The sequence below is a fragment of the Oreochromis aureus genome, linkage group 13 (genome assembly GCF_013358895.1).
Source record: "Oreochromis aureus strain Israel breed Guangdong linkage group 13, ZZ_aureus, whole genome shotgun sequence".
NCBI classification, from domain to species: Eukaryota; Metazoa; Chordata; class Actinopteri; order Cichliformes; family Cichlidae; genus Oreochromis; species Oreochromis aureus.
In genome coordinates this window covers 1,309,164-1,381,004 of record NC_052954.1, presented here as the reverse complement: position 1 = coordinate 1,381,004, position 71,841 = coordinate 1,309,164, and the positions used below count along the sequence as shown (strand labels likewise).

Here is a 71,841-nt window from a genome sequence, read left to right as displayed (position 1 = left end):
ACCCTGTTATCATGGTTCCGAATAGGTAGATATCTTCAGCGTCCTCGATCGACAGTCCCGCCAGGCACACGATCCTCCATTTCTGCCACCCGTCCATCGTGTATCCGGCAGGGAAAGTCCCTCCAGGGCACTCGGGCTGTCCCGAGCCCAGACTTCTCGTTGAGAAAAGGGTGTCAATAGCATTCAGAGACCAGTTGATCAAATCCATAATTCTCTTTTAGGTTTTAGACACAGACTGTGAGAGAGTGTTCCAGGGAAAGTAATACAAAAAAAAACACGAGACTAGACAAGGACATAAGAACTAAGCAGGGAAGATAAGGGAGAGGAGAAAAAGTGCGTCCGCCTTCTCCGAGAGCCAAAGCAAGAGTTTTGGTGTCTAGGCGGGCGATTCTGGGACCGACGCGGGACAGCAGGTCCTCAAACTGGCCGAGTGAAAGACGGTGGTATCGCTGGAATCGGCCGTCATCCAGGCGCAGCTCCTGGAGCAAATGGTGAAATTCACCAAACTGCTCACGCCTCTGGAGGACCTGATGGACCCAGGTACGGCGAGGACGTCCTTAACGTCGCTGCTCTGCTCTCCACAGTAAATAGAGAAGGGAGACTCTCTCTTCAAGCGCTAGCTCGACAGCTGCCATCTAGCAAAGATACCGTCTGGCACAACTTCCTCCTACATTCCTCCCACATTTCCGGTTCACACGCGTCAAAATATGCAATTTTGAGGCGCGATGGATTTGTGTTGGACACGTGTCGAGGTGCAAATGTGCACACGTCAAATTAGGGGCATCTGCGGTCTATCGCGTTCGGTGTGAACACACCATTATAAGCCTAAAAAACATTGGGCTTTGGGACTTTTTACGGATATATTTTTTGGTACAATATTTTATTTGTGCAATAAACAATAGAAAAGACAATTATTATTATTATTTGGTTTTGATTTTCAGTTCATTAGTGATGGGATTTCCGGCTCTTTTTAGAGAATTGGCTCTTTCGACTTGGTTCACTAAAAAGAGTCGGCTCCCAACCGGCTCTTCAAGTTGTTTTGTTGCTTTAATTAATTTATTATTAACAACAATATAAAATTATGCTCAAAAGTAATTCTAATGTAAAAAAAAAGTGGTTTTATTTATATATGTTTATATATAAATATATACGGTGGCCCCTAGAGACAAAGCACGTACAAACTCCAAAACACATTTCTAGCGTTAACTGAACTTCCAAAACAGAGCTACCTAGATCACTTAAATTACACAGTTGAAAGCATATGTGTACTGTTTGTGTATTTATACACAAGCACTCATATATATGTATTCAAATAATTAAAAAAAATGTTCATTTACCTGTTACTACCACACACCAAATCCGGTCGTTGGTACTTCCTGGCTTGTGTAGCCACTAGGTAACAAAAGCTCAACACTGCGCCTAGCATTCTGGAGCACTTCTGTTGTGTTTTGTACTTGTTTTGGAGTTCGTACGTGCTTTGTCTCTAGGGGCCACCGTAAATATACTTTTATTTATTCACTCCACATAAAATGTAATAAATAAATAATATAATACAAAAACCAACTACTTACATTTCAACTTTTAACTACAGGGTGGGCCATTTATATGGATACACCGTAATAAAATGGGAATGGTTGGTGATATTAAAGTCCTGTTTGTGGCACATTAGTATATGTGAGGGGGAAAACTCCTCAAGATGGGTGGTGACCATGGTGGCCATTTAGAAGTCGGCCATCTTGGATACAACTTTCAGTAGGAAGAGGGCCATGTGACACATCAAACTTATTGGTAATGTCACAAGAAAAACAATGGTGTGCTTGGTTTCAACGTAACTTTATTCTGTCATGAGTTATTTACAAGTTTCTCTTTGTTCACAGCCATTGACATGTCGAAGAGGTTAACACGTGACGAGCGGATCGAAATTGTGTTGATATCTGGTGAACGCAGTAACCAGGTCATTGCAGCAGATTTCAATGCAAGACACCCTACGAGACCACCCATCTCCCATACTACAGTTAGCAAACTGCTTGCTAAGTTTCGTGAAACTGGTTCAGTGTTGGATTTGCCAAAATGTGGACGCAAGAAAACTGTCACTAATTAAGAAACATCAGTGGCTGTCCTAGCTGCATTCAGCAAGAGCCCACAGCGTAGCACTCGCCGCATGTCACTGGAGAGTGGCATTAGTCGAACATCCCTTCGGCGGATATTAGCTACTCACAAATGGCACCTTTACAAACTCCAGCTACTGCAGCATCTCAACGAGGATGACCCAGATTGGCGCACAGAATTTGCAGAATGGGCAAAACAAAAATTGGAACAGGACCCTCAGTTCACGCAGAAGATTTTGTTCAGTGATGAGGCAAACTATTATGTGAATGGTGAAGTTAACAAACAAAACCACCGCTATTGGTCTGACACTAACCCACATTGGATGGATCCCTCCAAGACTGTTGGAACAACAAAAGTGATGGTTTGGTGTGGTATATGGGGTACAACGATAGTGGTTCCATTCTTCATCAATGGAAACCTCAAGGCCACTGGATATTTGAAATTGCTACATGATGATGTGTTTCCCTCTTTATGCACTGAAGCTGGCACGTTCCCTGAGTTTTTCCAGCAAGATGGTGCACCACCACATTATGGGTGCCAGGTCCGAGCATTCCTAGATGAACAGTTTCCTGGAAAGTGGATTGGTCATCGTGGGTCAGTTGAATGGCCCCCAAGGTCTCCCGATCTGACCCCCTTAGACTTTTATCTTTGGGGTCATCTGAAGGCAATTGTCTATGGTGTGAAGATACGAGATGTGCAGCACCTGAAACTACGGATACTGGATGCCTGTGCTGGCATTTCTCCTGCGGTGTTGCTATCAGTGTGTGAAGAGTGGGAGAAGAGGGTTGCATTGACAAACCAACACAATGGGCAGCACATTGAACACATTTTATAAGTGGTCAGAAACTTGTAAATAACTCATGAAAGAATAAAGTCACGTTGAAACCAAGCACACCATTGTTTTTCTTGTGACATTACCAAGATGGCCGACTTCTAAATGCTCACCATCGTCACCACCCATCTTGAGGAGTTTGCCCCCTCACATATACTAATGTGCCACAAACAGGACTTTAATATCACCAACCATTCCCATTTTATTACGGTGTATCCATATAAATGGCCCACCGTGTAGTTCATTATGAAGTACACAGTATAGTTATCAGCCAATGCCCACAGTTCAGTGATCTTAGAAAACTACAACAGGGCTCTAGACTAACTCTTTGCCATGGTTGCACCAAGTTAGGCGCACTGGCACAAAAGTTAGGCGCACTGGCACAAAAGTTAGGCGCACTCAAATTTTTCAACCGCATCGCTTAACACCGCAGTTTTACATGTGCACTTTTTTGGGGGTGAAATTGCAGTCCATACAGACAATATTCATTTCTAAATGGTTAACTAACAATCTTGTACTTAAAGTGCTTTGGCAATATTGTAGAAAATGTTAAACTTAATCATCACCTCGGCCTCCTCTGACGACCTGTTTGCTGCTGCCTGCAGCTGAAAGGCAGTGGGGAGAGGGGACACTTGGGCAGTGCATTTATTGCAGCATATAATGTGTTTTCTGGATACACTGTGCTTTTTCAGCGTTCAAAGATTGATGGCACCGTGTCAGAGCTGGCTATGAATTTCAGACGGATCAGGCCTTAACTTAACACAAAAGTTATCAATAGTTCTTTTCATCTTTTCTTATTACCCACAGCTACATCCACTTCTGTCGGGCCTAGGCTGCTCACTAGGGCTGGGTATCATCACTGATTTCTATAATCCATTCGATTCCGGTTCTCAAAGTCCTGATTCGATTCAATTTTGCCTCAGACAGTCAGAAATATTATAATTCTGATCATTTATCAGCACTGATACACATGAGACTTCATCAGAATTGTGAACATCACAGCAGATGCCTTTGTGTGAAAGTAACTGAGGATAAAATACAGAAAAACATGAAGGAGATTTTTCTGGCCTGGCTTTTTTTAGCAGATAACCTTAAAAATATTCTGCAATATTCTGTAATTTTGCATAATTTTAAAAAGTTTAAATTTCTTCTGTATTGAACAGCAGAAATTAGGCTTTCTTGTCCGAGGTCATTTAAGTGAAAAAAAAAAAGAAAAAGAAAAGAAAAAGACAGCAGCCGACAGCGCTGTAAACAACGGTAGACTGGTGGGTAATAAGCGAATGAATAATGCAGAAAACAGAGATTTGAGACGGGAAACTGTTCTTGAAGTACAGAGAGAGAGAGAGAGAGAGAGAGAGAGCTGTGCATGAAGTGTGATTTTTATCGTGGTGGAAGCAAAACAGCAAAAGTCAGAGGGAATTCATGATGACATTTATCAAATGTGAAGCGTAGTTTGCTGCTTCTTTTGCTGCTGGCTCGGTGAATTTTGGTTGGAGAGAGACAAAACCTGCATCTCAGAATCTAGCGCAAAAAGACGTAAACACAGAGCGGACCCGACACATCAGAATCAGTGAGCTCCGACGCCGTGTCCGTCTACGGGCCGTCGGGTGAGAAAGCCGAGAAAGACAAAGCTGATTCTGATGCGTCGGGTCCGCTCTGTGTCACGTCTTTGTGTGGAATCCATGTACCTGCTCTCATTTGCTGTTTGGTGGTTGTTGAAATAGTTTTGTGAGCTTTAATCTGAGAATCTGGCATTTCTGGCAAAAGACAGTTATATTTAAAAGTCGATTCAGGATTTAATGAATCGATATCGCTTTATTCAAGCTACTCACCTCTCTCTATCCACCTGCATTTGAAATTGACCACGGCCAATCAGAGAGGTCCCGCCCCTGACTATCTCTGATTGGTTTAGTCCACGATAGGGGCATAATGTGTGTCTGTTGTTGACCACACAGAGAGTTGCAGAGATTTTTTTGTTGTTTTTTTGTTACCTGAACAGTTGGTCGCACTGGTGCGACCAAAGTTTTTTTTTAGTCGCACCACTGAAAAATTAGGTCGCATTTGCGACCAAATTGGTCGCACTCTAGAGCCCTGTACAGTAAAACAAACAGCATTTTTCTTTTTATTTGAAAGTGAAAACTTTAGCATGGAGCAGCTGTCATGTTACTGACAGTGTTGGGCAAGTTACTTTGAAAAATTAATTAATTATAGTTACTAGTTACTTCTTCAAAAAAGTAACTGAGTTAGTAACTGAGTTACAAGATTCTAAAAGTAATTAATTAATTACTTTAATTAATTACTTCCTCCCTCCATGTGGCAGACCGCATGGAGGGAGGAAGAGGACCCAAATGCAGACACTTGGAATGAAACTATGGTTTAACAAAAAGCGAGCCATTTATTATGGCTGATGACAGGAGTACAAAAATAAGGCAAGGTGAACAGAAGTGAACACTAAACTATGATTGTATGACAAAGACATGAACATGATTCAGGGCAGGTACATGCGGGAAACTATGAAGGGAAAGATATGAACATAAAAACATGCGCAAGATTAAATAAGGGATTAAATAAGTGTGTACTTCTTCCCACTCCATTTCAACATGTAAATGAATCAGAACGGTAGCAATATTGAAATGTATTGACTTTTGTGTAGTTTTTTTTTCTGTCTTATTTTCTTACTAAATGTACCTGTATATTGTTTACAGGTTTGAAATAAATTAACAAACAAACAAACAAACAAAACAGACCTGGGGTCCGTTCTTCGTACCTCGCTAAGTAAGTTAGCCGGATTTGATTGTTGACGATTTCGCGTGATCTTGGATCATTCGGTTCTCCGAAGCTCATCCGGGACTTGCTGTCATAGCAACAGATCCGTAAGCGTAAACCTGCTCGGGAGCAGGCTTACTTTATGTAAACAGGATTAGATCGCGCCACTCAGGTATGTCCGCTTCATTTATACTGAAAGCAACAGCGATATTTCTCCACTGTTTTTCCATAAATAAATATTATCAATGTAACTATAATGCAGTATTTGATTCCTTTATTGATTTCATACAGATACATACAGGTCATTTCCTAAAAAAAAAAAGGGAAATGTACTATTAATCATTCTATTTCATGTATTTGATTATTTCAGATGTAATTCATATTTTAGAGTAGTAATAGTAAAACACTTCGTGTAATCAAGATGAGAGACCACGGCTATAAAAGCGAAGGTGGATTTGGGAAGTCTGTCGCAGCCATGTCCTGTCCGTTTGTACATGCGAGCAACCCATTGCGGAAGGTGCAAGATTGATAAGGAGAGTTTTCAGAATTCAGCGGATATTGCGGGATAGACAGGATCCTTTAGCTCAGCGCGACGGTGTGCTCATAGAGAGATATCGATTTTCCCGTGAGGGTATTATTTACTTAACACTCTCTCTCTCTCACACACTCTCTCTCTCTCTCTCTCTCTATATATATATATATATATATATATATATATATATATATATATATATCTCCCAACTTACTGTGCATGCTTCAGTCACCCCTTGCATGGGAACAGGTAAAAGTGATGGAGTGTTATGTAAAACTACACACAAAAAACCCACAATGTCAATAAATGTCACAGTACAAAAAGCCGGGTGTGATGAGGGGTGCAGGACCACCACCTGTCTTTATTTGCTCTGCCCTTTTCTTGGTTGCTGTTATAAACAAACAAACAGATTATTTCAGGGTCTCTTTTCAAGAGACTAAAAGCAATATAAGTGATAAATATTACCATTCTGTGGAATATTCTTATATTTCACTTTTACTTGTTCCCATGTTCTAGTGGGTCCTGTTGTGGCTCTAATGTGAAAGAGGATATAATGTAATATAATATACTAAATTACTTACGAGTTCAATTTGTCAGCAACTTTCTGCCAGCCCTCTCGCCTTGCTTTTGCAGCCTTTGCAGTGTTCCCTTGCGTTTTAATTAAACTCTGAAACTCCTGAAATCCCTCAATCAAGAGTTCTTGCTCTGCTGCCGAAAAATACTGAGCGCGCTCCTTCGACATCTTCACCGACCAATCAAAGGGTTGCCGATCAATGTTTCTACTATCGATGCGTAGCCCCTTTTAAGCCACCCAGTGATCTCAGATTACTTCATCCAGCTATACTAATCGTCAACAACAGGTGTGTTCGGAGAACTGGATTAGCGAGCTCAAATTGATCTTGGATGTGTCATTTGATCTTGGATGTAGTAAGCGAGGTACGAAGAACGGACCCCTGTGCTGAATCATGAAATACCTGAATAAGACATGACATGGACGAAGGAACGCAGACGACCTGACAAAGACTGAATGAAACGTACAGTTACTGTGTAACCTTGGTTCTCTGAGTGAGAGACTATCGCTCCACTACATTACATATTCCATATGTACCGGGTATGACCTCCCTTGTTCGTGGCGTGTGGATATTTCTTTAAGACACTCCAGTTAGTCCGGCCACACCCGACAGCTTACGTATAAAACAGCTGTGCAGACATGACACCCGTTATAGGGTTCCAAGCAGCCTAAAGGTGGAGAACGAGTCTCTCACTCAGAGAACCAAGGTTACACTCCACTCCGTTACATATTCCATATAAATGGGGTAACTCTGTAAGACACCCTGCGAGGAGACAGTGCAACCAAACCCAGAGTGAAGTGCCAATGAACTATTTACAAATGTATATATAAACACACCATCCCGGTCAGGGCTTGCCAGACACAAAGGCTGAGCCAGGGGGTGAAGCCATCAGTACGCCAGACGCAAGACTGGCCGGAACTTGTCCCGCAAGACGGAAGGACTGCAATCGATTGGCCACTCCGGGTCAGCCCGCAAGATGCTAGGCCAACCAGGGAACGACAGCTACCGCCGATAGGCACCCAGCGCCCACTCCCCAAAGGAGGGGCTGGAAGCCATGTTCAAGTGGTAAAACTACGTAAAGGTGGTGGCTGAGGACCATGTTGCTGCCGCACAAATCACGGAGAGGGAGGCGCCTCTCCATAAGGCCCAAGAAGTGGCCACTCCACGTGTTGAGTGTGCTCACACAACCGAGGGGAGAGGGATCCCGGCCGAGGTGTAAGCCTGGCGGATGGCCTCTACAACCCAGCGGGCAACCGGGACTTGGACAGGGTGCTGCCCAGGATCCCGGGATGGAACGAGACAAACAGTTGGTCCGTGGTCCAAATTGGCCGAGTATGTGCAACATGCAGCACCAGCGCTCGTACTGGGCACAGGCCCCGGGGACGTTGCACCTCCTCTCGGTCCAAGCCTCCCGTGGGAGCTGCCCGCAGCTCAACCAACTGGGAAAGGTGGAAATCCGAGAAGGCTTTCGGCAAGAAGGCAGGGTTGGGCCGGAGGACCACCCCCTGACCATCCGGCACCCACCTGCAGCAGTCACCATGGACTAACAGTGCCTGTAGCTCATTAATTCATCTGGCAGATGTTATGGCCAGAAGAAAGACGGTCTTGAGCTACAGCCACTTGAACTCTGCCTTTTCCAGAGGTTCAAAGGGAGGGTGCTGGAGGGTATCAAGGACCAGGTCCCAGAGGGGGACCGGGGACCCTGGTGCATGAGCCGTGAGGCGCTGGGCCCCCCTCAGGAACAGCGAAATCAAAGTGGTGTCGGCAGCGCTGAGCGACCGAGGCGAACGGCCTTAATCACAGCCACCAGCCCACGCAGCGTAACAGCGGCTTTGCCAGCCTCAAGCTGGGACTAAGGGAACTACAGGATGGCATCGACTGTTTCGCCATGGGGGTCCAGGTCGTGGACCACGCACAAGGAAGCGAACAACCCCAAGCAGTAGCGGTAAGCAGCCCTTGTGGATGGTGCACGAGACTCCTGCATGGTGACAACGAACGCGGCCTAAGGCGTGGAACCTCTCCCTCTCAGGGGCCAGGCAGTCATCCCCAGCCCTGCGGGGAAAGGGTGGAACAGCGACCCATTGGCCTGGGACAGGAGGTCCCTCCGGACCGGGAACTCCCAGGGCATGCCATCCAGGAAGGGTGGGATTGCTGAAAACCATGGCATGTGAGGCCAGAGAGGGGCCACCAGAATCAGTCGGACCACCTCTGTCTGAACCCGACCAAGTGGAGGAGGTAAAAAGTAGGGGAAGGCCTACAGGAGGACCTGGGCCCAAGAATGCACCAGTGCGTCCCACCCCAGAGGGGGGGCGTCGGCCCTCAGGGAAAAGAACAGGGGGTAGTGAGTCGAGTCCCTCGAGGCAAAGAGGTCGACCTCTGCCCTGCCAAAACGGAGCCAGATCCCGTCTACCACTTGCGGGTGGAGCCTTCACTCCCGTGGGCTCGGGCACCCCTGGACATGATGTCCGCTGCCATGTTCAGGAGACCTGGCACATGGACTGCCCTGAGGGAGAAGAAACGGGGGTGAGCCCACAACCACAGCTTGGTGGCCAGGTTGCAGAGGGGAGGAGAGCCCAGCCCCCCCTGGCGGTTGACATAGGCCGCCAACACAATGCTGTCTGTCCGGACAATCACATGAGACCTCTGCAGCAGAGGCAAAAAGTGCCGAAGCGCCAGGATCACGGCCTGTAGCTCCAGAACACTGATGTGCCAAGATGCCCACGGGCCCGACCAGCGGCCGTTGACCCTACGGCCCTCATGGACCACCCCCTGCCCTAGTGGGGAGGCATCTGAGGAGACCAGCTGGTGGCGAGTCACTGGACCCATCGCTCGACCTTGTTGGAGATTGGCAGGGTCCCTCCACCACCGCAAAGCCTGGGTGAGACCTCGGGAAACCAACACAGTGGTCTGTTGTGACTGCTGTGGGCACAGGCCGAGAGACAGCAGGCGACGCTGATCCAGTCTCATGTGCAGGACAGCCAACGGGACTACCTGCACCGTCGCAGCCATCAGGCCCATGAGCCATCAGGCCCATGAGGCGGAGACACAGGCCCCAGCTCATCCGAGAGTGAGGGGCCGAAGCGGTCCAGGCACATCCTAAGGACTTGCTGCTGTTCCGCCGTGAGGGACACTGTCAATGGAAAATTGTACTTAGTAGTCAGTATAAGCTTTTAATGATATAAGTTTGCATATGATAGAATACTGTATGTTGACCTTTTGATGACTTAGACTGTTGTCCACTACAAGACTGTTTTATAAATTCTTTCTTACAGCGATAATAGCTGAACAAGCAGGAAGAGGAGAGCTGGACACTTTTATCTGCGCTCTCTAACAAGAAGAAGGGCTGCGTCCTTCTGAATCTCACAACACACACACATACACCTGAACCACTCTTATCTTCACTCCCTACGCACTAACATTCCGGAACGGAATGTTCCAGTAAGATAGCCACATACTGTTGTATAGTCATTTTTCTGTGAAGAGCGAAAATATGCCGCCCTGTTGTGTGGGCACCAGTGACTATAAATGCACGAATAAAAAGGTACACGGTGTGACTCTCACTTGAGACGTTCACCCATGTACATGTGATTAAGTATTTTGTCTCACTGTGTTTCTGTTTGCCTTGGCAGACTTCTGTTTGGGATTTTCCCTTAACATTTCTTGGTCCTTCGAGCCGGATGGGACATGCCTATTTAAAGCAGCTCCCACAAGAGGCACCTCACCAGATCCCGTCGGTGCGAGAAGCCCACGTTGAAGTCTGTCGACAGCTCACGCACTAGGTGCGTGATAAAGCCCAAGGACGTGAATTCGGGTCTTGGCCAACGTCTCATAAGTGGTCTGCACCGTCGGGGGCTGATCGGGTGCATCTGAAGAAACCAGCATTAAGGTAAGACAGATAACTTTGAGACAAAGAGGTTTGCGTGAAATCGAAAACGAAACCTAAAAGTTAAAGTAGCTTGTCCAGAGGGATTGAGAGCTCCCCGAAAGGGTTATTAAAGTAGCTTGTAGCTTGTAATTGTCTGTCTTTATTGTTCATTTTGTTGGTGGAATAAGTTGATTTCTACAGCACAATAAGAAGGCTGAACTATTCCACTAATTTGTTTACTGTTGGTCGCTGAAGTACTCGTGAAAAGAGAGGAAGGTCATGTTTCATCACGTAAAGGTGACACCGCTTTCAAGAATAGCTTGAAAGTAGAAGGGCGTGTCAGCTACCTCTCTCTGTTCTCGTGCCAGTGAAAGCGCCGCAGGTGTGTGTGTATTACTAAGCGCTAAAAGAAGCATAAACTAATAATGGGTAATCAAGAAACAAAACTCACTGCTGACGAGCAGTGGCTAGAAAAGAAATGTCCAGGCGCCGGACAAATTAGTGCATGTAGATGGAGAAATCCTAAGAAAATAAAATGCCCGACATGGGAGGGAAAGTGTAGCCCCTCCGCTTTAACAAAACTAAAAGAAACCCTCCAAGCAGAAATAAATACTGAAAAGGAAGCTAAAAAGAAATCAAAGCATACACAAGAGTTGTAACATTTTAAAGCATGGAAAGAGGAATGAAGTGGAATAAACAAAAGGTTAAATTAAGGTTAACTTAAATTAAAGCAATGGAACAAAATTGGGAAGACAACCAAGCTGAATGAATAGAATGCGTGAAACCAGATAATTCACACAAAATATATCAAAAAAAAGAGATGCATAAGGCATATTAAGGCTGTGTCATTGTTCAGTTAAGGAAAATGTCTCCAGCTTGGGAAGGTGTGAAGCTGCAGATTCACACAGACCCGTGATGGATACATATAAAATATAAACTAATATACTATCGTATATTAGTAGTAAAGTAGTGTATTGTAATATACTGTTGCTGTTATAAAAAAGAAAAACAATACAATGATAACATTAATAATGACATACTATTAATAAGAAGAGGCACCTCAGTCAGTTATGATGCGAGGTGGAAGATTGTTAAAAGTAGTCTGATTCAAGCTTAAGGTTTGCTCAAACTCAGTACAATGATATAGGAGATGAAGAAAATAAGGAAATAACTACACTAATCAGGTGCATAGAGACACTTGACCTGCTTGTAAACCTGTCATCTTAGATGAGACTTTGTTAAGATGAAGAGCAAACCTATACTAACAACTAATGAGCCAAACCCTGTATACAACAGCTAAAGCTACAAGATTGAGAAGCTGAATTAAATATGTGGACACTACCAAGCTAATGAGGAGCAGTGATGCGCATGGAGATGCTGGTTTTGCTCACTACAATTGTATAAATAGAGTTTGAATTCATTACTGTGGATGTACAGTGAGTGACCTCTATATCTTGAAAAGCATGTCTGAAATACTCGTATGAAAGCATATTTTGAGTGATTTTAACTGTGTGAATGTTGTGAGTAGTAGGTTTTGAGTGATTGGGTGTGATTTGTACAAAAATAATAAAACATAAGTAATAATAACACTACAAAGGTTCATAGTAGAGTGAGTGAACAAGTGGAAGTTTGAGAGAAAAGGCAGTGTGTGTGATGATTCCTGATGTCTGAAAGAGCTCAATTTAAAAGTGTGTGTGAAATAAAGGTGTATCGTTTTTAGATCAAGGGATTTAGATTGTTTTTAGTAGAATTAAAGAGGGTTTTTAGACTATAAATACAATGAAAGACAGAGTCTGCAGAAACAGGAAATGTGTGCCTGTCGGTGACAGGAAACCGTGTGTGTGTGAGGAGATAGGTTGAATTTAGAACTCTCTGATAAGATGCATGAATTAAACCGTATTGTAATAAATACTTGCAATGAAGAAAGCAGCTTACACTCAATTAATATGAACGCAAAGCCTTGATGATGCCATAGGCAATTTGTTTTATTTTTGTTTGTTTGCTTAGTAAGTTTAAAAAATAAATAAATTTGTGATCATACTTGTGGATCACAGTGGCACATAATGATTAGGCATATGATTTACTAATGGAGATGTAATAACTTTATTCTAAAATTCAAGGAGAACAAACAAGAACACCTTCAGTTGTGTCTTGTTGTTGTTCTCTGTGTAGTGTGCTGAGTTTTGTTTTTTGTTCCTTTTTGTAAAAATGTTGCTTGAGTGATGAGCACTGTAACTTCTGAAGTAGCTCTCACCATGCGTCCTTGATGATGATAAGTCCAGAGCCGGCCGAGAGCTGGGTTGTCTGTTTTGTTTTATGTGACAAGGCTGAAAAATTAAAACTTAGTTTCTTGTTTTGAAAGAAAAAAAAAAAGAGAGAGGCCCCTGCTCTCTGAACACAATACTCTTTTCATAACTCAGCGGTATGAAATGTCATGAAACAGTGTAACTCACTCACAGTAAATCAGCAGTATAGGATAATACAAACCTATCTAATAAATCTAATGATTTTCACATTCTTTTAACTAAGAAGTGTGATGCAAACTAAAACTACATCATGATTACACAAGAAGTATGATGTGGCCTACAGCAGTATCATGATTCACTCATTTTGATTACAGGTATAATGTAATATATGACAGCATAATAATCTCACAACTACTACAAGCACATTTGCCTTTCTTAACACACGCGAGTGAAAGGCAACTGTTAAGAAAATGCCCTTTTGGGTGAGAGAGGCCCAGAGGCCCTGCATGCAAGCGTACTAACACACATACATGCAATGAAGAACAGCTTACACTATAGCACACACTATACATGCGCCTATATCTCTCATTAGTGTTAAAACAGGGAAAACTTAATAGTTTTGTTATCAAATGCTGAATTTATCCACTGCTGACATTTAACTCTCCAGCTTGCAGGACAATAGGTGAAACGTTTGTGAAAATAGAAAAGAAAAAGAAAAAAAAATAAAATAAAAGAGAGAGTCTGGTATGACCAAGCAGTAATCAGACAAATTTAGTTGGTAATACAACAAATTGTGAGATGTTTTCTGCTGATTGAACAACACAAGTGATTACTGACGATGTTCTTAAGAATTTAAATATCTACCTGTGTTGTCCTGTCAACTTGGTGGGTTATGAGTTAATTATATTGTGAGGAAAAACAAAAAAAGGGGGAGAGAAGGCTGACACAGGGCCTGGCCCGGTGTTTCTCCCCTCTCTGAATAACACAGCCAATACAACATCATTTTCCTGTTCGTCTGTTTTTGTTTTGTTTTTGTTTTTTCTCTTTATGTTTAATTACAGGCTGCTTTGCCGGCCCTGAAAGCCAAAGCTGACCTGGACTCCTGCTCTCCCCTCTACCATCTCTGACCTTGACCCTGACCAAATGCTGCAGCAGCTGGACCCATAACAACAATCTAAAAATGTCAACAGTGCTACAGGAAAGCGATCTCATGCAGCAGAGACGGAGAGCGTTAAATCCAAGGCCCGTTTCACTACACGGGGGAAATTTCCAGATAGCTTCAGCTGACAGAGCTGTGACGAGACGCCCATTAAGCCTGAATGAAAAGTAAGGCCGAGCAAAAGAATGCTGACCTTGATAACTCTGCATTAACACTGTGCAGGACAGTGACGGACCAACACGGATGATCGGGCAGCAGAAGAAAGGGCATGCCAGAGACAGGAGGAGCAACTGAGGTCAAAAGGCACCTCAGAATGGACAAAACACAGAAGAAGATGCAGGTTTCACCTGCGGTGAGCATGGACACTGGAGAAAGGACTGCCCCAATTGGGGCCAGGACCAGGACACACTGAACTTTGAGCAGCAGCAGCAATGGTCGCAACCGGACTGAAAAGGAGGAGGGCAGGACCCCAGGGCACGCTTCAGGCCGTGGTTTACCCAAAACACCAGAACAGGAAAGTGATAAACACACCAACATACACAAACATACACATCTACACACACTGACTCAAAATGAAGAGAAACACACACCTGAACAGACGTGCACTTGTTGATTGAGTGAGAAATGACACACACACATCAGACAATGTACACTCATCAAACATGACTGATGCCCTGAACGCCTTGAGACAGATCCAGCAGGCCCAAAATCAGGATTATGTAAATAATACAAGTGACTGCCAAAAAGACTACTACTCCCTTTTCACTGTGCAATACTTTTTGTTAAAAACCAACGGTGCAATAGACTTCAATACTTGAAATACTTGAAATACTTGCAATTCCTTTGTATTCTTATTCTTATTTATTCTATTTATCCCTTTTTGTATTTTCACTTTTATTTTGTGTTTTTGTAACATGTATCCTGCCATGTCTAAAACTCATGATTAACCGTATAATTGTTTCCACTGTTGCTGCATACATAGCCGTGACAAATGATGATGATGATGACCCCGACCTGTTGGAACATGAAGACTTTGTGTGATTAATGATGGTGTGATAGAAACTGTACAACAAGATGTTACATACTGATATCTCACTTGAAAGTTATACTGACAACAGGAGGGAATGTCAATGGAAAATTGTACTTAGTAGTCAGTATAAGCTTTTAATGATATAAGTTTGCATATGATAGAATACTGTATGTTGACCTTTTGATGACTTAGACTGTTGTCCACTACAAGACTGTTTTATAAATTCTTTCTTACAGCGATAATAGCTGAACAAGCAGGAAGAGGAGAGCTGGACACTTTTATCTGCGCTCTCTAACAAGAAGAAGGGCTGCGTCCTTCTGAATCTCACAACACACACACATACACCTGAACCACTCTTATCTTCACTCCCTACGCACTAACATTCCGGAACGGAATGTTCCAGTAAGATAGCCACATACTGTTGTATAGTCATTTTTCTGTGAAGAGCGAAAATATGCCGCCCTGTTGTGTGGGCACCAGTGACTATAAATGCACGCATAAAAATGTACACGGTGTGACTCTCACTTGAGACGTTCACCCATGTACATGTGATTAAGTATTTTGTCTCACTGTGTTTCTGTTTGCCTTGGCAGACTTCTGTTTGGGATTTTCCCTTAACAGACACCAAGGCCCTGACAGAGTCCAGGGACATGCCCAGGAAGGTGGTGGTCTGAGACGGCTCCAACCTGCTCTTCTTGGGATTCAGGCGGAGCCCCAGAGCCCAAACATGAGAGACCAGAAGGGCAACATGGCTGCGGCACTGTTCTTCTGAGGAGGCGCAGACCAGCCAGTCATCTAGGTAATTCAGGATCCTGAGGCCCTGCAGCCTCGTAGGAGCAGGGGCTTCGTCCACGCACCTGGTGAAGGTTTGGGGCGCCAGGGAGATGCTGAAGGGGAGCACACAGAACTCGAAGAGACGCCCCTGGAACCCGAATCTGAGGAACCACCAATGACCCTGCCAGATAGGGATCTGGAAGTAGGCGTCCTTCAGATTGATGGTGGCAAACCAGTCCCCTGCATTGATGGCTTGATGATTGCACTTCAGGGGCCGGAGATAGCAATTGAGACCCCTGAAGTCCAGAATGGGACAAAGATCCCTGTCCCGCTTGGGGACCAGGAAGTAGCGGGATAAAAACCCTCCTTGGCGATCCCCAGCGTCTACCTCCCGTATGGCCCCCTTCAGCAGAAGTGTGGCCAGTTCCTCCCGCAGCACCTGGGCCTGGACCGGAGGTGAAGGTCAGGGTGGTAGTTACAGGGGGTCTGCGGCAAAACTGCAGGCAATAACGCTGGGTCATGGTGGAAACGACCCAAGGGTTCGCCCCCAGGGCCGACCAGGCCACCCTGCGCTGCTCTGCAGACAGGGTGGGGGGCAGAGAGGAGGCGGACAGCTGCTCCGCTACACCATCCAGGGCATCCATGACCTTCACGTCCCTGCTGGGTCATGCAGCCCTTACCAGGAGGGAGCCTGAAGGGGCAACCAGAGGGGCCAGGGGCGGATCCACCGGGGAGAGGTGGCCGCAGGCAATCCGCTCCAGGCCGTGCATAGCGGCAAAATGTTTACAGGGCAGGGACCAACGGTGCAGGGCGGCGGGGGCCTCAAACTGTCTGCACACGAGGTCCTGAAAATCAGGCAGCAGCGGCACCTGAGATACAAGGCGCTGAGGCTGCGAGACATCATCAAACCTAGATATCGCTGAGACTGGGACCTCAGGGAGGGGCAGCTCAAGTACCCGAGACACCTTCTCCATAAGCTGATAGAACCCAACCTGGCCTGACATAGTGCCTGGGGAACCAGCAGGGGGCAGCCCCAGGGACAGGTGAGAGCCACCAGAGGAGAGGATGGAAGCTTCCTCAACATCCGCCTCCTGATAATCATCCTCCACTGGCCCAGGCTTAGAGGCGGGGCCATGGGAGGGAACACTATGGGAGAGGCCCAGTAAATCAGCAAACAGGGGAGGGGACCCAGCCCATGGGTCTGCCTGTCCGGTCTCCACACCAGCGGCAGCCATTTTCCTCATTTTGGCCTGAGAGGCATGAGATGTGGGAGGGGCTGGCTGTTTAGATGCAAAAAATCGAGCACAGGCCTCTCTAGTCCGTGCTGGCAAAATAAAGCAATTCATGCAGGCGTCAGGGGCTTCTCTAGCCAGCAAAGCATGCTCCGGGCCCAAGCACAGCACACACTGCTCGTGCCCGTCCTCTAACGGCATAGGAATGCCACATTCCAGCCACTGATCAGGGTGTGTGAGGGAGACAGCTAAGGGAAACCGGGGCTGAGGGACACCAGCTAAGGGAGACCAAGTTAAGGGAATGACAGGGAAGAGGCAGCGCCCAGGGAGGCTGCCGAAACAAGCTCCTGATGGAAACACATTCACACAGCACACACAAAAGTAAGTCAATCACATGCACAATGCTCAAGTGGAGATCAAACGATCACCAGTGTCACGTCTGCACAGCTGTTTTATACATAAGCTGTCGGGTGTGGCCAGGCTAGCCGGAGTGTCTTAAAAAAATATCCACACACCACGACCAAGGGGGCTCATACCCCGTACATATGGAATATGTAACGGAGTGAAGAGACAGTCTCAATGTGATAGAGAACATACAGATCAGGGGAAGTGGAAACACCTGGGGAAACAACTGATACAAATGAACATAACGACATCACAGGGGAAGAGTAAAACTAAACACATTGAACAAAGAAACACAAGACTTTCAAAATAAAACAGGAAACATGGAGAGATGTAGACAACATGAAACAGGCAGATAAGAAATACATGACATACTGACATAGAAGACAAGAACAGACTCACACAAGATGAAAACCTAAACTAGAATAAAACTCAACTAAATCCTAACTAATAATGGCAACACCAGAACTAAGCATATATTTAATGTAATATAAGAAATCAGAAAATACAAAATGAACTCAAAATGCTGGGTCACAGACCCTGCCCCTGACAATAATGTGTCACATATAACCCTCCTGAATGATATCAATCAAGTTTGAGGTAGAAACAGTATTTCAGTCACAAGTTTTAAGCTGCAATCACTTTTTGGCAGCTTGAAAGCTCCATGTTCTCAGACGTTATTATTTAACCAATATAAACAACAAGAGCAGACAATAAACCTGTAGCCATTAATTATCCAATCCAATCCAACTTTATTTTTATAGCACTTTGAAAACAACAAAGTTGACTAAAGTGCTTTCCAATAATAAAACAGAGATAGCAGTTAAAAACCATCCATTAAGCAGACAAAGAAATAAATATAAATATCAATAAAATAAATACATAAATGAAAAAGAACATAAAAATAAATCAGTATATATATTAAATATTAAAACATTAGTAAAATAGACAATAAGATATACAATGAATAAAATTAACAAACAAAAAGATTAGGGGGGACCAACAGCTGACTAAAACTGACTACAAGCTGACTCTGGCACTACTCCTAAAAAGCCTTGGAAAAAAAGTGTGTTTTTAAAAGTGATAAAACATTTCAAGTGTTGGGGCCAGCCTAATATGGACGGGCAGTTTATTCCATAATTTTGGGGCCACAACAGCGAAAGCTCGGTCCCCCCGGTGTTTCAGTCTCGACATGGGGACAGCAAGGAGTGACTGGTCACTTGATCTAAGAGACCTTTGTGGAGTGTATCGGTGTAGAAGGTCTGACAGGTAAGAAGGAGCCCGGCCATTTAAAACTTTAAAAGCAAACAATAACATTTTAAAATGAATTCTGAAATGGACAGGCAACCAGTGTAAAGAGGCAAGAACAGGGGTAATGTGCTCACCTTTGCGTGTCCCTGTCAACAGCCGAGCAGCAGCATTGTAACATCGTGCTGCCTGTAGTCACTGGTGACTGTGCTATATACTGAAAACAAACTTCTGACAAATGTCATAATTCAGTTAAAAGAAACATTAACGTTCCATAAATACATGCCTTTGCCTAATAACAAAGGCATAAATGTCTCTTTTTTTTCTCGCATGTTATCGCGATAACAGCGTATGTCCCCCCCTCGGGCAACGCGGATGCAGCCTGTGACTCTCTCCACTCTGTGGTCAGCAGACTGCAAACACAATCTCCGAGAGCCCTTCTCATAATATCAGGGGACTTCAATCATGCCTCACTGGACTCGACACTGCCCACCTTCACCCAGTATGTGACCTGCCCAACCAGAGACAATAAAACACTGGACTTACTGTATGCCAATGCAGAAGAGGCATACAGTTCATCACCTCTCCCTCCCCTGGGCAGATCTGATCATAACCTGGTGCACCTTGTCGCTGTGTATGAGCCCTTAGTGCGCAGGGAGCCACCAGCCACCCGCACAGTGCAGAGATGGTCGGAGGAGAGCAAGGAGGCTCTTAAGGATTGTTTTGAGTCGACTGTGTGGGAGGTGATCTGTGACGACCACGGACAGGACATCGACAGCCTTACTACATGCATTACTGACTATATTAATTTCTGTGTGGATAACACCGTACCTACCAGGACTGTACGGTGTTTCTCCAACAACAAACCCTGGATTACCCCAGAACTTAAAGCTGTCCTCAAGCAGAAGAGGAGGGCCTTCAAATCCAAAGACAAAGAGGAGTTGAAAAGGGTGCAGAGAGAGCTGAGGGGACTGATAAGGAATGGGAAGGACAGCTACAGGCAGAAGATGGAGAACCAGCTTCAGCAAAATAACGTTGGTGAAGTCTGAGAGGCCTCAGAACCATCTCAGGCCACAAACATCAGAACTCTCTGCCTGGGAGGGATGTGAGGTGGGCAAATGAACTGAATCATTTCTTCAACAGATTTGATTCAGCCATGAGGCAGTCTCCAACATCGGCTGCAGACTCACCCACCCCACTGCTGCTGTTCCACCTCTGACACCTCAGACACTTCACACCTCCTCTATTCACCCTGCTCACTCCTCCCACCCCAACAACAGCATCCAATACACACTCAACACAAGGCTCCAGCCTGTCTCTCTCAACCACCCAGGTTAGGAGGGAACTGAGGAGGATTAAAGCCAAGAAGGCAGCGGGTCCAGATGGCATCAGCTCGAGGGTCGTCAGGTCCTGCGCGGACCAACTGTGTGGGGTGATGGAGCACCTCTTCAACCTAAGCCTGAGGCTGGGACGAGTCCCACAGCTCTGGAAAACCTCCTGTGTTGTACCAGTGCCAAAGACTTCACGCCCCAAGGACCTCAACAGCTACAGGCCGGTGGCTCTGACATCCCACCTGATGAAGACCCTGGAGCGGTTGGTCCTGGCTCAGCTTCGGCACCTGGTGAGCTCATCACTGGACCCACTTCAGTTTGCCTACCAGCCTGGCATTGGAGTGGATGATGCCGTCATTCACCTCCTACATCGTTCCCTCGCTCACCTGGAGACCGCTGGGAGCACTGTGAGAATCATGTTCTTTGATTTCTCCAGTGCCTTCAACACTATTCTTCCCACAGTCCTGAAGGACAAGCTGGAGAACTCTGGAGTGGACCATCACCTCACTACCTGGATTCTGGACTACCTCACCGACCGACCACAGTATGTTAGGACTCAGGGCTGTGTGTCGGACAGGGTCGTCTGCAGTACGGGGCCCCACAGGGAACGGTTCTGGCTCTGTTCCTCTTCACCATCTACACTGCAGACTTCTCCCACAACTCCACCCAGTGCTTCCTGCAGAAGTTCTCTAATGACTCTGCAATAGTCGGCCTCATCACTGATGGGGACGACAAGGAGTACAGAGGACTGACTCAAGACTTTGTGGACTGGTGCCAGCTGAACTACCTCCAGATCAATGCCAGTGAAACCAAGGAGCTGGTGGTAGACTTCCGCAGGCACAAACATCCTCCACTGCAACCACTGAACATCCAAGGTATGGACATCAAGGCTGTGAACAGCTACAGGTACCTTGGTGTTCATCTGAACAGCAAACTGGACTGGACTCATAACTCAGACGCCCTCTACAGGAAAGGGCAGAGCAGGCTGTACCTGCTGCGGAGACTCAGGTCGTTTGGAGTGGAGGGCCCACTCCTGAAGACGTTCTATGACTCTGTGGTGGCCTCTGCCATCTTTTATGGTGTGGTCTGCTGGGGCGGCAACATCTCCGCCGGGGACAGGAAGAGACTGAACAGGCTGATCCGCAGGGCCAGCTCTGTTCTAGGATGCCCTCTGGACCCAGTGGAGGTGGTGAGTGACAGGAGAATGGTGGCTAAGCTGTCATCCCTGTTGGACAACATCTCCCACCCCATGCATGAGACTGTGACAGCACTGAGCAGCTCCTTCAGTGGCTGGCTGCGGCACCCACGGTGTGGGACGGAGAGATTTCGCAGGTCTTTCCTCCCCACTGCTGTCAGACTCCACAACAAAGACTTTAACTGATCAAACACACACATCCACACATGTGCAATAATACTAATGTGCAATAATCTTTTCTGGCATCGTTGTATTTTTACTCAGTTGTATATAGCATTTGTACTCTATTTTTATCTTATTGTATATTTTATTCTATTTTATTCTACTGTATGTAGTATTTTATTTTATTCTATTCTGTACAGTTGTGTACTGTATTTATTCTTATTTTATTTTATTCTAATTTTTGCTTCATAACTTTTGCACTGTCCACTTCCTGCTGTGACAAATTTCCCACGTGTGGGACTAATAAAGGTTATCTTATCTTATCTTATCTTATCTTATCTTATCTTTTTGCACGTTATATCAGTTTGATCCCAGAAATAGCTGTCTATGTAAGTAATTCAATTCAATTCAATTCAGTTCAATTTTATTTATATAGCGCCAAATCACAACAAAAGTCGCCTCAAGGCGCTTTATATTGTACAGTAGATAGCACAATAATAAATACAGAGAAAAACCCAACAATCATATGACCCCCTATGAGCAAGCACTTTGGCGACAGTGGGAAGGAAAAACTCCCTTTAACAGGAAGAAACCTCCGGCAGAACCAGGCTCAGGGAGGGCGGGGCCATCTGCTGCGACCGGTTGGGGTGAAAGAAGGAAAACAGGATGAAAGACATGCTGTGGAAGAGAGACAGAGATTAATAACAGATATGATTCGATGCAGAGAGGTCTATTAGCACATAGTGAGTGAGAAAGGTGACTGGAAGGGAAAAACTCAATGCATCATGGGAATCCCCGGCAGCCTCACGTCTATTGCAGCATAACTAAGGGAGGATTCAGGGTCACCTGGTCCAGCCCTAACTATATGCTTTAGCAAAAGGAAAGTTTTAAGCCTAATCTTGAAAGTAGAGATAGTGTCTGTCTCCGAATCCAAACTGGAAGTTGGTTCCACAGAAGAGGGGCCTGAAAACTGAAGGCTCTGCCTCCCATTCTACTTTTAAATACTCTAGGAACAACAAGTAGGCCTGCAGTGCAAGAGCGAAGTGCTCTAATAGGGTGATATGGTACTACAAGGTCATTAAGATAAGATGGGGCCTGATTATTTAAGACCTTGTATGTGAGGAGCAGGATTTTGAATTCTGGATTTAACAGGAAGCCAATGAAGGAAGCCAAAACAGGAGAAATCTGCTCTCTCTTTCTAGTCCCTGTCAGGACTCTTGCTGCAGCATTTTGGATTAGCTGAAGGCTTTTCAGCGAGTTTTAGGACATCCTGATAATAAAGAATTACAGTAGTCCAGCCTGGAAGTAATAAATGCATGAACTAGTTTTTCAGCATCACTCTGAGACAGGATATTTCTAATTTTAGAGATGTTGCGCAAATGGAAGAAAGCAGTCTTACATATTTGTTTAATATGTGCGTTGAAGGACATGTCCTGGTCAAAATGACTCAAGGTTCCTCACAGCATTACTGGAGGCCAAGGTAATGCCATCCAGAGTAAGAATCTGCTTAGATACCATATTTCTAAGATTTTCAGGGCCGAGTACAATAACCTCAGTTTGATCTGAATTAAGAAGCAGAAAGTTAGCGGCCATCCAGGTCTTTATGTCTTTAAGACATTCCTGCAGTTTAACTAATTGGTGTGTGTTACCTGGCTTCATGGATAGATAGAGCTGCGTGTCATCTGCATAGCAGTGAAAATTTATGCTATGTCTTCTAATGATGCTGCCTAAGGGAAGCATGTATAATGTAAATAGAATTGGTCCTAGCACTGAACCCTGTGGAACACCATAATTGACCTTAGTGGGTGAAGAGGACTCTCCATTTACATGTACAAATTGGAGTCTATTAGATAGATATGATACAAACCACTGCAGTGCAGTACCTGTAATACCTACAGCATGTTCTAATCGCTCTAATAGGATATTATGGTCGACAGTATCAAACGCAGCACTGAGGTCTAGCAGGACAAGCACAGAGATGAGTCCACTGTCAGAGGCCATAAGAAGATCATTTGTAACCTTCACTAAAGCTGTTTCTGTGCTGTGATGAGCTCTGAAACCTGACTGAAACGCTTCAAATAAGCCATTCCTCTGCAGATGATCTGTTAGCTGTTTGACAACTACTCTTTCAAGGATGTTTGATATGAAAGGAAGGTTGGAGATTGGCCTATAATTAGCTAAGACAGCTGGGTCTAGAGATGCTTTTAAGTAAAGGTTTAACTACAGCCAGCTTGAAGGCCTGTGGTACATAGCCGATTATTAGAGATAGGTTGATCATATTTAAGATCGAAGAATTAATTAATGGCAGGACTTCTTTGAGCAGTTTTGTAGGAATGGGGTCTAAAAGACACGTTGATGGTTTGGAGGAATTAATTATTGAAGTTAACTCAGAAAGATCAATTGGAGAAAAAGAGTCTAACTTAACATTGATGGTACTAAAAGTAGCTGTAGATAATGTTACATCTGTGGGATGATTATTGGTCATTTTTTCTCTAATGATAAAAATTTTATTTGTAAAGAAGTTCATGAAGTCATTACTAGTTAACGTTAAAGGGATGGTTGGCTCAGTAGAGCTCTGACTGTTTGTCAGCCTGGCTACAGTGCTGAAGAGAAACCTGGGGTTGTTCTTATTTTCTTCAATCAGTGACGAATAGTAAGATGTTCTGGCTTTATGGAGGGCTTTCTTATAAAGCAGCAAACTATTTCTCCAGGCTAAATGATGATCCTCTAAATTTGTGACACGCCATTTCCTCTCCAGCTTACGAGTTATCTGCTTTAGGCTACGTGTTTGAGAATTATACCACGGAGTCAGGGACTTTGGATTTGAGGCCTTAGTTTTCACAGGAGCTACAGTATCCAGAGTCGTACGTAGTGAGGAGGTAAAATTATTAACAAGATAATCGACCTCTGTTGGAGTAGCGTTCAGATAGCTGCTCTGCTCTATGTTGGTACAGGGCATTGAAGATGATAACAGTGGGTGGATTATATTCTTAAACTTAGTTACAGCACTTTCAGAAAGACATCTACTTTGATAAAGTCTACTCTCCACTGCTGTGTAATCAATCTGGGCGCTTCAGCTTTAAGCAGCTGCACGCGCTCCCGCGGACGGCAATCACTTTCTGGCAGATGATCACTTTTTGGCACAACAGCGGATTCTCCCAGAGCTCTTTCCCAGTTGAAAAATTTCTTCCTTCCCACCAACACCAAGTGCTGATTGACAGGCGCTGTCATATTGTTGGGATTGTCTCTCTGATCTTGTTCTCTCTTTACCCCTTTAACTTGATCGAATGGGCAGCAGTGCCTCCCTGTGTTGCACAGTTCCAGTAAGGTTACTGATAGAGGGGTTCTGGTTCCACTTGTTCTACTCAATATTTGAAATAACTAGTATTAATGGGATATTTCTGAGATTTGAAATCACATAAGCTTAATATGATAGAATTTTTAAAAACATCTTCCTCATGTAATTGGTGTTAGAAGGCTGTTGATTCAATACTATTTGTGTCTTTACAGACCAAGTTGGCATGCCAAGGAATAAATAACCAGACCCACATCTGTGAATGGGGTAGCTGCTGCAGAGAGACTCAGTGCTGCTGCAGCTACTATGAACCATGGTGTGAGTTACTCATCTCTCCGTTTTCCAGTCTGAAGCTGTTTTTATATTTATCACATCCTTAGTTTAAAGAGCTACTCCTGTTGAGTTCAAGATGTTTTGGTTTTTTAAGAGAGACTTGTGTACTATGTACACTGTATACATGCTATTGATAAGAAATTCTCACCACATGTTGGTAACAACCTATGCAATCCACACATGCAAAGAAATCAAACTTTTGCATTTATTTTGCATTTTCATGTTGGAACACTGTCACACAGAAGAATAAATTAGTTGTGACAGGCTGAAATGCATGCAGGTACATTTCAGGCAGGACTTTGATGCTCAACTATTTGTCTTGTGAGAACAAGTTGAGAAAACACACCCACCAATCACAGAGAGGAAATTCAAATCACAAAAACATATGCCCAATGCTCATGTCAGTGTTTTAACAGTGTAGCTGTGATGGTGTGGGATTATTAAGCAGTAAAATGTTTAGATTGTCTTTCTTCATGTCCAGAAACAGCAGGGGTGGGGAACTGCAGCCCTTCAGGGCCGGTGTCCTGCAGGTTTTAGATATCACCCTGGGTCGGCACACCTGAATCACATGATGAGTTCATACCCAGGCTTCTGGAGAACTTCAGGACATGTTGAGGAGGTCATTTAGCCATTAAAAGAAAAGTGTATATTTAATGTAATTTCATTAAAAATGAACATTACCACAATCTATCATGAATGTAGCCAACACAATTTACCCAACAGTCGCTTACTCGCTTTTTTGTTATGGTGGAAATGATAATGCCTCAGTTACCGCTTTTCACTCGGCTTATTTAACTGAAAATAATGCAAATATTGCATAAAATAAACAAAATATTCTATCAGCTAATTTATATTTTAATAATAACTACAATTGGTTGTTGGTTAAATTAAATAGCAGAACAGATACTATAATCGTCAAAGCCTCTCAGATTTTTCATATTTCACGTTAAAAGAACTTTTTGCTTCATTTTAAACTTAAAAAATTCAAATTGGCCGGGGTCTTTCTGTGTGGAGTTTGCATGCTCTCCCCGTGTTTGCATGGGTTCCCTCAGGGTAATCCGACTTCCTCCCACCATCCAAAGACAGTTTGTGGGGATAGGTTAATTGATTAATCAATCTGCCCATAGGTGTGAATCCGGGAGTGAATGTGAGTGCGAATGGTTGTCTGTCTCTGTGTGTTAGCCCTGTGACAGACTGGCGACCTCTCCAGGGCGTACCCCGCCTCTCGCCCTATGACAGCTGGGATAGGCTCCAGCGCCCCCCGCGACCCTGAAAAGAATAGGCAGAAGCGAATGGATGGATGGATGGATGGATGGATAATTCAAATTGGTTAAAAATAGTTTTATTCTGATCTCATTTCATTTGAACTCACAAGTCCAAACTTCATAAATCTTACTATTAGTGTTCTACATTTCATTATAAATCTGCAGTGTGATTCTTAAGTTTAACTATTTTGTTTACTTTTTAAATTTGACTCGTTGAATCCTGTTTCTGGGTTTCAGTACATAGAGCAGTCAAGAAGCTTCCTGTCATCTGATTTTATGTACTAATGGTTTATCTGTAGGTAAGCTAATTTCAAACTGATATTACTTTTTGCCTGGAATAATAAAAGAGAACACTGTTTAACACCGTCGTTTGACACACGTAATTTCTGCATACAATACTTTTCAGCATACGTCGATTTACACACTCGGCTTGCAGCCGAACACACACCAGCAACAGCAACAGGACCTAGTTCATCTGTGTCAGTTGAACTGTGTCTGTCAGTAGTGGCAGTGTTCATGCACCAGTTATTGTTTGTGTCAACACGCAGTTCTTAGGGGAGTCCTTGCATCTGTTGTTGTGGTGTGTAACATGGCCTGCTAGTTTCATAGCTGTGTCTCGGTCATGGCTCCATGATGGGTGTGATGCTGTCACACCCATCCTCCACTTTGGTCATAGTATAGGCCAGTGCTTAGTTTCCTCAGACATAATGCTTGTCATTCAGCCCAAAGTTTCAATCCTTGTTTCATCAGACCATGTGCTGAGAGTCCTTCAGGTGCCTTTTTGCAAACTGGGCTGTAATGTGCCTTTTACTGAGGAGTGACCAGGCCTGACTGGTGTTGCAGAAATAGTTGTCTTTGTGGAAGGTTGTCCTCTTGCCACAGAGTAATGCTCTGTCAGAATTAGGACCTGGTTCACTTTACCCTTCCACCCTGATCCAGACCTACAGGCTCTTCTACTTCAGTCACTTAAGCTGCTTGTGCGGCCACTGAGGTTTGGCCATGAACAATCCTTTTGATTCCAAACGTCTTCCAATTACAGATGAAGAAGGCCATTGCGTCATACTGTAGAACTTCTTCTATATCGTTACCCAGATCTGTGCTTTGATAAGATCATATCTGAGACCTACAGACAATTCTTTAAACTTCATGTCTTATTTTGTGCTCTGACATCCACTGCATGCACATGCAACCTCTGGCTGAGAGGATGGCACAACACAGAAGAGCTACCTCGTCAGGCCAGGACTCTGCAGTCTATTTACACCTACAGGCCAGTGGACACTCTTTCAATGATGAGGATGTACACATCCTGGACAGGGAGGAACGCTGGTTTGAAACATTTGAATTATAAAACAAATTATTTTCCATATAATAAACGGGGATAGGTCATCGGTCTTGGACAGTCTCGTATTTTTGCCAGGTATATTATTGAGCCGTGCGACCACCCGGAGTGATTTGTGTGTGTGTGTGTGTGTGTGTGTGTGTGTGTGTGTGTGTGTGTGTGTGTGTGTGTGTGTGTGTGTGTGTGTGTGTGTGTGTGTGTGTGTGTGTGTGTGCGTTTGGGAGAAACAGATAAAAAAGAATAATGTAAAGAATGGTGAAGTAGTTCAAATGTTTAAGCAGGCTTTCAGAGGCTTAATATCCTGAAAATAATTTTGTTTGATCATTTTGAAAAGGGTTCAAGTCGGTTCAGGGATTTATGAAAAAATGGGTACATTGTCGAATGAGGATTATATGGCAGATTTTGTGCGTGTACATTTTTGTCCACGGAGGTGTCGAGGCGGGCACACGGGCCAAGTATTCAGAAGCTCCAGGAGAGGGCGGTGAAGTCATTCGGTGCAAAGGGAAGCCGCAATAACAACAGACAAGACCAGGAAGCAGCTGCAAAGAATTGCGCATGCTCCATACAGTGTGCCAACTTAAAACTGTAGAAACGACGGTGAGTTGTTTGTCATTCTTATGCATAGATCGTAAAACTGCGTTTCACCTTAACAGCGTGCTGGTCCGGTAAAGTTGTTCCAAACTTGTGATTTTGTCCGAGGGCAGCTGGAGCTTTCAGTGCGTGGTCGCTCGGAGTGTGATTACACAGCATACTGTAAGCTGTCAGCAGCAGCATCTGAACTTACTCTTGTCTATAAGATAAACCTTAACTTTACCGGAACTTGCCTTCTGCTCTTGTTTAAAATACGCATGTGCTGCTAACAGTCCAAACCACATGACCTTAATAAACAATGGAAACCCCTAAAACCGAGCCGAGCCGAGTGGGTAGTAGTGGGAAAGGGCTATGCGAGGTTTGAGTGGACGAAGAGGGTGTGGGTCACCTAATCACGTTTATCAAAAAGTGAGATTTGAGGCGTTACGACGTTAAAGGATGTGAGGAGAGGGACCGTGGGTGTAACAGGGATTCACTGAAGCTTCCTCGTTAATGCTCTCAGTACGACACAGACAGACCCAGCTGGTCTCTCTGTAAGTGATTCTGTCTCGTTTCTTACAGAAACATTACTAACAGTTAAAGATGACGACCTCATGGAGCGACCGTCTGCAGAACTTCGCTGCTCTTCCAGCCAACATGGACGGTGTAGCCATGAAGAAGTATCGCCGTGAAGCTCACCACAGGTAGATGGTAGTCCCGGTGCAGGCACAAGTCTGTCAGCTGATGGTCATAAAATGTGCAGTTACACAGTGCTGTGTAAAAGTCTTGAGCCGCCTCTCCTTTATCATAATTTTCTGGGAGAATGTGTGCAGTGATTTATGGAAACAGGTGGAAAAATGAAAACAGTATATGTAAAAACAGAGTTTGTGTTGTAACAAGCTTGGAAGTCCACATTTGGTGTGAACACCTGCATGCTTCATTCACCTTCAGTTTTCCGGGCTTCATTCCCGAGCTCTACTCCTGATCCTGGCTGTCTCTGTTCTGTCAGCATCACTCCGTTACAGGGTAGTGTGTGTTTCTATGCAGGTATGCTTTTACCTCATTCTCCAGTGTTTTGGGACTGTACTGAATTTGTGTGAATTTTAAGGTTTTTTTGTGAGTACTCTAAAGTTGCACACATTTGTTTGTGCTTGTGGAGCATATGTTACACAACTGTAACCAGTCTTCCAACCAGTGATGCTGGGGATGCTGAACACTTGGGAATTATGAATGCAGAAAATCCACCATCTGCAAAGAGTCAGACAGTTTTTAGCCGCCAACCTTCTGATTAGTTGATGATCTGCTGCCCCTCCTGAACTACAGCCACCCAACCCCAGGCCAGTTCTTGTATATATATGTATATAATCCACAGTCTAAACACAGTATTCACAAAATGTGCTGACATCCACACATAAATTCAATACAGTTTGACTACACGTAAAACTATTTTGCAAAGACCAGTTCTGAGTTCCATGAGTGTACATCTGTCACCATCTTACAATGCTGTGATTGCAGCCATTCCTCAGCTCTCTGTGAATGGGACTCATGGCCATTGATCAGTGGTTGTTGATCAATGGCCATGACAATTTGCATATTAGTGATCAAGAAACTGACCTCCCAGTCCATTGTTCATTCAGTGGTGCTGGTTTCAGTCATTATGCAGATGTACTGTTTATAAAGTTGGAAACCTGCAGTCAGCTGAGACTGAGGAAGTCACCTGGATGATGATGAAACGTTTCTCCCACTGAAAACATCCAGACAAACAACCTTTGGGGGTTTCCTGGATGATTGAGATTTTGAGGTGACTTTAGCCATTTTTCTCCATTTTTCTCTGTACCCAAATATTCAAGTTCATACTTGCATGTTTGCTCAGAAGACTGTGGACTGGGAGGGTGCAGTGCCATCATTTTAAAATTGCGACAGCAGTGTGCTTAATGACATCACATCAGGTCACATGGGTTTTAGGCCTGCCACTTCTTCTTTTGTCCAGTTTCCTCAAATATTTTGAAGATGGACACCATGCCAAGTTATGCTAAGTTTTTGTTGACTGGCTGAAACATTCCTGTGAGAATGCTGGATGGAGTGAAATGAGTGAAAAAGTGTTGTTCAAAATCACATTTAAGAAATTATCAAGTCGGGCTTCTTGGAAATAAAACATAACGAAACTAGCACTGGCTCAAGACTATTGCACAGTACAGTATTTAAGATTCGATATGTGATAAAAAAAAATCCACATACATTTAAGCAGTTTGAAGAAACATGACAGCTGGTCTATATTTGTAACAGTGCTTGTAGTTTTGGAAAAACAGACGTGTGTTCGTGGATAAATGACTGATTTTAATGTTATTTATTTATTTATGGTTGACCATCTCACACAAGTCTGGGTTTCATTTTTAAAAATAAACCTACAGTTTAATTTTCCCTATGAAAAATGTTAATACGGTGGAAGCTGAAATCAACTTCTGAAATGTATGAAATAAAAAAGGTTTTTTTCATTTCTTAATTTTCAAACACCAGACATGAAAAAACCTGTCTCCACCCAAACCAAAGCTCCCATGTTTAAAGTGTAATTTAACATTAGGCTGAAAAGCAGCGCGCCACTGTCTCTGCTTCAGGGTTCAGGGTTGTTTCACGCTCAGAGAACCAGAAAGAAATGGGGTCTAAAATATATTTATCTAAAACTGGGATTGTGTTGGTTTGGAACAAAACTGGAACCAACCCAGATCGATCATATACTTAACTTCAAGTAGCTGAAGTTAAAGCAAGTTGGTAGAAAATACACAAAACCAATTTATGTAAATAGTTTTCCTCTTGTCATAAAGAGGAAAACTCTGTCAGTGCGCCCCAGGGTGGCTGTGGCTACAACGTAGCTTGCCATCACCAGTGTGTGAATGTGTGTGTGAATGGGTGGATGACTGGATATGTAAAGCGCTTTGGGGTCCTTAGGGACTGTTAAAGCGCTATATAAATACAGGCCATTTACCATTTACCATAAATAAAACGGCAAAATTTTAATTTCAGCATGAAGTGAATTTTACGAGTACACAGTGTTTTGGATGGGAGTCCATTAGAGTTTAGTGATTCTGATTCCCTGATCGATATCACGCACTGAGCCAAAGCCTCGTTGCTTCTCTCATTGGGTTCTTATTGGCTCTGCTTTGAGAGCCACCACCATTTCTGCAGCATATCAAAGACTTGAAATGAGTTGCATGCTGTGTGGTCAAACGTTTGTGCACGTTGGAGGTCTTTCCTATCTTTGTTGTGCCCGGTGTTGGGTTTGTGTATTACACATATTACACAGAACACTTTTCTAAAAAGTAATGCAGCACGTTGCTTAATTACTCCCAGGAGAAATGAATTCATTACTGTTTGTTACTTTAGTTTCTTGCATCTCCCTAAAATGACATGAAACACATTGTAACATAATTAGCATTGAACAGTACAAACCTAAGCATGAACACAAAGCCAACAACAGTTTAAAGTGATCGTCACAGTGATTCTACATAAGAAACACGAACAGGTAGAAACGAAGGTTGCAGCCTGACTGCTCATCCATTTGTTTCATGTTTGAATTCAGGTCTGGTCGCTGGGCTTCACCATTCGCTCTGGGTTCTTGGCTAATTTAGCGTTCGAGTGCTGTTTGTGCACTTCATCGCTCTCTGGTCCTTTTGTGTAATGGTCACATCCACACTGTAGACTGTGTCACTGTTTTCTTCCTCTGGCACAAGAACTGAAATCAGCCGATTGTAACACAAGTGCACGTGGAACCGATATGAGGAATCAGTGGCAGCAGACTAATAGGTCTTCAGCTCCTATCCCTACTCTGTAGCTCTAATGTGTGAAAAAGTGGGAAGTGTCTTACTGGAAATGTTAGTAGGGCAAACAAATAGTAACATACATGTAGGGCTGCCACAAACGATTATTTTGATAGTCGACTAGTCACCGATTATTTTTGCGATTAGTCGACTAATCGGATCATGCATCCATTGGACGTAAAACGTACAGCTTATTGCACCAGCAGCATCTGCTCTTATATAACATTAGCTTACAGTTTTAAGTGTTTAGGGTATGTGCTAACTAAAAATAAAGACAAGATGATAGTTTATTAAATTTAATGAGATTTACAGATTGTTTCGGTAAAGTTTAATAAACTCCTTGCTATCTAAAATATAACGGGACACCGGAGTATATTCTCGAACATCTCACACTTCTGATAATCAGTTGTCTGCTTGACGTTTATTCAGTCGTGTATAAACTATAACTTTAATCTCAGCCAAACCGATTTACTCAGGAACAAATAAAATACTCAAAAAAAAGGCCAAACAATAACATTTTTAAGTTATCTAACTGACTTATATATGTTTAACCTGAGTAGCGAAAGACAGTGGTGGGTTTGAAAACGATTTGCCGGGAGTCCGGTGTTCTCACGGGCTCTAGTGAGCCTTGCCCCGGCTAGCTATCGAGCTAGTGGGTAACAGACGTCTCCGAAAACGTCGGAGCGCTTTTGAAAATATGCAGTGTCTTGATAAACTGAGCAAATATTTGAGGTTTACACAGCTACATTCTCGCCTGAAAATATGTTAAACGTTTATTTTGTGACCCAGAAAGATTAATAAGAGTAATATTAAAACTAACTAGCTGCCGCCATTGTTGAAAACTGAGCAGGGCGCTATGAATTCTGGGACACTGCTGCTTCTTCTTCTTCGAGTGTAACGGCAGCTGGCATCCTTGTACATGCAGTGCTGCCATCTTCTGTTTCAGTCCGTTATTACACTCTTAAATCCTACTACTTATTCCTGCGTCTTTTGTGATCTTACAAAGCTTCAAACGATGCGTCGACTATTAAATCAGTCGTCGACGATTTTGATAGTCGACGTAATCGTGACTAGTCGACTAATCGTGGCAGCCCTACATACATGTAATTCAATCAAGAAACAGATTTCATGCCTTATGATTTTTGTAATGCCTCTCCAACAAATGTACACAAATTAAAAGGCCACTCGCCCCTACTCATTCCTTCAGAGTTAAACACAGAGAGCACAGAGCAGGAGCTGCACAGCTGTGCCAGGGTGGAAGACATGGAGGAATCCTCTGAAGACAGCAGCCAGCCTGGCTCTTATAATAAAGGTTCTGTCTGACTTCAGGTTGTGCATTGCCCTACCAATCACATATGGGCACCTGCATCGTTACTTACTCTCAGTCATACCATTCAGACATTTTCATGAAGGAAAGAAAAACACACCAGTGCTGTAACAGAGGGCCTCATGTAACGAGCAGCTTTAATGTGTCTGTGCTGTCAGCTGTAGTCAGCTGTGTGCTAATACCGGAAGGATCTAGTCTTTGCAAAAGAGAAAAAAAGAGAAACAGAAGTGGACGTCTTACAGATATGTAAGGCTGTAGCAGTTCTCTTGTAGTTGTTGACTGATTCTTTAAATAGCCACCAGAATCAAAGTGACATAGTATTATTGTAGGATCTACCTTACAATATAAAGCACCTTAAGACGACTGCTGTTATTTTGCGCTGTATAAATAACATTGAATTGAATAGTTATGGTTAATTATTCAAAGAAATAATGATTGAGCATAATAAATATGATTTTTAAAGGCCTTTAAAAATCATATTTATAGCTTATGCATATGGACTATTAACCTTACTATAAATTCACAGTTTAATTACTGTCACCTCAGATATTGATTAAAAATATCCATATAGGTCTGATCAGTTTGTCATTATGAATCCTGAGTCTCTGTCTCCTAGCACAGCTGTTGTAGCATCAGGGGTTTTGGTTGAGTTGGTGTCGGTTTTATTGTGGCGCTCTCAGCCACCTTGAGCCACCTTTCTTAGGCAGGAACTCCGATGGGCAACGTACAAGTTCAAAGGAAAGTCCCTAATCAGCTTTTGTTTTCCACTGTGGGGCGTCTTTATCATTTAGTCACAGCTTAACCTGTGATATCACTCTGGCATGACAGAATGATAAGAACAACCAAAATGAAATAAAAGACTGTTTCTTCTCATTCATTATAACCAAACAATACATTGACTCATCTCAAATGTGTCATGTATAAAACCACAGATCCTGGCTTCGTTATATTGCTATTCAAATGTATTCAGAACTGTATTAAAATGTCAGATGTGTCTGTTTCTTGTGTGTTCATAATTTTAAACTAATAGTAGGTAATGAAGGTAGATCTAATTGGTTTAGTTAAGAGATAACAGGAGTTATAACGAAAGCCTGTCTGCTGTCAGAGAGAGCGTGCAGGTGCAGGAGTGGTAATACTAGCAGTTCTGTGGTAATACTGCGTGTATTTTCTATTACAAAGCTTTCCAAAGGATCTGGCTCAAAACCATCCTGCAATGAGGTATGCCATCCTATTGTTACTTAAACTGTGAATGGTGACAACGTTACTTTTTAGTTTTGATGTCTGTGATGTGGCTTGACCTTCCATGAAACACTCCGCTCATGGAGCTCCATAATATTAATGATTGGGATTTCTCACTGTGAAGAGAGCAGCTCTCATTCTGGGTTCTTGGATTTGCATTTCTCTTCTTTCTCCATCTTCCCTTTTATCCTTTTATTCCATTATTATACATCAGATGAACTGAAATCCAGAATTACAGGTTATTGTCATTTCGCAGTGTGTCAAATGCTTTTAGCTGATGAAACGTCTTGACTGCAGGGAGGCCAGTTCTGTACTTTCTGCTGCAAAGCCCCGCTGGTATAGCTGTAGTATGCAATTTAGCATTGCCTAAATATGCAACGCCTGAAAAAGATGTCTACTTCTATAGTGCCCTTCTACTTGATTCGATCACTTAAAGCACTTTCTACACAAGTAGAATCCAATCACGCATTCGTACAGTTCTTTATCTGTGCTTTTTTTAAAGATTTTGGCTTTATTGGACAGATACAGTGAAGACTGACAGGAAAGCAGAGGGAAAGCGAGAGGAAGACATGAGGCAAAGGGCCGCAGGTCGGACTCGAAGCCGGCCGCTCTCAGCCATGCGGCATATGGTCGCGTGCTCATCCAACTGAGCTAAGCTGGTGCCCTGCTTAAGCACTTTTATCTAAAAATTTTATTTCAGTAGATTTGCATGTTATTGCATTCAGTTTTCTCTTTATGTTTTCAATGTCCCAAAATTTTTGACGTTGGGTTTGAATCTCCATCCTTGAATCTGTACGTCTTTGATTATTTCCGTATACACATTTATTTGGATTTGGATGCTGCTTCATGGAAAATGTTGTCAAGTCTTTCAGATTTTTCACGTTTCTGCTTGGATAATACCTGAAACATCCAATTTTCACGTTCCGCAAGTAGAACAATCCAAGATTTCATTTGGGATTGTTGGAAATGGTTGATGGCAGTGTGCATGAGTTTTGTTCTCTGTTGTGGATTTTGTGTTCATCTCTGCAGCAGTGAGCTCCCACCGGGTTATCTATTAAACTGCACTTTGTGCAGATTGTGGCTGGTTAGGTGAAGCCAGCCTGTGTGATGTGAGTGGCTTCCATGTGTTCAAGTCATATTTTGACTTTATGCAACATGTTGGTGTTAGAACATTCTGGTAACTGGTACCAACAAACTGCAAATGGCAAAAATCAACTGGAAACACTGGATCTGGTACATCTGGATTTCTGTGAAACCAGTACTTTGATGATGAGGGCTGGCTGTAGCTCAGGTCACATTATCAGTTCAATGAGGACGATATAAGTTCACACATTTGTCTGCTGTTTGGGTATTTGGTGGCTAATCTGAGCTTTACATCACCTCCACTTCCCACGCTGTAAAGCTCATCGCTGACATCACTGGTCTATTCCAATCGTCTTCCTGCTCGCCTTCTTCAGGCCAATCAGCCTCCACTCACATGCTCGCTGCTTAACTGTCATTCTCCCTTGCAGACGCCTTCATGCAACCATCTCCATCACATTTCCACCTCTCCCATGTTACTCAGGCTCATTCAAGCCTCCATCTTTATCTCCACCACCAGTGTGTAGATTCTGGGGGTCTTGCCCTAATGCTTATAACGGCTGTGATTCCATTCTGCTGTGATGGGCCATGAGAGTCTAATGGTTACATAGCTTCATTTTTACATTGCGGGCCACACACGGAAACTCCCATTTCTGTCAGTGTAAAGAAGTGATATATTTGACAGTTTGTCTACATGATAGAGAAAAAGCTGCTGTGACAAAGAAAACAGTCAGCATTGCTCTTTGGACTTAAACTGTAAGAAACAGTTCTGATAAATGGACTGGTTCTTATATAACGCTTTTCTACGCGGAGCACTCACACAACCTGCCTCATTTACCCACGCACTTTATTCTGTGCTCTATGTAAGTGCTTTCTGGCTAACATTCATTCTCCAATGGATGCATCGGAAAGCCGCTAACACGGGGTTATTATCTTGCCCAAGGATATTTGGCATGCAGACTGGAACAGATGGGAATTGAACCACCAACCTTCCAGTTAGTACTACCTGAGCTACAGCCACCACGTTAGTTCACTGCTCAGACTGTCCACGGTTTTTTTTCGTTCTTTTTAACTGATTTCGTAAAAAGAAGAGGGGCAGAAATTTCTACAGTTGAAAGTAAAAACAGAGACTTTTCTCTCATTTAATTGTTTGTTGCATAATGACTTTGTGTCATATGAATGGCAGTAAGGGACGTTTTCATTAGTAGAAAACTGAGCAGAGGATTAAATGAGTTAAGAGTTATAGATGGCTTCAAGTGCACACTCAGGCCTGTGAGACTCGTTTAGACACTCAGACACTGATCCATGGCTCTGTGCTGCATGCACACATTACTGCATCACTGCCATTCAACAACACTTTGACATAAGTGTGTGAGTTTTGGATAGAAAGTAGTTGGGCATAGAAGAAACGTGCTCGCATAATTGTGCGTGAATGGGTGAGTGAGGCTTGCAGTATAAAGTGCTTTAAATGCTCGAGTAGAGTATAAAAGCTTTATATAACAAATAGTCTGATGACAGTGTCCTGACCCCTGACCTTGTGGCCGAGGTCACTGAGATTTCAGCTCATTCCAGATTTGTGGTAGATACACGTATGATGTTAATTTGAAAGTCCTACATCACTTTGTGAATGCAGTAACCACATTACCTGCCCAGCAAGGTGACATCATTAGCCTTCTACAGCTGATGGTAATAATCACCATGAGTTTTATTTGAGGGACTGAAACACAGCCTGCATCATGCATTAAGACTTTGCACTGTTCTGTAGTTTCTGTCCTTGCAGACTGTGGTCTTAGATGTGTGTTGTGGGAAAAGTAAGCAGTGTCGTGTTTAATTTTTAGATTTCGTTACACTTTCATCTGTCGTGCACTCATTGACTGAACGATTCTCCTGTTTCAGAGTGTTTGTTAATCGAAGCCTGGCCATGGAAAAGATCAAGTGTTTTGGTTTTGATATGGATTACACTCTTGCAGGTGAGTGAGTCTTTTCTTTCTTGTAAATTCCACTTATTTATTTTACGTCATCCTTAACTCCATATATATGTGTGCAGTGGTGGTATCCCAAACTGTTTTTATTGGTAACCAGTAAGGTTGAGCGACTGGACGAATATATCAGCCATCAACGATAGGCTGAGCCTGTGGTGGGGAGGGAAACAAAGACAACCTGGCTTCTTTTTCCACTCTGTGTTTATCTGTCTGACACACTCGACCCAACAGCAAATACAAAATTAAACAAAAAGTTAAAAATCAAAATGTCTCTTCCAGTAATCATAAAAAAAGCTGTATTATAGCTATATTAATACTGAAACAAACAAGAAAAGAAGGTCAAATATTCCCTCCAAACAAAACTTAGAAATTCTTTGACAGAAAAACGAGCATGTTTGCCTTGTCAGGTTTTAGCCGTGTGGTTCACAATATTAGCAGCAGTAAGCTGGTGATAGCCGAGCATACTCAGCAGGATGGTGGACACGTACATGCTCATGCAAGTCAGTCATGTTTGAGTCCTTTGCTGGCACCGTACGTCTTTGGTTACATCCTCAGGTTTGCCTCTTTCATCCGGTTTAAAGCCTAAGAAATCCCAAATTGGTGACTTTGTATCCTTTTGGCAACTAGTTCCTCCATGTTTGGACTCTTCTGTCCGTGCATGATCACGTTGCTCCGCCCATCAGAAAGTCGCCTGCGTGAATATATTGCCTATCGTCAGAAAAATATTACAGAATGTTATTAGCTGTAAACGCACTGAGCTGAAGGAACTTTCTAGATAATGCCATTATCTGCTTCTGCCTTAATTACTTGATTATTTAAATATTTAGACAAAACCTATGATGGTAGGAACCTGAAATGTTGCTTTTTTTTGCATTTTCTGTATATCAGTCTTTGAAGTTAACTTTTAGAATTCACATTATAAAATAATAACAGAATATTATTGATTCTACTGTTTTGCTTGAAACAAGTGGTAATATCCACCCCCACCCAGTCACAGCAACCATTACATTTTATGTAGAGTTTAGATAAATGTGATTCCTAAAAGTTTTGCCAAAGCACAAATGTGTTTGATGTTTGAATTTATGGGCATCAAGCATGCGGTATGCTCGTGGAAGCCCTGCAGACATGACTGTGATGCAGAAGAAGACCTTGCTAGCTTGTTGTTTAAACAACAGAAGACACAGTTTGGTTTTGTTTGGACCACTGTAGCTAGATACCAAAGAAATGAATATGACTCTTTCCATGGTGGATACAATAACATCCTTCACTGGAAGGATTGTTGTGAACCTGAGCTTGTCTCCCTGTGTTTTTGTAGTGTATAAATCTCCTGAGTATGAGTCCCTGGGCTTCGACTTGACAGTGGAGCGCCTGGTATCCATTGGATATCCACAGGAGCTGCTCAACTTTGTCTACGATCCCTCCTTCCCCACCAGGTAGGTTCACAGAGCCCAGCTTTATTATTTCAGTTTAGTTTTCATTGCACCGAATGGTGAATGTGAGGTGTTTATGTTTTCACCTATTTCCGTGCTCCACAGAGGTCTGGTGTTTGACACAATGTATGGGAACCTGCTCAAAGTTGATGCCTATGGAAACATTCTGGTGTGTGTGCATGGGTTCAACTTTTTGAAGGGGTAAGGTCCATTACTCCCACTTTGCTTTAAAATGGGCATTTATCCAAACCTCTGTGTCTTTAAATTCAGCTTAGGTGATAAAAACCCTGTTGAAACTTGACTGTCCTGTCAAGTGCCACACAGAGGAAGTGTTGCGTGCCAGTGTTTCTTCAGAGCATAAAACCTTTCGCTAGTGTTTACCAGTACACTCACTGGTTAAGCCTGTTGGGGGGATTGTTGACATTGTCATTGTTCTTTCGATGATGGGATTGTGGATCAGGTCAATATTTCTCTACTTCAGCAACCAATGAATTTTTCTGTGCTGAAGGTCAAAACTCAAGTACAGGTGTTGTGGAAATCTTCCAAGTACAGGCGAGGCAGGCAGGAGTTTGATTAGTTTTACATGAATTCAAACTACTGATTATAGTATGATGGTGGTGCTAAACCACCTAGGAGCCATTCATTTCTGTAGCAGCTTAATTGTAGCTCAGAATCAGGTAGTGTGATTTGTCTGTGTGTCTGGCTTATGAGCAGCACATTTGGGTGAGCTACAGACCAAAGAATTGAGCACACTGGATTTAATCTGCCAGCAGTTTTCTACCTGTGACTGACTTCTTGAACACATCCCTGTATTCCTAACATCTTCCCATACTATGTGCCACACTCACATCATGTAAACAAGCACGCTGGTTTCAGCGTAGAGTCTGGACGGCTGCACAGGGACAAGATAACGTTGTGAAGTTTGTATGGTCGTATTTATATTTACTAGTTCTTCTTTACTATTTCTGCTCAGACCTGACATCAGAGAGATGTACCCGAACAAATTCATCCAGCGTGGAGACACAGACCGCTTCTATATCCTCAACACGCTCTTTAACCTCCCCGGTAAGTAACCAAAGCAACACAACTACTCTGTAAGTTTTCTAATCTTAAAATTCAAACCTGAGCCTGATGCAGTCTATACAAAAATTATATAATAAAATAAAACATGCAATGTCTGCAGAAAGACTACATGTGCTTCATCAGCCTGGGGAAGGCCTTTAACTGTGGGGTGACTAGCCAGCTGTTATATACCATTTGGTTCCCATACAGCTGTGGTGAGAGCTGGGTTTGCATTGGCAGCATTAACGGGGACGTTGTAGTTCAGGTTCATCGGTGGTAGCACGTTGGTGCTCCATTCTAAGTTGGGACTGCCTGTTTAACTACAGGGAGCATCTGTTGTCAGTCTGTCAGAGGCAATGTCAAAAATATCTGGTATAACACGTGTTGGGCTAAAGCTTGAGTGGAGAAGAGTAAAGGTATGACTTACAAAACGTACTACAAAAGTAAAGCATATGGTGTAAGATTCTTGGTCACAAATATGAACAAAATCCTATTTATGCTCAACTTTCATGCTGGATTTAGCAAACCCAGGAGTTGACAGCAAACCCAGGAGTTGAAGAGGAGTTGGAGGAGATTAGGAAATCACTTAATTTCATGTCTGATGAACTGAGCAAAGTGGCTAAACAACAAGGTATGCTACATGACCTAATGGATGAAATAAAACAACTAAAAAACTTGATAAAGGAGAAGGACAAGAAAATAGACGACTTGGAACGGCGACTCGAGGATCTTGAACAGTACACAAGAATGGATGACTTAGTCATAAGTGGACTGGAGACGCAACACCGAACCTATGCCAGAGTAACAGCTGGCGGAGGTAAAGACGGTGAAGATGCCCCGGTAGAGGAGCTGCAAACGCTTGAACAGCAAGTGATAAAATTCCTTCAAACGAAGAATGTAAGTATTCAGAGCCATCATATTGCAGCATGCCACACGCTCCCCAGAAAAGACAGTAAAACAAAGCCAGCAATTATTCTTCGGTTTGTGAGTCGCAAAACAAAGATTGAGTTACTGAAACAGGGTAAGAAGCTAAAAGGGACCGGTGTGTATTTAAATGAACATTTAACGAAAAAGACTGCTGAAATTGCAAGACAGGCACGCAGCCTGAGAAAACAAAATAAGATACAAGCGACATGGACGAGGAACTGCAAAGTAATGATAAGACTAAATGGCACTCCAGAAGAAGCGAAAGTTGTGATGATAAGAGAACTCAAAGACTTGGAGCAATATAAATAATCAGGAATCTGCTATGGAATCTATTGGAAAAGTGACGACTGGATAATGAACAATGGGTATGGAAAGTGTTTCTGGCCTTATGGCTCAAAAACAATGGAAAAAAACAACAAAAAACACATAAATGACAAGTTTGGACACAGATTATAGGTTTCCATTCAGAGATATTGAAGAGGAAGACTTTGATTATGAGAAGGACTGTCAAGGAGGTTATTTTGCCACACACGCTGAGAAGATGAACTTCAAAATGTTTAACTATGCAGAGCACAACATGCATGACCCTGAAACTAACATTGACCCAGATAATTACTTCTACAATAACAATAATAGTACTTGTGAGTACTATACAGATGACCAATTTAATATGAATATTAAAATGGCAAATGCATTGTCAGTCATACATTTCAATAGTAGAAGCCTGTATAAAAATTTCTCTAAAATTACGGAATGTTTAAGTAAGTTAAAAAAGTTTAATATAATTGCAATATCAGAAACATGGCTCGATAATGAGAAAGTTAGTGAAATGGGACTGGAAGGATACGAATTATTTACAATGAACAGGGTGAATAAAAAGGAGGCGGTGTTGCTTTATATGTAGATAAAGTTTTGAAATGTAGTCTGATTGAATGTATGTCAAGCACCATAGACGACGTATTGGAATGTGTTACTATTGAAATCCATGTTGAAAAAGCTAGCAATATAATTATAAGTTGCATCTATAGGACACCAGGATCATGCCTTGACACATTCAATGAAAAACTTGCTGCTATGTTTAGCAACCTAAATGATAAAAAGTGCAAATAATTTGTGGTGATTTTAATATAGATTTGCTAAACCCAAACGGACATCAGAAAACAACAGATTTCATCAGTACAATGTATAGTAACTGCCTTTTTCCTGTAATTATAAAACCAAGTAGAATAACAATTGATACAGCTACATTGATAGATAATATATTCACAAATAAAATTGACCATGAAATAGTAGGTGGACTTCTTATAACTGATATAAGCGATCATCTTCCTGTTTTTGCAATTTTTCAAAATTATTTTGGGATTAAAACTAAAAAAAAGAATCAAACATTTGATATGATACGACATAGAACAACAAGAGCCATTGCTGCCCTCCAGGTGGACTTAAAGGAACACAATTGGAATGAGGTTTTTGCAAATGAAGATTCAAGTAGTGCATATGATGCATTCCTATCAACTGTAATTTCACTATATGAAAAACATTGTCCTTTAATGAAAATCACTAGAAAGCATCACAGATCAAATAAGCCATGGATCACAAAGGGGATAGAAGATGCATGTAAAATGAAAAATAATCTATATAAGAGATTCATAAAACTGAGGACAAAAGATGCTGAAATAAAGTACAAGTTATATAAAAATAGATTAGTAAATATTATAAGAACAAGTAAGAAAGAATATTACCAAACATTATTGAGCAAAATAGAAGTAACACACAAGAAACATGGAGGATATTAAATAGCATAATCAAAAAGGGCTCAAAAATAAGAATTATCCAGACTATTTTAAAAAGATAAAGATATTGTGCTTGATAAAACTAAAGACATTGTAAATGAATTTAATGATTTCTTTGTAAATGTTGGCTTTAATTTAGCAAAAGAAATTCCAGAGTCAAGAAATAATAATGACCTAAATAAACATATTACTCAGAATGTGTCCTCCATGTTTATTGGTGCTGTAACTCATAGAGAAATAATTAACATTGTGAAGACATTCAAAATAAAAAGTCCACTGACTGTTTTGGTATTGACATGATGTTAGTTAAAAGTATTATAGAATATATAGTGCAACCTTTCACATACATTTGTAATCTGTCCTTTCGAACTGGTGTGTTTCCCTCACAAATGAAAACAGCAAAAGTTATTCCAATCCATAAAACGGAGAGAGATGTCAGTTTACCAATTACAGGCCAATATCACTACTCCCACAGTTCTCAAAAATTTTAGAAAAGTTATTTGTTAATAGACTTGATAAATATATAGAGAAGCATAATCTCCTAAGTGATAACCAATATGGCTTTAGAGTGAAAAGGTCCACTTCGATGGCAGTGATGGAACTTGTAGAAGGGATATCTAATGCAATAGATAATAAGGAATATACCGTTGGTGTTTTTATAGACTTAAAAAGGCGTTTGATACAATTGATCATTCTATATTAATGAATAAACTAGAGAGATATGGTATAAGAGGGATAGCATACAAGTGGATGAAAAGTTACCTGGATGACAGATATCAATATGTTGAAATCAATAATGTAAAATCTAATCAGTTGAAGGTAACTTGTGGTGTTCCTCAGGGCTCTGTGCTGGGCCCTAAATTATTCATATTATATATAAATGACATATGTAGTGTTTCCAAACTGTTAAAATGTGTATTGTTTGCTGATGATACCACTCTGTATTGCTCAGGTAAAGACCTAGAACAGCTTCTGACTACAGTGGAAAAGGAGTTAAATATATTAAAAAACTGGTTTGATGTAAATAAGTTATCATTAAATATAAAGAAAACAAAATTGATTATTTTTGGCACTAGACAAATGAAAATGTATCTAAAATCAGGGTTAATGGAATTGAAATTGAAAGAGTGTTCGAAAATAAATTTCTTGGAGTGCTAATTGATGATAAGCTGAGCTGGAAGTCTCATATAAATCATGTGACAACAAAATGTCAAAACCATTGCTATTCTCTACAAAACAAAGCATGTCCTGAACAAAAATCATTATACACACTTTATTGTTCTCTGTTGCTTCCATATATGACTTATTGTCTGGAGATATGGGGTAATGCATATAAAACAAATACTCTTCCTATTTTCAAGTTACAAAAAGAGCTATAAGAATTATAAATCAATCAAACTATATAGAACCAACTAACATTTTGTTTATTAATCTGAATACCCTGAAATTTTATGATTTAGTCGAATATAAAATGGCACAGATAATGTATAAAGCACAAAATAACTTGCTTTTGCCGCAGTATTCAGAAGCTGTTTAAAGTCAGAGAGAGTCAATATGACTTAAGGGGAACAGATGTCTTTAAAACAAACAAGATAAGGACAAACATAAAGCAAAGATGTGTTTCTGTTAGAGGAGTTAACCTGTGGAATAGTTATGACAATGATTTAAAAAGGTGTAGTTCATTTTCCTTGTTTAAAAACATGTTTAAAAATAGAGTATTAGAAAAATATATTAATCAAGAATGAAAAGAGCAAAAATAATAATTCTGAAACTCTTGATTGTTTTGCTTTGATGTAATTATCTAAGGTGGAAAATTTTTGTTTGTTTGTTTGTTTTGCTTTGCTTTTTATTCTTTGCTTGAGCCCTGTGTACAGGAGCTGCATGCAAAAGATTTTTGTTAAAAGGGTTGGCATAATAAGCAAATGCTTCAGCCAATACCCTTTGATTAGCCTTGTCTCATGATTTTTTTGCTTTTTGGTAATCTTTATTTTGTATTCTGTATGCTAATCAATAAAATCAATCAATCACTAAATATATTTAGCAATATCAGTAGATCATCTAATCCAAAGAGAAACGACCACAACGAAAATCTGGAGTTTTCAGATGGTGCTCAGGAAATAATTTGATTTATTAAGTGGATTTTTTCCTAAGTCAGTCCATTTCTTCTTTTTAATCTAAAGACCCATCATAGTGATAGTGTGAGGAAGCCCCGTTCAACAGCTCACTCTGAAGTACTGACATCTGCTGGTCATTCGATGTACAGCAGCCCTGCTATGGTGGAACAGGTGGGCTCCATCATGTGCTATCATGTTTGTGTGATCCTCAGAATCACCTCAGGTCCACTTTACACAAAAATAAATTCTTCTTCTCCATTTTAAAGCTTGCAGTAGATGCAGATTTTTTTAATAAATACCCCAATAAATTAATTGCAGTAAATGTTTATGTAATGATTCAAAAACAAATAAAAGCAAAGCAAAAATAACCAAAAACAATTTGTTGCACTTGTGCATAATGTTAGTGCAAGAACCTGTGAGCAGCTGATAAAGCACAGGGACATTTTACTTTCACTCCGTTATGTCAGACTAAAGAATAATATCTTTGATGTCTGGGGTCAAGTTGACATCAGGAATCAACCCGTCTGCAGGCTGAAGCTTTGGGAATAAAGAGTGTTTGTCCTGACACGTGCAGCTGTATAGTGCTTGATCCAGTCTATGAAGCATGAGTCAAATGTATGTAGAGCTGCTGATGGGGATTTCCAGTCGAGCCGTTCAAATTCTTTCTCTGTATGTAAAGAAAGAAGTGGTACAGTAGTACTGGCTGACCTTTGATGCTTACATGAATGGGTGAGTTTGGGTGGTAGCTGGATGGGAGTGTAGGATCTTTGCTTGTGTTAAGAAGCAGAGTTCATGTTTAGAGACGCCTCATGTCCCTCCATCCATCTTCTTATCCTGTTAATGTCTCTGACTCTCTTGTTGGGACTGCTGCTGCTCCTCCTGCACTTCTCCAAGGCTAGTGTTAGCAGCAGCAACCATTTGTGACTGCTTTGTTTGAGATGGTGCAGCTGCTAACACGTCAGTAAATTTGATTTCATTTCATTTCTGTCTCTCTCGCTTTTACTTTTGCCTTTTGTTTGTCCATCTTTATCAGCCTCTGATTCCACATCAGACTCTGCTCACTGTGTAACAACACCGCGGCAGACCCGATGACAGTTTCATGCTTTTCAGCATCTCTTGATTAACTTGCACGGTTGCTGTTACAAACACACTCGGCTGCAGCTCACAGCCCGACCCACAAACACCACAACAATCACCACAGACAGACAGACAGACAGCTTTTTATGCTGTCGAGCGTGATTGCAGATGCCGTGCAGGTGCGTCCATCTCCCCTGCAGCGGCGCCGCAGACCACGCCTCGCCACAATTGTCAGTAATTACAATGAGCCAACTGGCTACGTCTGTCAGTGCAGCCAGTCTGAGTTACCATTGTGAAACAAGTGTCTGCTTGTGTAGGCCAAGATTCTTTGTAAAATCTGACCGAAAAACCCAAATTATTTGGAAGATGCTGGAGGCTTCATGGAATTCAGACACTGAAATAAGTGAATCCAGAGCCGCGTCCTGCTCATCGTTTAATATTGGCAGATTTATTTTGTCAAGAAATCTCGTAATGGCAGCGTCACGTGAATTAATCTGTGATGAGTGTAAAGCTTCATGAGGCTTTAAAAGATCTCTCTATGTATTATCAGGAGTAATGTTCCCAGTCCATTCTGTAAAAGAATAGTTGTTGTTTTTAGGTTAGCCTGGAACTTTCCAGATTTATTGCCATGTTCAAAGTGACCCAAACACAGCCTGTGCTGCTTCCCAGAGAACATGTGGTGATATACCTGCCAGCTTAACGTTTTCAAAGTATGCTGCACACAATGTTCACACCTGATACAGGATAGACAGGCGTGCATGTGCAACGGTCCTCTTACCTGCCCACCTCCCACTCTGAACACCTGCGGCTCCCCATCATGGTCGCCACAGAAATGTATATCTAAAATTACATCTAATTAATTGATAGTTAGAGAAGTCACATTCCTCATGGTGACTGATGGGTTTGTATTTCCTTCCTCTGCACTGCACCATCTTCTTTGAAGTAGAGGGACGACCATGTAGCTCCAGCAGCAGCTCTGCTGTGGACAGTGCTAGCAGCTGGGCCAGAGTGGATGTAACACAGAGCTCAGTGTGACCCCTCCCCCGCCATGAAAAACATGAAGAAGACCGTGAAAACGTAGTTTATAAAAACTGAAATGTTAAAAACAGACAAGATTAGCCACGGCTATGAAGAAACACACACCAAATACAAGAAACTACAACAGGCTGCCGCTCTCACAGCACCACATATGAGCACTCAGAATGAAACTAAACTGGTCCATGTACGATCCCACTTTCACCTCGCCACACACTTTTTGAAAAAGTGAGACTGTGGATATCAGCAGTGGAAATGAGCCGGCTGCCTTTCCATTACAAATGATGTCAGGAGCTCGGGCACTCAGGACAGCTCAGAGTAGAGATGCTGCTATTTGTCCTGAATGTCTCCGGGGTAAGGTCATTATGGCGTGTCCGACTGGGAGGAGGCCCCAGGGCAGACCTGAGAGACACTGGAGGAATTACAGCTCTCGGCTGCCTTTGACATGCCGTCTGTACGGCTGGGAGAACCAGAGGAGGGGGCTAGGAAGAGGGAGGCCGGGGGGGCTTTGCTTGGATTGCTGCCTGTGACCCATGCCCAGGTATCCTGCAGAAAATGGACAATGACTGCTGTGTTTCTTCTGGTTTTGTTTTTTGTTTTTTAAATGAACGGGTCCAGACTCACTCTCCCTTTCCTCAGAAACCTACCTCTTTGCCTGCCTGGTGGATTTCTTCAATAACTGCTCCAGATACTCGAGGTACTGTAGGCTCAGTGATTCAGGCAGTGAGGGGCGACCGCTCCTCTGATAATGATTTGTTAATGACTGATATTGCAGTAGTGTTTCATCATCATAGTATTCTTTGAGAAACATGGAAACGTTGTAAACATAATGTGTCCCTGTAGCTGTGAGACTGGATTCAAAGATGGGGACCTCTTCATGTCCTACAAGAGCATGTTCCAGGATGTCCGAGATGCTGTGGACTGGGTTCACTTTAAGGTAGAGACTCCTGTGTCCTAGTTCCATGTCCTTCGGTCTGTGCTCGGTTCCATTAATGTCCTCAATAACCTGATTTATTGTCACAGGGCTCCTTAAAAGAAAAAACAGTTGAAAACCTGGAGAAGTATGTGGTAAAGGATGTAAGTTGGGCAGCACCATGAGCTCTGGTCATACATGTACTGTATACGGTAAACCTGTGGTGTTGGTGACAAATATTGTTAAGAAATTTAGAAATTAAATGATTTTAATTATTCAGTTTTTGATGTGTTTTGTTTTCTGTTGTTTTTTTTAGCCAAAGCTTCCTCTGCTCCTGAGTCGGATGAATGAAGTATCCAAAGTATTTTTGGTCACCAACAGTGATTATAAGTACACAGAGGTAAAGTTCACAAAAATGCTAATGCTTACAGTATATCAGGACACAACAGCTGTTTTCATCTTTGGAGTTTTTCTGTAGAAAACCTCAGAATGAAGAAGTCTGATGGCTGTATGAACAAGATCATTGTATTGGTGCATAATTTATTAAATAATAAAATAGTCTTTTTTTTTTCTTTACTTTTTAATTATAGGTTAGAGTTATCTCCAACCTTTTGATCTCAAAAATTAGTAGAAAAACCTCTGCTACAGAGGAATAGCTCAGGGTTGAAGCCAGATGATGAAAACCAACTAAACCACAAGAAGTTATTGTATTCAGCCCGAAAATCTTAGAAACATGGTGTCTAATCAGATCTTACTGGGATTACCTTTGTCTCCAGTAACTGTGAGGAAGCCTGGAGTCAGGTTTGACCTGGATGCTCATCTTAAACAAATATGAGTGTCTGCTTTCTCTGTAATTAGAACCATCCTGTCTTAGATTGATGCTGAAAACCGTCTAGACTGGAGAACCTACCGGTCCATTTTCAGCTCCATTGTTCCTTCCATCAACTCTGAGCACGTTCGCTGTTTCTGCCATGGAGATGCTGCCACCAGCAGGTTTCCCTGCTGGATGTTTACCAGTGTTGGTGCTTTGAACAAAACCATTTGATGTTTGTCACTAAACTGGAGAACCTTTTTGTCATCCTTTCAGAACTGTGAGTGCAGTTTGACCGACTCCCAGCAGGCTGAGGGAAGAAGCCTTGTAGGCTGTGAGTTAAGCCCCAATAAATGAAGCACTGCTAAGATGCTTCCAGCAGGTTCTCCCTCTGCAGAGGATTTGTTTTGTTAAAGTGATTTTTGGATTCTTGGCCACGTTCTTGTCTAAGGACCTTCTTCCCCGGTTAATCAGTTTGACTGCAGAGCCAAACTTCTTCAGTTTCACAGTTGTTGAAGCTGCTGTGGTCTTTAGATCCCCACAGTCTTTTACACATGTTCCCTCTTCTGTCATTTACCAAGTTCTTCCTTCGGTTTTGATCTATCCATCTAGGTAGGTAGGCAGGCAGGCAGTCAGTCATTGTGGTGTGAAAATGGAAAATTTCAAACATGATTCGATTTAAAAATTATTGATGAAAAAAACTCTTGTGTCTTACAGAAAATTATGACCTACCTGTTTGACCTTCCTCATGGTCCAAAGGTAACGCAGATGATTAAAGCTTATGTACAGATTTGACTTGAGCTACATGCTTAGAGTTTGCTCAGACTGATGTGTTATTGTGCGTGTGCATGGATGGCCTTGCAGCCGGGCACGCCCCACCAGCCCTGGCAGTCCTACTTTGACCTGATCCTGGTAGATGCCCGTAAGCCCGTCTTCTTCGGAGAAGGAACTGTCCTACGACAAGTCGACACTGTGAGTGTACTCGATAGAAGTCTAGCCAACTGCATTGTTGCCGTGTCTTTGATAAGACTGCTATGATGATGAGTACTATTTAAAAAATAATGTTCTGGGTTGTCACACACTTGATACATCTTCACCACCACGGTTGGTTCCTGTGACGGTGCTACAGTTAGAGCCACTCATTAGTGCCTGAGTGTACCCTCAGATTTTCGTCCCACACAGTTACACCAACCACTCTGTAATATTTGGTTCTTTGAAATGTGGCTGATGACCTACAGCTCACTCAGCACCAGGCCTATAAATATAAAATATGTGTGTGGGGTTTTGCCTGGGCTTCCTCTGTGAGCTTTGGTTTCTCTTGACATGTCAGGGGAAATTTTTCAAAGTACCTGTGATATTGAGCTTAACCCAAAGGTGATCCACGCTGGCTGCCCACTAATACTGAGCGAGAAATTTCATTTCCACAAAGGATAACTTCAGTAAATGCTGCTCATGTGACTTGTTGTTGGGTTTCTTTCAGACCACAGGACGGCTGAAGATCGGCACATACACTGGACCTCTTCAGCACGGTATCGTTTACTCTGGAGGTAAATGTAAAAAAAACCCTTTCAGGGTCAAAGAGGTGTGCTAATGTTGGACAGGATCTAATGTTTAGATGTTCTAATCATTATAAATCAGGACTTTGTTTTATTTACAGTCCTGACTTGTTTTTGAATAAAGGGCTCATTCCTTAATCCGTGACTCTTTGCATAATTTAAGAGGTTATTCTTTAAATTCTACGAATAGATTTATGAATCACTCCTGCTGTCACAGTCGTATCTGTGAGCAGAGTCAAAGCTCCAAACCTGAAGCTGATGGTGCTTCGTCTTTTTTCTGGTAGTGACAGGCAGTGCTTCCAGGACCAAACATCCCTGTTGTTGTTCCTGGAAAGCTTGCACTCTCCTTACAACAGTTCAATTTAAAAAGGAACAAATCAGACTGAGACTTTGTTATAGAGTCTAGTCTAGTTCTTTGTAATGTCACTGTTGTATGATGGCTGTCTTCACTGGTTTCCATCATACATCCAGTGCTGTGAACATTTTTATCCTTTCGCTTTGTTTTTTATTCAAATTGTAAATAATTTATGTTTAAGGTGAGAAATGTTTTGAAATGATTGATTATGGTCATTTTAATTTTATATCATTGTATTTGTATCTCAGGTTCTTCAGACATCGTCTGTGACCTGCTGGGTGCTAAAGGAAAGGACATTGTCTATATTGGAGACCACATTTTTGGTGACATTCTCAAATCTAAGAAGCGTCAAGGTTGGAGGACTTTCCTGGTGATACCTGAGCTGGCCCAGGAGCTGCATGTGTGGACTGACAAGAGCTGTGAGTCTGGGCCCGCGCATGTACACATACACATAAGAATAAGCATGTTTGCAGCCATTTTTAAAAAAAATGTATCTTATCCTATCGGCTACAGGCAGGAACTGTGTTTGTTTGATTATTTCTGTTAGTGCAAGTTACAGTGCTGATGTTTTGTTTAAATTTGACACCTTTACAAAGCCAGTTTGTTCCTGACAAGGTCAATGTTGCAAAATGTTTGTAGAATAAAAAGTGAGAATGTGTAGAAACAAATTGAACATGTATTTAGCTGCAAACTGTTAAATCAAATTTTACTCATAAAACTCTGTGATTACAAACTCTCAAATGAGTGAATACAACTGCTCAGCTGTACCCAGGTCTCAAATTCACACATTCAGCAGTTGCGTTGGTCTCTCTGGCATGAACAAGTGTTCAGAGGGTTAAGGTCAGAATTGTAGGCAGGCAATTCCATCCTGCAGGTAGTGTAAAGATAAACTGCTGGGTGGGCGGGGGCAGAGGTGTGGTCATCTGGGATGACAGTTTGGTTCCAGACTATGGTCACGTTGGTTTGCCACTGGGTGTAGGCTCTTATCTTAACATCCCTCTGCATTGAAATTGCCTCCAGTGATGGCAAACCTGTTTTTCCAGTGAGGGAGATGCTGCCGCCACCGTCACACTGCCTCCACCAAAAGCTGTGACCCTGTAGTTGCAGCAGTCGGTACAGCATTCTCCACACTCTGAACCTACGATCCAGCTGCAGTAGGCAGAACTGAACTCATCACTGAACATAATGTTGCTCCACATGTTCAGGTTTCAACTTACATGTTGCCAACAGCAGCACAAACAGGCCTTACAGTGAAGGGCAGTGAGGGCAGAACTGCAGCTCTGTCCAGATGCTTGGAGCAGATATCAGCTGACCAGTGCAGCAGGTTCATGCTCACCGTCAGGCGCCTCAGCGGCAGCACCCGGGGTACCAGAAGTTTAAACAGTAACAGAATAAGATGTCTGACAGAAAAGATTTGGTATGTTCATGGGTTCAGCTCACACACTCATCTGCTGTTCAACCCACAAATGCATTTTCCTTACAAATGTGGCTCCATGCAAGGAGAAATTCCCACTGTTTAAGATTTATTTCCAAGGAGCGTTGTTGCAACAAAGAAATGATCAACCACACACAATTCCCTTACTTTTGTGGTAAGTATGTATGAGTGCAAGTTTTTTATACAGTTTGTTCATTTAAATGAAATGAATAATTACTATTAATATTTAATTAATATTAAATGTTGACTAGGCAGATTGGCACCACCTCAGCTGATCAGTCAGTCATGCGCGTGCCTTTTGAAACATGCATAATTCCATTACATAATTTCCCTAGAGAGTAATAAAGTATTCTGATTCTGATAATCCAGTTTTGAGTTCCCTCCCCAGACGCCTTAACGCCCACTCACATCCTGGGCCATCTGACCTCAGGAATTCACATGACAAGGTGGGGCCAGGTTTCACAATGAGCTCACCCGAAACCCTGGCTGATTAGGTCCCACACCCGCTTTCACACCTTGGCGCATGTGATTAGAGGATCACCAGGGGGTCCTTTGTCCCTCTTTGGGGGGATACTCCCACTGGGTTAAATCTGGGACTCTCGGCCATTTGACCTTAGAACTGAAGAAGCTTCTCGGATGAGAGGTGAAACGTCTTCAAGCAACTTAAAGAAGTCCAGACGCTTTTCTTTGCCAACTCCTTTGACTATTTCACAAATACGCTTACAAACTGTAGATTCACAGTGACCGTGTCCATCTTTGATGTGTGGTCTGTGAAATAACTCACTCAAGCTGTACTACGTTACCTGTCTGTGGAAGTGTGAACAGTAAAGATTTCACTGATAACTACAGTGGCTTGCAAAAGTATTCGGCCCCCTTGAACTTTTCCACATTTTGTCACATTACAGCCACAAACATGAATCAATGTTATTGGAATTCCAGGTGAAAGACCAATACAAAGTGGTGTACACGTGAGAAGTGGAACGAAAATCATACAAATAAATAACTGCAAAGTGGGGTGTGTGTAATTATTCAGCCCCCTTTGGTCTGAGTGCAGTCAGTTGCCCATAGACATTGCCTGATCAGTGCTAATGACTAAATAGAGTGCACCTGTGTGTAATCTAATCTCAGTACAAATACAGCTGCTCTGTGACGGCCTCAGAGGTTGTCTAAGAGAATATTGGGAGCAACAACACCATGAAGTCCAAAGAACACAGCAGACAGGTCAGGGATAAAGTTATTGAGAAATTTAAAGCAGGCTTAGGCTACAAAAAGATTTCCCAAGCCTTGAACATCCCACGGAGCACTGTTCAAGCCATCATTCAGAAATGGAAGGAGTATGGCACAACTGTAAACCTACCAAGACAAGGCCGTCCACCTAAACTCACAGGCCGAACAAGGAGAGCGCTGATCAGAAATGCAGCCAAGAGGCCCATGGTGACTCTGGACGAGCTGCAGAGATCTACAGCTCAGGTGGGGAATCTGTCCATAGGACAACTATTAGTCGTGCACTGCACAAAGTTGGCCTTTATGGAAGAGTGGCAAGAAGAAAGCCATTGTTAACAGAAAACCATAAGAAGTCCCGTTTGCAGTTTGCCACAAGCCATGTGGGGGACACAGCAAACATGTGGAAGAAGGTGCTCTGGTCAGATGAGACCAAAATGCAAAACGCTATGTGTGGCGGAAAACTAACACTGCACATCACTCTGAACACACCATCCCCACTGTCACATATGGTGGTGGCAGCATCATGCTCTGGGGGTGCTTCTCTTCAGCAGGGACAGGGAAGCTGGTCAGAGTTGATGGGAAGATGGATGGAGCCAAATACAGGGCAATCTTGGAAGAAAACCTCTTGGAGTCTGCAAAAGACTAGAGATTGGGGCGGAGGTTCACCTTCCAGCAGGACAACGACCCTAAACATAAAGCCAGGGCAACAATGGAACGGTTTAAAACAAAACATATCCATGTGTTAGAATGGCCCAGTCAAAGTCCAGATCTAAATCCAATCCAGAATCTGTGGCAAGATCTGAAAACTGCTGTTCACAAACGCTGTCCATCTAACCTGACTGAGCTGGAGCTGTTTTGCAAAGAAGAATGGGCAAGGATTTCAGTCTGTAGATGTGCAAAGCTGGTAGAGACATACCCTAAAAGACTGGCAGCTGGAACTGCAGCAAAAGGTGGTTCTACAAAGTATTGACTCAGGGGGCTGAATAATTACACACACCCCACTTTGCAGTTATTTATTTGTATGATTTTCGTTCCACTTCTCACGTGTACACCACTTTGTATTGGTCTTTCACCTGGAATTCCAATAACATTGATTCATGTTTGTGGCTGTAATGTGACAAAATGTGGGAAAGTTCAAGGGGGCCGAATACTTTTGTAAGCCACTGTATATGAAGGAAACTGAATAAACTGACACTGTTTTGTTTTTTAGCCTTATTTGAGGAACTTCAGTCACTGGACTGTTTTCTGGCAGAGCTTTACAAGTAAGGTTCTTCGTTTGTCTTATAAGGAATTTAAAAAAACAAGAAAACATGACGTGGGCTCGGATGGGCCTCAAAGTTATATCACGATATTTGCAAAAATTTGCAACACTGCTGTGATCACTGGTAAAACATTCAAGATTTCTTTCTGTTGCTGTAAATATCAAACAAACTGAAGCATATTGATGATAGATAAACAAAATGTGAATCTATTGCTACAAGCCTCCAGCAGCAGCATTGTCTTGTAATAGCAGTGGCACAGCAAAAAATGCTAAGTTAAATATAAGAACCAACGTAGCCTAGGAGGTTGGGCATGTATCTAGCATAGATGACTGGTGTAACAAAACTAAATATATTATATTGCCTTTAACCATGCATCATTTCAAGCTGTTAACAGAAAGATAAGTGCAGAAGTGGGCAGTTGCTAATGTTGCTAATTCTGACCTTGTGACACTCGTGCAACCTTCAGCTGTGGAAACTACATTTCAGATGATTTTGTCCTCAGGCACATGGACAGCAGCAGCAACGAGAGGCCTGATATCAGCTCCCTGCAGAGACGCATTAAGGTACAACTCAGCATAGCATCACTGTTATCTTTGGCATAAAATGCCTCAAATATAAGTCAGTTCTTTTCTTAAAGACATGTTAAAGAAATGCATAGTAGTGCAGTGTTTACAGAAACACGTGTATAAAAGTTTTTGTACACCTACAGTTAGATGTCCACTAAAGTGAAGTATATGAACAGTGACATCATTTTTAAAATTTTCCTTCTGTTTGCTGTAATCAAACCACGGAGGCATCATCCTGCGTCTTTCTCAGCTTATTCAATCCCAACAACAGTCGCCTCACACACTTTATATTGTAAGTTAGACCCTTCAACAATGCATACAGAGAAAAACCCAACAATCATATGACCCCCTATGAGCAAGCACTTTGGCGACAGTGGGAAGGAAAAACTCCCTTTTAACAGGAAGAAACCTCCGGCAGAACCAGGCTCAGGGAGGGGCGGGGCCATCTGCTGCGAACGGTTGGGGTGAGAGAAGGAAGACAGGATAAAGACATGCTGTGGAGCAGGTGTATCACATCCGTAGAGCTGGCCTGGTGGTCTTTAAAGCACTGGCAAAGTCAAAAACAGGATCCTCACAATGTTCCCTGGTTTAACACGCTGTGTGTAGCTACTGTTGAGCAGGTAGAGAAGCATCCTAGTCTGGGCTGGTAGGTTAACTGGAAGAGGTCTGTCAGTGGGACCATGGGCCAGACCTGTTCCATGATGAGTCTCCTCCGGGCCTGTGATAGTGTGTGGTGTGTGTTCTTGTAGGGTCTTTTAAACGTGACTTTTTTTTTTGGCACAGGCACGAGGCATGACCTCTTTCACAGCACAGGAATCCTTTGTAGATTCATGCTCATCCTGAAGATGTGATGCAACTGTGGAGTGGAGGTGCGGATCTATGGAGCATTCCATAAAGTTCCATAGAGTTCCCGAGTTCCCGAGTTCCCCATCAAAATTTTCATATGGAATGTCCCCCGAAATAGGATTTCCAAATCTGACAGTTGTAGCTTTCCCATCAGACAGGAGTTACCAATCTAGTGAATCGGACACAGAAACAGTTGTAAAACTTTAAATCTGTGTATGTATGCTGAGCACTGAGCAGGCTCTATCCATGACTATGCTGCAGCAATGTTCATAGGTGCAAAGACAACAAGTATTATGGTATACTGCTAGTGATACATGAATAGCTGTACCTTGATAAGAATCAAAACCAATCCTGTTTTTCCTTGTTTTGCCAACTTTCCTGTTGGAACATACCTCCGACTCCGAGTTCTGACTTCCAAGGTATGTCTGTGAAGGTTCTCAGTCATCCAGGTCATCGTAGTCAAAGGAGTTTGCAAAGAAAAGCGTCTGGACTTCTTTAAGTTGCTTGAAGACGTTTCACCTCTCATCCGAGAAGCTTCTTCAGTTCTAAGGTCAAATGGCCGAGAGTCCCAGATTTAAACCCAGTGGGAGTATCCCCCCAAAGAGGGACAAAGGACCCCCTGGTGATCCTCTAATCACATGCGCCAAGGTGTGAAAGCGGGTGTGGGACCTAATCAGCCAGGGTTTCGGGTGAGCTCATTGTGAAACCTGGCCCCACCTTGTCATGTGAATTCCTGAGGTCAGATGGCCCAGGATGTGAGTGGGCGTTAAGGCGTCTGGGGAGGGAACTCAAAACTGGATTATAGATGGCAGACAGTTGGTGTCGTAAACCACCGCCTCTGTTCAAAGATGGTCGCTCACAGTGGACATAGATGGCCTCTTTCACTCCTCTTTCAAACCATCTGTCCTCTCTGTCCAAAATGTGAACATTGGCATCCTCGAAAGAGTGACCTTTATCCTTAAGATGCAGATGGACTGCTGAGTCTTGTCCTGTGGAGGTGGCTCTTCTATGTTGTGCCATGCGCTTGTGAAGTGGCTGTTTGGTCTCTCCAATGTAGAGGTCTGGGCATTCCTCGCTGGTTCTTTCGGGTGAACCAGGACTGCGCTCTTCTGGACAGAGATCTCCGATGTTGTTCCCGGGATCTGCTGGAGCCACTCGCCTAGCTTGGGAGTCACCGCACCTAGTGCTCCGATTACCACGGGGACCACCGTTACCTTCACCCTCCACATCCTCTCGAGCTCTTCTCTGAGCCCTTGGTATTTCTCCAGCTTCTCGTGTTCCTTCTTCCTGATGTTGCTGTCATTCGGAACCGCTACATCGATCACTACGGCCGTCTTCTCCTGTTTGTCTACCACCACTATGTCCGGTTGGTTAGCCACCACCATTTTGTCCGTCTGTATCTGGAAGTCCCACAGGATCTTAGCTCGGTCATTCTCCATCACCCTTGGGGCATCTCCCATTTTGACCTCGGGACTTCCAGGTTATACTCGGCACAGATGTTCCTGTACACTATGCCCGGCCACTTGGTTATGGCGTTCCATGTATGCCTTGCCTGCTAGCATCTTGCACCCTGCTGTTATGTGCTGGATTGTCTCAGGGCATCTTTACACAGCCTGCACCTGGGGTCTTGCCTGGTGTGGTAGACCCCAGCCTCTATGGATCTTGTACTCAGAGCTTGTTCTTGTGCTGCCATGATTAGTGCCTCTGTGCTGTCTTTCAGTCCAGCTTTGTCCAGCCACTGGTAGGATTTCTGGATATCAGCCACCTCCTCTATCTGCCGGTGGTACATACCGTGCAGGGGCCTGTCCTTCCATGATGGTTCCTCGTCTCCCTCCTCTTTCTTGGGTTTCTGCTGCCTGAGGTATTCACTGAGCACTCGGTCAGTTGGGGCCATCTTCCCAATGTATTCTTGGATGCTCGTTGTCTCATCCTGGACTGTGGTGCTGACACTCACCAGTCCTCGGCCCCCTTCCTTCCTCTTACCGTACAGCCTCAGGGTGCTGGACTTGGGGTGAAACCCTCCATGCATGGTAAGGAGCTTTCTTGTCTTTATGTCAGTGGCTTCTATCTCCTCCTTTGGCCAGCCTATTACCCCAGCAGGGTACCTGATCACGGGCAGGGCGAGGTGTTGATAGCCCGGATCTTGTTCTTACCGCTCAGCTGACTCCTCAGGACTTGCCTGACCCTCTGCAGGTACTTGGTGGTTGCAGCCTTTCTAGCGCCCTCTTCATGGTTCCCATTCGCCCGCGGGATCCCCAGGTACTTGTAACTGTCCTCTATGTCTGCAATGTTGCCTTCTGGTAGTTCGATCCCCTCAGTTCTGACTACCTTTCCTCTCTTTGTTACCATCCGACTACACTTCTCCAGCCCGAATGACATCCCGATGTCATTGCTGTATATCCTGGTAGTGTGGATCAGTGAATCGATGTCTCGCTCACTCTTGGCATACAGCTTGATGTCATCCATGTACAGGAGGTGGCTGACAACCGCTCCGTTTCAGTAGTCGGTATCCGTAGCCAGTCTTGTTAATGATCTCACTGAGGGGTTCAGGCCTATGCAGAACAGCAGTGGGGACAGAGCATCTCCTTGGTAGATCCCGCACTTGATGGTGACTTGTGCTATGGGCTTGGAGTTGGCCTCTAGTGTTGTGCGCCACATCCCCATTGAGTTCCTGATGAAGGCTCTTAGGGTCCTGTTGATCTTGTACAATTCTAGGCATTCCAGTATCCAGCTGTGGGGCATTGAGTCATAGGCCTTCTTGTAATCAATCCAGGCTGTGCACAGGTTGGTCAGTCTGGTCTTGCAGTCTCGGCTGACTGTTCTGTCTACCAGTAGCTGGTGTTTTGCGCCTCTGGTATTCTTGCCAATCCCTTTCTGTGCCCCGCTCATGTATTGACCCATGTGCCCGTTCATCTTAGCCGGGCACATAGGTATATATGTATGTATGTATGTATGTATGTGTGTGTGTGTGTGTGTGTGTGTGTGTGTATATATATATATATATATATAACTTAAGTGTCTGTCAAAGTGACCAATCACAATAGGTTTGGTCTCCAAACTAGACATCACTGAAAGACAGGAGGACGAGCTCGGGGTGGCAGAGTTAAATATGCTTAGATTTTTATTAGAAGTGACCCGGATGGGAAGGATTAAAAACGAGTAGATGAGAGGGACAGGCAGACGGGTTCGGACACAAAATTCAACAGGCAGGGTTGAGCTGGTATGGACGTACGCAGAGGAGGAATAGTGGATTCATGGATATAGTGAAAGAGGACACACAGAGGAGGATGCTCTCCTGTGGTGAACTCTAAAGGGAGCAGCCAATAGAATAAGGAGGAGGCTTTCATAGAGTAACCAATATATTACTAACTGGTTTTGTTTTCAGCACGACACCACCTGCTCCATAAAATTGGGATGAGGACCTCCGTGTCCTACTGATTTGATCCTAATGGCAGCTGGAACCTTTGACTCAGCAACACCAGTGAATCTGACATGACTGTACATGTTTGTGACCTTTTCAGAAAGTGACTCATGACATGGACATGTGTTATGGCATGATGGGAAGTCTCTTTCGGAGCGGATCCCGGCAGACTCTGTTTGCCTCCCAAGTGATGCGCTATGCTGACCTGTATGCTGCCTCCTTCATCAACCTGCTCTACTACCCCTTCAGCTATCTGTTCAGAGCTGCACACGTGCTGGTGAGAAACCTACACCCATATTTGTGAATGCAATAAGTCGAAAAGCTCTCAGGAGTTTCAGATTCACACAAAGGTCTATCGGTGGGTTCAGTTCAGAATGTGTTAGACATGTAATACTTAGGCAACCATTTATTTCAAGTATAAAGATCCCCCCCCATGCCCACCCACACACCCCATGGGGGTCATTGTTAGAGGTGAGAAAGTGATTCTTGATTTCTGTCATTCACTGAACCATGTCCCTCCCAGATGCCTCATGAATCCACAGTGGAACATACACACGTCAATATCATGGACATAGAGTCACCGCTGGCCACAAGAAACCGCCATGATGTCGACTTTAAGGAGATCGAGTGCAAAAGACACCAGCTGACCCGATCCATCAGTGAGATCCAGCCCCCGCATTTCTTTCCTCAGGCACCACAGGAGATTACCCACTGCCACGATGAGGATGATGACGAGGAAGAGGAGGAGTAGGGGAGGACCGTGAACCTTTCCCCAGAAGAGCCTGTTTAAATTTTTAAGTTTGTCTTTACTTGGATTTGTAGCTGCAGCGAGTGAGAGCTCATAGAAAGGGACTCTAAAGATTTAATGTTGAGTAAAACGGTTCAATCTGCGCTCTGCTTTTAACTGGGCTTATACGTGCTGTGCTCCATGACATTACATCAACATTTGGTTCTGACATTTATGGGATTGTGCACCGTGAGTTTGTCTCACACTTCATCATGGTGGACTTCTGCTGTGGGAGAATATCAGAAGTTCAAACTGTCACACAGTTTGCATTGATCATTTCTGGGTTTGTTGTTGCAAAGATTTTGTGCATTTGCCCTGAATCTCACGGTCTTCCACTGGTGTTAATCTGTGACTAGTCTGAAAGGGCTCTCGTTGGTTCAGCTGTCAACATGTTGCAAATATGCTGTTACTGGAGTGGACTGCTGTTGAGTTCAAAGTGCCTCAGTGTTATTACAGATACTGTTCAGTATACACGAGAAACGGTGACGTATTTTTCTTTTGTCATGTTTTTATGCTACTGCCTTCATTTTAAAGAAACTGCAAATATGTCCAACCAATATAAAGCTGCAGTGAGGGCCTCATCTCAAAGGATTTCACAAAGTGTGACTCGGACCTTAAAGGTTGTAATTTGGCTGTATACTGGAGTTTTCAGGGTCAACATTCCTGCACTGGAATGTTGACCAGTCTTGCCAGAGGGAGCAAGACTGGTACTGACAAACACGGCTAGTAAAATGTCAGGGTAAGAAATAAAAACGTATATCTGACTGCCAGAAGAGGGAGACAAACAGTATGGAGTTCAAGGTCTCCATAGGGTTAGGCTGCTTCGACTGTTACTAATCAGCCACTCTGCAGTGATTGTGCTGTTACAGGGTGGACATGGTTATTCATTCTGTGCCCCGACTCTTCTCCTCTCTCTCCTTCCTGTGGGTCACAGCTTGAGTGAAGGTCCTGTGAGGTCTGAGCTAAAATCAAAGAATGCTTTTTCAGTTGAACCTTGGATGTTTCTTCTCATGTGTCCAGGAGGACTTTACCGTTTCAGTGTAAAATGTTGGTTTTTCATAGGATGGACTCATTTCATAATCCGTGAAGCTGAAAGCATGTTTTTATGATTTATTCAAATTTCATATATCAGCAACAGAGAGTGCAAATGCTTTTTTTATTTTGAATTATGCTGGGGGGGAGGGTAAAGAATGATAAAATGCATTGTTCTGCAGTTGACACGCTTTTTCATGACTGCAATAAAATATATTACATTGCTGCTGAGTTTTGATTTTGCTGTTAAATTTGCACTTAATAGAATAGAATAGAATAATCCTTTAATTGTCCAACAAGGGGAAATTTGGGTGTAACAGCAGCAGGCAAGACACATATACAAACAAACAGCACACAGAACAGAAACATACACAGTTTTTACATATTTACATCAAGGACAATGGTTACCACAAACAGAGTACTGTACCGTTATTAAATTAAATAAAATTAAATAAAGTTAAGAGGCAAACCCAGGTTATAGTGTGAATCGGTTGATAAAATAGTGCAAGTTACAGCGCTGATGTGAACAGCTGTGTTTGTTGGGAGCAGTCTTGATTGTACAGTCTGACAGCTGCAGGGAGGAAGGACCTGCGGAAACGCTCCTTCATGCATCGAGGATGCAGCAGTCTGTCACTGAAGGAGCTCTGCAGTTCAGCAACACTTACATGCATGGAGTGGGAGACTCTGTCCATCAGAGATGTTACTTTGGCCAGAGTCCTTCTGTCTCCCACCACTTGCACTGGGTCCAGAGCTGACCTTCCTAATGAGTTTATCCAACCTCTTCCTCTCAGCTATCAATAAACTGCTGCTCCAACATACAGCAAGTGTTCCTGTAGCTCCTGATAAGCCTGATTCATGATAATAGGTCAGCTCTTAGCTCTGTCCGCTCACACAAATCACTGCTGTGCTGTGTTATCAGACTTTATCTCTTTTTTTCTATCTACTAATGTTTCTCCTCAGTAAAGTTTTGGTTAATTTCATTGTAAGTGGGTCCAGTTGTCCCTTAATGGGAAGGGTCACTGCAAATATAGCTTTTATATTTTTATTCTGATTGTGAAAAACGTGAATCTCATGCTACGACCTTTTCATTCATTGAATCTGAACACACTTTAACACTTGAGGAAGATTTGGAGCCAGTGTGTTAGACAGGCCCTACCACGGTCATCAAGACACTAAAGGATGAGATTTTGTTCTGGAATACTGATCTTCATCCCACCTTTATACAGTCCTAATCAAAAGTTTAAGACCACTTAAAAAATGGCTAAAAATGATATTTTGCATGGTTGGATCTTAACAAGGTTCCAAGTAGAGCTTCAACATGCAACAAGAAGAAATGAGAGTGAGACAAAACATTTATTTGAGCATGCAATTTATTGAAAACAACGCTTAAACTGAAACAGGCTGTTTTACAGCTGATCAAGACTTTAGGACCACACCTCCAAAAAAAAAACCACAAACCCCCTAAAACAGAAATCAAAGTTCCAAACATGAACTCAGTAATGAGCGGCTCAGTCATAAGCATGCTTGATGCAAGCGTTTCCATGAGGTGATGGGAACATTTCTCCAAGACGGCCGCATGAAGGACGTCTACTGTCTGGAACTGTTGTCCATCTCTGTAAACTTCCTTTGCCATCCATCCCCAAAGGGTCTCAATTGGATTTAGACCAGGGCAACACCCAGGATGGTCCAAAACCGCAGTGTTACGGGTGACCGTGGCTCAGGGGATTGGGAAGCTCATCTGTAACCGGAAGGTTGCCGGTTCGATCCCCCTGCTATCTCTGTCCTGGTTGTTGTGTCCTTGGGCAAGACACTTTACCCTACCGCCTACTGGTGATGGCCAGAGGGGCCGATGGCGCTCTATGGCAGCCTCGCTCTGTCAGTCTGCCCCAGGGCAGCTGTGGCTACAACTGTAGCTCCCTCCACCAGTGAGTGAATGAATAGTGGCATTGTAAAGCGCTTTGGGTGCCTAGAAAATAAATGCAATCCATTATTATGTTATTTTCCTGGAAGACGTCCGTTGTCCTGCGGGCATTGTGTACTGTAGCGTTGTCCTGTTGATAAACCCAGTGGTTACCACACAGACGAGGGCCCTCAGTCATGAAGGGTGCTCTCTGCAACATATGGACATACTCAGCGGCCGTTTGATGCCCCTGCACCTCCTGAAGCTCCGTTGTTCCACTGAAGGAAAAAACACCCCAGACCATTATGGCACCCCCTCCACTGTGGAGCGTAGAAACATCTCAGGTGGCATCTGCTTGTCTTCTTGAAAGATTCAATGAGGTGCTGGAAACATTCCTCAGAGATTTTAACCAATATCAGCTATTGGTCAGCTGTGAGCAACAATACCCAGGTGGGCTGTGGCATTTTAAACAAGAAAAAACCTTGGTTGGTACTCAGAGGTCCAAAGTGTGCCCCCGACATCATGACAACTACACCCGCAGCATGAACCATTGGCATAAGGCAAAAAGGAGTCATGCTTTCATGGCGTTTATGTTAAATCCTGACCCTATAAATGATTGTTGCGTTAAAGTTCAGGACTGGAACAGAAATTGAATAACTATGGCTCTAAAAAGAACATGTCGGCATGGATTTGTGCATCATCATCCTTTAGACAGACAAAACCAAAGAGGGGGATGTCTGGCCATAATGTACAGAACCACATTTACAGAAAACTAAACAGCATGTCAGCACAAACACCTCACACCAAGCGTCAGTATGTGGTGGAGGGCTGATGGGTTGGGCTTAATTGGCAGCCACAGGACCCGGGCACTTTTCGTTAAACCGACCATTAACTCCTCTGTCTACCAAAGTATTCCACAGTCATATGTGAAGCTATCTGTCCAGCAGAATAAACTGAGGATTAAAGCAATGATCTTTATATAGTTATTTATCTTTAGATAGTGACCTTTATTGTCACTATACATGTATACAATGAGATACAGAGCATCTCCTACTCAGTGCAGGACACGCTGGAGAGATTATATCTCTCGGCTGGCCTGGGAACGCCTTGGTGAGGGAGGTGTGGGCTTCTCTGCTTGGGCTGCCCCGGATAAGCAGAAGAAAATGGATGGACAGATGGCTAGTTGTGTAGTCTGTGTATGGAGGGAAGTGCTTGGATTGGGGGGGTGGAACTGTGTTGTTGATAGTGAATAATAATGACTGAAAAAAAAATCAAGGTGTTGCTATGAAACAGTGAAAACTGTATTTTTCACAGAACTGTATATGAACTATGAGTGTGTGAAACTCTCAGACAACCTTGTGATTGTCTGGATCCAGTAACTGTTCGTCTGCAGAATGTGGAAGAAGCTGTAGTCTCTAGTTGACAACAGTTATTAATGCCGTGGGGACAGTTCCCACAGGCCATTACACATCCTGTTGGACTGAGCTCATTACAGACATTTGACAGAACGTACTAGAGCAAGAGAAAGTCGAGATGATAGTGATGCACCCGGGGTGTGTGAGATACAGAGAGCTGGGGTGAATAAGACTTGTAGAAGGAAGAACTTTGAATGCTTAACTTGAATAAAATGATACGACGCAAGTCTTATCTTACTTTGAGCACGTGATGTTTCATGGAAATTCTTTTGTAACAGCAGTTGAAATGATCAGTCATTATTATTATTGGTGTCTTATATTCTTCTGCTTATTCAGAGTGGCGAGGATGCTGGAGCCTGTCCCAGCTCCCACAGAGCGAGAGGCCGGTTACACCCTGGACCACAGCATCACATGACAGCCAAGTTTCTGTAGTTTTACAACAATCTGCACACAGACTGTACTGATGGCCAGGGCCCCGCTACATGCCTAGCCTTGGATTTCACCTCCTCATCAGTAGCGAATTGTGAAGTCTTGTTGAACACGTGTGAACTCAGGAGCATGGCTACAGGAACACCGTCAGGGCCAAGCAGCTGTTTGGCCTTCAGCTGCTGATAAATTTGTCCTTTTGCTCCGTATCATCAGTTAGGGATGATGAAGAGCCAGCAAAATAGAAAAACATCCCTCAAATCTGAGGATTGTTTTTAATAATGCCTATAATTTCATTTTTGTTCCCTAGAGGTTGCCAGACTACAGCCTGGTATGTGGATAAAACACTATGTTTTAAACTTTACTAGTTTAACATTCTATCAAATGTAAAATGTGGTCACAAATATCCCTTCCTGTTCAAGAACAGGCAGAAAAGTGCTAAGGCTGCAGGTTACTGCAGGTCCCAATGAGAACGACTTGGCTTTTTCATATAAATTGGCTTCACTTCAGCTTTTTATTCTATTTTTCTTTATTAGCTGACAGCACTGCATTCTGTGGTGTAAGCAGAATCATCTGCAGCTCAACCCGATAAAGACAAAGGAAATGACTGTGGACCAGCTGAGGTCCTTTAACATGTGTAGGGCAACGCTCTGTTGTGGCCAGTGCATCCTCGATGCTGTGACATGCTGGAGCAGCAGGCTGAGGGTCGCAGATGCCAGCAGACTCAATACACTAATCCACAAAGCAGGTAATGCTGTGGGTGTGGAGCCGGACTCTCTAAAGGTGGTGTTGAATAGGTGGATGTTGTCCAAGATTAAGAGAATGCTGAAAAGTATCTCCCACCCACTCCGTGATGTGCTGGCCGGTCACAGGAGCACGCTCAGTGTCATGTTTCTCCTTAATGTAAAACAATGGACTAAGTTATTTAGTACTTTTACTTTTATTAAGGTCTTTGATTTTTTTACCTTGATGTTATTGTCATACACTCCTCCCACAGATGTACATATAGTCCAGTATGACAGAAGCATGTGTGCTGTTTGATGTGACTCACAGGATGTGAAGCCAGGGTGACAGTAACTTTAATGAACACAACATTTTATGTTGGTCAAAAAGTATCCCACAGTGTTTCACTGATGCAGAGACGCACCTCCCTTCAAATGTTATTTCATTTGAACTAAAAGTCCAACAGTGCACTGTGATGCTGTCTGCAGACAGTTTAAACACAGCAGTCTCCAGAAGACATGTCCTTTCCAGCTCAGCATCAAGCCTCTCCGTTACTTCAACAGGTGTCTCAGCTGGTCCTGCAGGTTTTTCGAGTGCTCCACACTGGAGGACAGAGGAACAGAACACCGCTTACTACTGAGAAATGCTCCAGCTGTTTCCTCTAAAGCATAAACAGTGCTGTGGTCACACTTACTTCTTCTGAATGGCCTCCTGCCTTAGTCACAGAGAGACAGAGACAGAGAGACTTTACAGCAACCAGTTTGAGCAAAAGCCAACAAGTTTCATACGTTACATTAAACATTCATTAAACAGACGAGTGCTACTTACTGGTATTGCAAATGTGTGGTGATAATGGACATTTTTCTCAGGCTCTGGAAGAGATGACGAGAGAGAACAAGAGCACTCACACACACACAAACACACAGTTTTTGACGGCACCTTTGCAAAGATGGAAACAACGCACTCAGCGAACACTAAGTGTAAAATTGTTTTTGAGGATTTTCTTTCTCCAATAATGAAGAACATTTCATGTGATTAGAGAGATTTCCTCTGACCTATCAGATCAGTACTTACATCCTCAGAGTGCAGGATAGCATCCTCCTGAATCACCATGCTTCTTGCTGCTTGACCGAGAAGCTGAAAGAGACGTCCGCAGCAACACAATCGTTACGATTATTTAATCAGTTCTTCAACTGAATAAACAAACCTTTATCACCATAGTAACATCTGACAACAGTTTATTTTGTCACAGAAATATCAGGACAGCCGTCTGCAGTTGAAAAACCTTAACCACTCATTGACCCTGCGACAGATGGGCAGCACGTCCAGGGTATACAGCCTGTTGCCCTGTGACAGCTGAGCTTTGCTAAAGCTCCCGACAAACGTGGAAAAGTGGCCTCCCACAGAAAATCCTAAAAACAGGAAAACTCCTTAGGAAAAGGACAGCAGGGTTTCTTTCACTAGGGCAAAAGTCTGTTTATTCCACATTACATTGTATTCTGGGATTTGTATCTCCTCCTGGGATCAAACTGGGGATCAGGCAAACACTATAGTATGGAGTGTCTGACCCACGGGGTCGTGCTAGTGTTGGACCAGAAGAGTCCATGTTTGTTTAATATGGCGATATGAAAGATTTGGTTAAAAAAACAAAACAAAATAAAACCTGACGTCAGCTGTGCAGACCAACACTAACAATCATGACCTACACATTTTTAACAGAGGCCTGGTTTCCCAAGAGATATTCACTTTTCTGACTTTCAAAAACAAATCTGTTAGGAAGCTTTGTTGAAAAACTTCCCAACGAAACGAGATTCACACGTCCGTGTGTTCAATGAATATCACAAACCTGATTTCCTACTATTATCATGAAGCTGCTTTAAAATAAACCTGCCCAAGTACCTGGAGGAGTTACTGAGATAACTACACTGTGGCAGCTTGCACATACAGACCTGCCACCAGAGTCTACCACCTGGATTTCTCCCCACAGTCCAAAGACGTGTGTGAGGTGTAAACACTACATTCACACGGTGCTTTCACATGAGTCATCAGGTTTATGTTCTTTCATTAACTGATGTTTCTAGTAACAGACGCATCACATTTATGAACATTTATAACTGACAACACTGAGTTCATACAGGATAATAAATGTCTCTGCAGCTCAAAACTGCTACAAAGCTGCAAACTAACAGCAACAGAAGACTGTATGTGTTCTGTTCATAAAGAAGACCGAGTGAAGCATGCACTGCAGCTTCAGTTATTGCAGGGGTCTCTGCTGCACAGAGGGTCACTGCCTGAAACATCAGGATTGCCCCAAACGTCTTCCCTCGAGCCATTTGGACTGTTAGCAAACACTACACCCCCACACCCCACCAATCTGGGCCACAGTCTGTGTAGCCTTCATCACTCACACACAGACTCCATTCAGACTCTTTTCTTTGTACTGTTTCCAAGCACTTTGCAACATGTTCTCCCATATGTTCCTTTCTCTTGTTTTTGTATATGTTTCTCCTTTTTGCTATTTATATTAATTATATTTTATTCTGGCACAGTTGGTGTACATATGCACCAACAAAATGTCAATAAAGGGCAAATGTATTCTATTTTATTACCCAAATGAGGGAGACAGATCTGCTGATTCATGTTAATGTCACAGTGCTATGTTCGTCATCCCAGCAACAGCCGCTGCTTCCTGCTTTAAATGTTAAATCTAATAATCCTCAACTTACTACATATGTTCCATTTTTAATCAGCAGGATTTTCAGTACAATACACATACATGCGTTTAAATGAAGTGAGGAATTTGCCAGAACAACATTTGTGTGTAAACAAATGTCAGCAGTTCACATCTGAAACATCTGGAGCCATAAGACAAGCTCCAGCTGTCAGAACTGATTAATAAACAATGATAAGCTACAATAACGCATATATTATAGCAGCACTCGTCTTTTGGTGGATTTTATTCTCTTTGTCAAATACTGAACATAACAGGCTGAATCCTTCCAGCATAGCACTGAGCTAGTTACACCATATACGTCCGTTCCTGTAGTGTTTCCGTTTATATGTGCATTAGCTAACAATGGGCTTTCCATAAGCTAGTGCTCAAAGCAGACGCTAAAAATCAATAGAACTTGAGTTAAAATCACTTGTGTGGCTTTACCTCCTGACTGCGGGATCCTTTTAGCACTTGACGTGTCAACGCGATAACATCCCCGCTGCAGGAGCCCACTTTATCGGATAACAAGCCTTTGACAGACTGGCCGAACCGCGGCTGGGAATCAGCTGAAGCCATTTTTCTGTTTTGGCTAGCGATGGTGCGCGGGAAAGGACACACTACACAGCAACGCGTTCAGTAGATTAGATAGTAGATTCGTTACAGACGCACAGTCTGGCTGTGTGCAAAAATAAGACTTTGACACCAGAAAACTGTGGTCACATCATATACATCCAATTTACTGCAAATCAAACTAGGAATGCTACAAAGCAACAAATACTCCACCACAAATTAACTTCGTGCATTCAGCGTTTTCCTGCGAAGTTCCCATAAATGAATTCTCGTGCAAAAATACCATATCCCTGTAATTAGCTAACTGGATCTTCTTTATGACACTGCACAGTTATACACGCTTTTACATGTGTGTACTCGCTCATTAAACTGAAGTAATACTCACTCTACTACGTAACTAAGTCCTTTCACACTGCTTCCAGTGTGTGCCTTTGTCTTGTTTTCTATATATTTCCTTTGTTTGCTATTTATTCATTTTACTTTTTCAATTCTGCACAGTTGGTGTGGAGCACCCATAATTTCTTTGTACATGTACAAAGTCAATAAATGGCTATTCTATTCTATTCTATTCTATTCTATTCTACACTTTTACAGTATCTTGTGTCGTTCTACAAAGACTGAGTGTCATCTTATCTTGTTTGAGTTGTCACAGTCCAAAAGATTCAAGGACTTGGCCTTGAAGTTGCTACATAAAAGCAGCGCTCCGCAGTGGTTGGGAGACCTTGAACAGATATTTCCTGGGATGTTTCGGCTCTGTTGAACCAAACCCCTCTGTCACTGATATGGCTTGGTTTTTGTGTCTGTGCGTGTTCATGGCGGTGGGCCTCACTTTGTTAGCACTGCAGTTCAAGTTCAGGATGTCTGCACATGGTTCTGGGGAGCCGCCACACCTCCCTGCACTACCACTGATTGGCAGCCTGCTGAGCCTGCGGAGTGAATTACCACCGCATGTGCTTTTCAAAGAACTGCAGGTAAAATACGGACATACATACTCGCTGATGATGGGCTCCCACAGTGTGATTGTCATCAACCAGCATGTGCACGCCAAAGAAGTCTTGCTCAAGAAGGGAAAGACGTTTGCAGGAAGACCTAGAACTGTGGGTATAACTCCTTCTTAAATGTCCTGTTCTGTTTGGTTGTTTTTTGGATTGGTTTCCATTCATGTTGTGTTTGTGATAAAGGTAACCACAGATATTCTGACTAGAGATGGGAAGGACATTGCATTTGGAGACTACAGTGCTACGTGGAAGTTCCACAGGAAGATAGTCCATGGAGCCCTGTGCATGTTTGGAGAAGGTTCTGCCTCTATTGAGAAGACCAGTGAGTACGGTTCACTCCTCTAGTATGATACCACTCTCTCTCATGTGAGGCAGCATATGCAAGCAGATCAGCAGCAATAAATCACAACAAGCAAACAATCTCATTTAAACGAACACACTGGGGGACTTTTTTTACTCTTCAAAGCATTTAAGCATAAATTTAAGTGAGTGAGAAATATCTAATCCAATCCAGAGCAGGTGGAAAGTACCAGTTTTTACAAAGTGATTTAGCATTCTACTCTAGTGTAATGACAAATAATAAAGAGAAATAATAACGATAAAGGTTTTAATTCAACTAAGTTTTATTTATATAGAGCCAGTTCACAACAAAAGTTTGGCAACAGTAGGAAACAGTGTGTGTGTGTGTCTGTGTGTGCGTGTATGTATGTGTGTGTGTGTGCGTGTATGTGTGTGCGTGTGTGTGTGTGTACACGTGTGTGTGTGTGTGTGCGTGTATGTGTGTGCGTGCGTGTGTGTGTGTGTGCGCGTGTATGTGTGTGTGTATGTGTGCGTGTATGTGTGCGTGTGTGTGTGCGTGTATGTGTCTGTGTGTGTGTGTGTGTGTGTGTGTGTGTGTGTGTGTGTGTGTGTGTGCGTGTATGTGTCTGTGTGTGTGTGTGTGCGTGTATGTATGTGTGTGTGTGTCTGTGTGTGTGTGTGTGTGTGTGTGTGTGTGTGTGTGTGTGCGTGTATGTGTGTGTGTATGGGCTCAAAATGTGGTCATAAATATTTTGTACTTGTAAATCAGGATTTGTATGTGTAAAAAAGATTTGTGCGTGCGTAAAAAAGATTTGTATGTGTAAAAAAAATTTGCGTGTGTAAAAAAGATTTGTATGTGTAAAAAGAATTTGTGCGTGCGTAAAAAAGATTTGTATGTGTAAAAAAGATTTGTGTGTGGACTTAGCCAAAAAAAACCCTGCAAGTTAGAAGTACGAATTTTGACCCTATTTTTCTTCCTGTCATCTGATTGGTCAATGTCATGTCAATCACAAATGTAACAATCCAATCAGAGAACAGATGGGTTTGGCTGTCGGAGGGGCACTTTTTTGAACTGCAGGTCCTTGAAGGGTAATACAGTTTGAAGCTGGAGGATCTCTATATAAATATCCGATAGCAGCTAGGTCCGCTAACTTTCAGCAGCTGTTGAAAGGATAAAGTTGTGGTATGTCAGTGGTTAGAAATACCATTATTACTTTAGGATTAGTTTAACACAAAGTCAGGGCTGACCCAGGACCATTGCTGTGAGTCACAGTGCGCAGCATAAAGGTCCTTTCACATCGGACGCAGGATGTGCTGCTAATGCTAACCGCTAACTAAAAGCAAAGGATCCAGAATGTGTTGCGCTGGCTGCTGAGCTCTGTGGGTTTTTGCAGCAGCTCTACCTGTACTAGATGCACCTGCTCCTTGTCATTTCTATCTCTGACTTTAT

General features: G+C 42.9%; 3 protein-coding genes across 7 annotated transcripts in view; 2 read left to right on the top strand and 1 right to left on the bottom strand.

The window, feature by feature from the left end:
• Positions 1-28,148: 28,148 nt before the first annotated feature.
• Positions 28,149-61,572, top strand: nt5c2a (5'-nucleotidase, cytosolic IIa). Of its 5 annotated transcripts, none has more exons than XM_031755018.2 (18): positions 28,149-28,284; positions 28,840-28,961; positions 37,615-37,688; positions 39,016-39,133; positions 39,236-39,331; positions 40,104-40,195; positions 47,778-47,835; positions 47,982-48,075; positions 48,162-48,215; positions 48,368-48,451; positions 49,580-49,621; positions 49,727-49,834; positions 50,343-50,409; positions 51,022-51,192; positions 54,643-54,694; positions 55,197-55,257; positions 59,628-59,804; positions 60,051-61,572. In XM_031755018.2, the coding sequence occupies exons 2-18, from the start codon at positions 28,861-28,863 to the stop codon at positions 60,276-60,278; spliced, it is 1,677 nt and encodes a 558-aa protein (XP_031610878.1). In that variant the 5' UTR covers positions 28,149-28,284; positions 28,840-28,860; the 3' UTR covers positions 60,279-61,572. The 5 variants fall into 5 exon arrangements, with proteins under 5 accessions (XP_031610878.1, XP_031610879.1, XP_039477841.1 ...); XM_031755019.2 differs by lacking the exon at positions 28,149-28,284 and adding an exon at positions 28,330-28,440; XM_039621907.1 differs by lacking the exon at positions 28,149-28,284 and adding an exon at positions 28,571-28,718.
• A 4,436-nt stretch (positions 61,573-66,008) lies between these two features.
• Positions 66,009-69,142, bottom strand: borcs7 (BLOC-1 related complex subunit 7). The gene is made up of 5 exons (XM_031755022.2): positions 68,968-69,142; positions 66,885-66,947; positions 66,639-66,682; positions 66,505-66,525; positions 66,009-66,413 (listed from the first exon to the last, which is right to left on the bottom strand). Exons 1-5 carry the CDS (start codon positions 69,097-69,099, stop codon positions 66,362-66,364), a joined length of 312 nt encoding a protein of 103 aa, XP_031610882.1. The 5' UTR covers positions 69,100-69,142; the 3' UTR covers positions 66,009-66,361.
• A 663-nt stretch (positions 69,143-69,805) lies between these two features.
• LOC116332169 (steroid 17-alpha-hydroxylase/17,20 lyase) overlaps positions 69,806-71,841 on the top strand; it is a 7,932-nt gene continuing 5,896 nt past the window's right edge. The window contains exons 1-2 of the mRNA XM_031755021.2: positions 69,806-70,190; positions 70,275-70,413. Coding sequence (XP_031610881.1) covers positions 69,876-70,190; positions 70,275-70,413 — 454 coding nt within the window. The 5' untranslated portion in view covers positions 69,806-69,875. The remainder of the gene's footprint in view (positions 70,191-70,274; positions 70,414-71,841) is intronic.

What these genes read in the sequence shown, in the direction of transcription:
- nt5c2a (XM_031755018.2), top strand. Translation starts at nt 28,861, where the DNA reads ATGACGACCTCATGGAGCGACCGTCTGCAGAACTTCGCTGCTCTTCCA. An exon ending in TGTGTGGACTGACAAGAGCT is followed by an intron (nt 51,193 to 54,642) that starts GTGAGTCTGGGC and finishes TTTGTTTTTTAG; the next exon opens with CCTTATTTGAGGAACTTCAG. An exon ending in CCCTGCAGAGACGCATTAAG is followed by an intron (nt 55,258 to 59,627) that starts GTACAACTCAGC and finishes TGACCTTTTCAG; the next exon opens with AAAGTGACTCATGACATGGA.
- borcs7 (XM_031755022.2), bottom strand. Translation starts at nt 69,099, where the DNA reads ATGGCTTCAGCTGATTCCCAGCCGCGGTTCGGCCAGTCTGTCAAAGGC. An exon ending in AAGGATCCCGCAGTCAGGAG is followed by an intron (nt 66,948 to 68,967) that starts GTAAAGCCACAC and finishes CGTCTCTTTCAG; the next exon opens with CTTCTCGGTCAAGCAGCAAG. An exon ending in CTATCCTGCACTCTGAGGAT is followed by an intron (nt 66,683 to 66,884) that starts GTAAGTACTGAT and finishes CATCTCTTCCAG; the next exon opens with AGCCTGAGAAAAATGTCCAT.